The 72,089-nt window shown below is 43.5% G+C and overlaps 1 protein-coding gene across 1 annotated transcript; it reads left to right on the forward strand.

Annotated features, from left to right (window-relative positions):
* Window positions 1-31,822: 31,822 nt before the first annotated feature.
* On the forward strand, window positions 31,823-37,110 carry LOC119648473. Its single transcript, XM_038050236.1, has 2 exons — window positions 31,823-31,845; window positions 36,828-37,110. Exons 1-2 carry the CDS (start codon window positions 31,823-31,825, stop codon window positions 37,108-37,110), a joined length of 306 nt encoding a protein of 101 aa, XP_037906164.1.
* The last annotated feature ends 34,979 nt before the right edge of the window (window positions 37,111-72,089 follow it).

A 72,089-nucleotide genomic window follows, 5' to 3' on the forward strand; every position in this document is an offset into this window, starting at 1 on the left:
GCAACCTGGATGAAATGCCGTTGCATAACTAGTGTTTTTTGTGATCGACGTATCAACGAACGGCTCAAATCTAAAAGTTACCGCAATGTCGTCGGTTCTGTTGCTGAGTGTCGGGCGACCTTAAAAGACAACGAACGGCGTCTTGGGTAATGGAGACGAAGATATTGCGTTGGACGCCGGCGTGACACATTCCGATCACATCCGAAATGAGGATATGCGCGATCGACGTAGGGTTGCACCGATTGTGGGAAAACTGCGAGAGAGGCGTCTTCGATTGTATAGTTATGTAATTCACGCTAACGAGAATTCACTTGCCAAGATTGGCCTAACATTAAAGTTGATGGTAAACGACCGAAAGGTTGGCCGAAATAACGGTAGCTTGATACACTGGATGTGAATTTAAAAGCCTCGCGATTGCGAACCTATTCTCACATTAACCGAAAAATCCGAAAAATATAGATAATAACATGGAGCATCGATTTTGATCAAGATCGCACTATTACTAACCAAGTTGCAATAGCTCAAATTTGTCTTTACCGTGTAAATTTACTGCAACCCAAAGAACTAAATATCAATTTCACACTAAAGTGAGTAGTCTGACATGCTAAGCGTATACACATAACGGGCTACATACAAATGGGATAGTTCTGTATTCAAGACATCAAGGGAAGCGTGAGGAATTTAGGTACAATGCCTGTAGCTGACGATGCTATGGGGACTACAACCACCCGCTCAAAATGCCAAATTTCTTTGATTTCTCGAGCCAGTGTCTCATAGTTCAACTTCTTCTCCACGTATTTCCGTTCAACGTTGCTGTTACGAGGGATAGCAACATCAATAATATACGCACGGCGACTCGTCTTGTCAATTAACAGTATGTCAGGCTGGTTGTGCGCAATATGGCGATCATTCAGACCTTGCCGGTCCCAATACATGCTGCAAGCAGAACTAGCCAGTAATGCTTGCGGCTCATATCGGTAAACCGGACATATTCCCGTGATCGAACCACATATTTTGCACTGGTCGTTCTCCACCCGTTCTTTCATGATGAGCTTTTTATAAGCTCGGGTGGCGACCACGCCATCCTGAATGGCACACACAAACCCCTCCGTCTCAGCAAAGAGCTCCCCAGCACACAGCCATCTGTTCAACAGATGCAAATCGACAAATGGCTGCCAAAGACAATTCACGTGTTTACCGTGCATTGCCTTCGACTTCCATTCATCGATCCGCTCTTGGTCCGACTTCACCCCACTCAGAGGATTAAAAGATCGATCTTTCAAGTTAAGTGGAGTCAGCCCACAGTCTGCCTTACAGACAGCCGCATGCAAGGGACTTGCCTGCTCTTTGCTGTAAAAATAAGCGCGCAACGAGTCGACCTGACGATGATGTTGTGCCGCCACGTCAACCATGCCCCTACCTCACGAGACATGTTCATCCGCTCCACGGCAGACTTTGAATGATGTACTCGGAATTTGGACATAGTTGTCTGTATCCGCCGCTGGACGTTTTCCAGATCGGTCTTCGTCCACGGCAATACTCCCAATGCATAAGCCAGTGAAGCGATAGCGAATACATTCAACGCGCTTATTTGATTCTTCCCCGAGCGATTTCAGCACCAGCTTTTCACATCGCAGGAATTCGGACAGCAGAGCATCGCGCAGATCACCAACTCGAGCATGTGATCCTTGCAGAATTCCTGGACACTTGTAGAAGTCTGTCTCGGTCATAGCTTCGATGTGGAGGTCACCAATGCTATGGCCGGCATGCGGCTCGTGATGACCTTTACAGACGGCTTGGATTCGACACTTGTCTAATCCAAACTCCATCCGAATATCACGGCTGAACATGTCTACTATTCGCAACGGACTGCTAAGATGGTCGTCACTACCCAGCATGCAGCATACATCTAAGTACGTTAAGTGTGTCAGTGCGCACTTAGCACGTAGGCCATATTTTATTGCAAAACCATGCGCTCTAGCATCATTCAGTAGCCAGGAAATGGGGTTCAGTGCCATGCAAATCCAAAGGGACTCAAGGTATCCTCCTTGAAGATGCCCCTCCGTATACGGATGGACTCTGAGGTATTAGCACCCTCAGATGTGCGGACTGATAAGATGGTATGCCACCCTTCCATGACTGTCGCCAAAATTTTTAATATAATAATAATAATCATTGGCGCAACAATCCATATTGGATCAGGGCCTTGAAGTGTGTTAGAGCACTTCATTCAAGACCGTAACGGTACACTACAGTATATTGTAGGAGACAATGTGGTCAGCATTGCGCTCGCCCGAGATTATTACCCTGATTTGACTCCGACGTCAGATCACGATACAAATTCCACTGCCACCAGCGAGATTTGAACCGCGACCTTCCGTATGACAGCCTTGTGCTCTAACCACTATCCGGACACCTTTAATAGTTTCGGATTAACGCGATACAGATGTAGGACATCGACGTGTTGGTCTTAGGGATAAGGTGGCTAATCCCCGTAGTGGGGAAGGAAGGGAATTCCTGTCCTGATTTATGCTGTGCGCCTGGTAAATTTCTTATACCACAAAATCCGCAACATCCGCAAAATTCACGCGAAACGTTGTGGCATGGCCGGCGACTTCGGTGGGGATCCAGTCAGCATGCTCAGCAAACTAGGCGGGTAACCCCCAAAGCCCACCCCAGTATCCTTTCGCTTCCGCACCCCAAAACTGCGCTGTCCGGGCGCTCTGTTGGGATTCGTTGAGGGATCTGAAAAAGCTCCCTTGGTTCCTCGAGTATGTTACATTCTGGGCATGTCTGGAATGACTTTCGCTACACTGTCGTAACCGACTACATACGACAGAAAGTTTTTGCTCTAATGTGTCGAGAATTTCAGCTGCGGGTGTCTCATTGGGGATGGCATAGTTTTTTTAAACCCCTATTTCTCACCCGTCTGCTGGCATTGCCAGTGCTGATCTGAATCAGTCTAGCAATGTCCTGCCTTAGTGAATCCCGCCGATGTTCCAGACGAATTATCCTTGGCGGATCTCTGTGGTCACTCAAACTAATAACATGAAAGCGAATCTTCTGACCGAGCAACTACACCGCAACACACCAGTGATTGTAGCTGCAGCAGCGACATATCAGTACATAGCCGAGATGCAATCTCATCATTGATTTGAGATAGAATTTTCGGAGTTACTGGAGATGCATGGAGCCTGGGAATACCTTGTCTATGCAAAGGATCTATATCAGAGAATTCTATACACGCTCTTTGAATTCGTCCCGAACCTCAGCCGAAATCTCAGCTGGCCGGTGGAGAACAATGCTTCGGCGAGTACTGAAACTGTTCCTTGCAGTGCGGGGTGGTATTGTTGATACCGCTGCCTCTGGCCCCATCGACTCTCGGTCACCAGTTTTCTCGATGACCTCAAATCGAACACGATCCCTGATGATGGCGGCGATTGTGTTGCTGCGAGTTACAAAGCGGTACTGGTCTGCGACTCACTGCGCGAATTATAACCGGGCTTGGGACCGGCAACGGCGGAGTTTTTATTTATTTTGTTTATGATTCAGAATTTATCTTTTAGCCTGGATTTCAGCTTCATTTTTTTTAATTTGAGGGCTTAATGTTGTTCTACAAAATCGGAAAATTTTATGCGGTATGAAATCTTTAAAATGGTCTCATTTGTTAATTTGTCTTAATTGGTATTGGTTGTAGAAGAAACTAGCTTGATATGATTGCCATTTTTTCATGAATGGGGCATAACGCGTTAACTACACTTACGGACTATCGTTGATGGTTTGCTAAATTGTACTTTAACTCCTTCTAGGACTTCCCACGACACTTCCACTTTGCCTCTGCTACTCTGAATCATGTTTGCGTGGAGCGAGCTGCTCGGCCACCATTTCAAGATAGTGCATTTGACTTCATTTGATAGCCAGCATGAAATTGTCGTCCTTTTTAATAGGTAACTTATTGACTGCCACTATCGCCTTTTGGTCGATACTTCTTCTTCTTTAGCCTTTGACCCTTTCAGGAATCGAATCATATCGATTGCTGATGTCTTCATTTCGGACGTGATCAAGACGTGTTACGCCACTGGTCCAAAGCTTTTGCGTCTTTGACAGCTAGTTTGCATCCAAAATAACAGAGTCCTGTCGTTGAACGACACTGTAGTAAATGTTGATGCTTGAAGCAATTTCATAATCTAATAATAATCCATTGACTCGGCAGGTCGTTCCCATTGACAGTGATCTATCGTCAAAAATTCGGTTTTGTTCAAAATAAGCGTGAGACCGTGCCGCATAAGGCGATCATCATACTTTTCGGCAAGTTGCTTGAAATCACCTTTGTAATGAAACGCAGGAAAAACGCCATCTGCATAAAGCAGTCTGTAAAGCGGTCGACGTTGCATGTTTCATGTGATAGTGTTCATAACAAAAACAAACAGGAATGGCGGAAGAGCGATTCCTTGATGAATACCGAGAGAAACACGAACGGTTTTGATATACATTTTTGCCATATTTTGAACTTTACTCTTCGAATCATGGTAGAGCAGTCCAGTGCACGAGTTCCTCTGCATTTTCATTGGCTAAAGGGTTGGTGATGGGACCTAATCTTGCTTTATCACCTGGAATGAATTCCGTAATTTTAAGGTCCCTGTGGATGTTTTCGTTTTTCATATACGAAGGTACGCCGATGATCATCCGCATTGTTCTGGACTATGTTAGATGTGCACGCTGGGCCCCACAGCTGAATTCCGTAAGTATATACTGGCATGAGGACAGCTTTATAGAGTAGAAGCTTGTGATCGAGTCCCAGCAGATAATTTTTGTTTAGAAGCCAATACATATTATTGCTCTCAGCGCCATTTGCATTGCCTTCGTCTCAATATGTTTTCTCCACGAAAGTCATCTATCGAGGTGCAAACCGAGATGATTTACATCATTCCCTTGAGGGATGGGTACACAATTGATTGAGACCTTAGGGCAACTTTGTGGTTTTATAGTGAAAGTGACATGACAGCACTTGGTTTCGCTTACGCGAATTTTCCATTTTGGTTTATGGATGTGGATTTGTAAATTTTTTTGATGCAAACCTGAAAATTACTGTGGATACTTAAAATTGCAGTATCATCCGCAAACTTTGAAGTTATCAGATTAGGTTCAGTTAGTTAGATTCGAGGTATCGATAAGGTAGAGTGTCGACCAAAGATGCTGTCTTGAGGGACTCCAACTTGGATATTTTACTCGCGGGACCTAAAGCTTTTGTATTTCACTCTGAATTTGCGCTTCCAAAATTTCTTCAACTGTACTGGAAGCAGCTTATTTATTACAAAAATTAAGCCATCGTGGCACACTTTGTCAAAAAGACCGCTGAGCAATACTTTCTACTCTCCAGTGCACTCCTTAACTCAAAGATGATCCTATGAACTTTTTCGATTGTAAGCCAAACTGGCGCTGAGGAATTACTTTGTTTTGCACTAGATATGGTGATATTTTTTTAAGTAGTAATTTTTGGAACACCTATGAGGGAATGGATAGTAGACTTATAGACTTATATAATGGGTTTGGTTCTTCCCACATTTAGGAATCATTGCGAATTCTGAGGCTTTCCAAACGCTTGGGGAAATAGACGAGACGCAGAATTGCCTTGAATATGTGAGTCACGTAGGTGGTTCCGATACCTAGGAGCTCCTACAACATTTTCCTTCTAATTAGGTCATATTCTGAAGCTTTCTTTGCGTTCGCTTGCTCTCTAACGACTTGCACAACTTTTTTGGCTCTAAATGAGAAGTTTACCTTCGGATATTTTTTGAAGCCTTGACTCGACGAAATGAAGCAATAAGTCTTAGCGCAAAGTTTCCCAGATGAGTTCATGTGATCAACGGTCAATCGGCTTATTTAAATAAAGAAAAGCATTATAGAGAGAGTGGTGTTTTTTACAGTGTTTCCCAATAAATTATCTGCACTGGTTGTATTGCTTCAGTACTTCCTCTCTTAAAACACTCGGCCTGGCTCACGATTGTTTTAACAATGACTCAGGTACGCATTTTTATGCATTTAGAAATCTTTCTGATGTGGGACAGCAACTGGAGCAGATGGCAACTTGAATACTTTGTTGCCTTTCCTATTCAATATTATTGATCTTTTTTGCCAATCAAATGGTGTTCTATTTTAGGAGCTTGTATTTAACAACGTTCAATACACAATTTCAAAAAAGTACTCCTATTATAATTCAGGGATATTAGAAATTATACTGATTTCCGTCCGTGACTATTTTCTTTCTGCACAAAACTCGTTCTTTTCACAATGGCTGCCAACTATCTTCTTAGCTCTTTTTTCTTATTATTATTTTTTACCTGACGTTTCTCGCCACCTACTCTGTTCCTCACTCTTGTAGCGAGGTCTGAACTGAGTGGAGCGTCGGTGGCGTCATCTGTCCACTGGTATTCGCGACATTCGAAATAAATTTCAAATGCCGCGAATCCTGCCGCGCCACACTATCCCCTTCAACATCAAGGATCATGAAATTTTCCCGAAATATTTCCATCATTTATTCGTCGCGCTTAGCCGGCCGGTAAACAAGGTACGGCTTTCGTCAATGTCGCTACAGAAGTGTTCGTTATCCTGCGTTCGCTGGTATTGAGTTTTGACGAGTTGTTAGAGATCTCTCTGGCCGTCTCCAGTGTTCACTTTATTGTCTAGGTCTTTGTGACGCATCTTATGAGGTACCGCACCATCGAGCGCGTATTAGACCAGAGTACCCCAATGAGGTCTTGCAGACAAATATCATATCACACACCTACATATCTGTAGGAGTCACTTTACGTGTGCAACAAAGAAGGCAGTAATATCAATTTTGGTAGGAAAAGATGATGCATGTTTTGTGCATATCAAAGCATGACAACGAACAACTTGATCGTCGCACGGACTTGGCGCTCGTATGCGATGTGTTAGGAAGACGAAAGTGGCAGTGGATAGGTCACACATTAAGAAGGGGCGACAAATGCATGGCTGGCTATGAGATGCAGTGGAATCCACTCTCCCAAGATGACACTTGACGCAGAAGAGTAGAGGACGAATACGAGCGTGCCGGGAAGTCGTAACGCGAACTGAAGCGCATTTCTGGTAGGCGCTAGCGATGGCGCGTAGATGTGGCTGACGCGCTATGTCCCGCCAAAGGGTGAAGGGCAACCATATAAAGTATGATCACAAAAACATTAAAAAGGATATATAAAAATGTTTATCCAATCAAATTACAAAAATTTCATGCAAACATTTCTTAACCATATTTTGTACTTAAACATATGTACCTATCAGCCCAGAAAAGCGCATCATCGCGATATCTGAAAAGGAATGAAAATAGTATCTGTATTCATATTTTTGTCATAGTTTACTTTTTCTACTATCCCCAAGCACCACGACCGTTCCCAAATAAAGGGGAATTATATACATTATCTTAAGAATATTTTCCAAATTTGATAACGATCGGAGCATTACATCCGAAGTTATACCTTTTTATAACGTATTACCTCGCTGCTCCCCCTAGTGTCTAGTCTTTTGAACCTTCATTGCCATGTACTATATACTGCCTGTAGTTGCAACCGCAAGAAAAGCTATAATGGCTTGTAGCCAGCATCAAATGCATGCCTTGAAAGCTGCAGAGGGAATACTATATGGCCCTGGAATCGATAATTCGAAGTAATTAAACAAGTTAATTGAAATAATAAAAGCTTGTTGTTTCTTTTTCGTTGGTGTGGGTATTTATTCTTGCAAATACCGATATTTCGGGAACCACTTGTTCCCTTCATCAGTGCAAACAAGTTTGATATAATATCGGTATTTGCAAGAATAAATACCCACACCAACGAAAAAGAAACAACAAGTTTTTATTATTTCAATTAATTAATCGTTGGAAACACCGCACAATTTCACTCTGATAAACAAGTTAATTTCTAAAGTGAAAAACATTCACTTAATACTTTAAGCGCGATTATCTCAGAATCGTGCTTTTGTAAAAGTGCCTCAGCGACTAGATAATACGATATACTAACAAATTCTTTTTATAATTCTGATTACATTTCCAAAAAGCCACTCTTATAAAGCAGCTGTAAATAGGTCGTTTTTAAGGTTTTGTTTGCAAACCAAAACCTTGTTAAAATCGGTTCAATGTCTGTCTGTTCGTCTGTCTGTCTTTTTCAGGAGGTGGAAGTCTTCAAAAGACACTGATCTGGACACACCAGCGGGTGTAGTCAGCTCGTTCTAGCTTAGTCACCTTTCTTCTATATGTGGCACACGTGACCGCGCTTTTCTCCTTTCCCCTACCTTTTGCAGTTTATTCTGGATAGATGCGATCATGGAGTTGATCGCATCCCAATTGTCTTGATGCGCTACCATTTTCGGCACTAGATTTTTTGGTACCAGTACCTCTCCAAGAGTCTCCTCTAAATTCCTCCTTTCGTCCACAAATCTTGGACAGTGAAAGAATATATGCTCCGGGTCCTCTGGGACTCCATCGCAATTTGGACAGTCGGGTCAGGTGTACAATTTAAACCTGTGCAGGTATTGGCAATATCCTCCATCCCCTGTGAGAAACCGGCTGAGATTATAATTAATCTCACCGTGTAGTCTCTCCAACCACTCCTTGATGGCAGGAATGAGCCTGTGAGTCCACCGACTTTTCCCGAGCGTTCCCACTGCTCTTGACATCTATTTATGGATCTCTCCCTCTATACGTTCTTCGTCGGCGATAAGAGAGAGATTGGCTTCGCATGGTATATATTTGCCATCTCATCTGCCAAGATGTCAATCGGCATCATTCCAGAGATGACGAATGCTGCGTCATCTGAGACAATTCTGAAGACAGAGCATACCCTCAGAGCTGTCCTCCTGTATACTGCACACTTTGTTAGTGTTACCTGATATCTGCAATGCCTTCCACCAAACTGCGGTCGGATAGAGCTTGATTGAGGCCACCACCCTGGCTATAAGCAGCCTAGAGGTATGCCGTGGCCATCCCATGTTCGGCATCATCCTCGCCAGGGCCATACTATCAGTGGACGATCTATTGCAAACATACTGCACGTGTTGCTTATAACTGAGCTTCCTGTCTATCACCACCCCCAAGTATTTGATGGTCGGCTTGGAAGTGATGACATGATTCCCAATTCTTATAAAGGCGTAATTTCTCTTCCTACACTTAGTGATGAGGACTGCTTCTGGTTTTTCATCCGCAAGCATCAGACCAGAGCCCTCAAGTCAACTTTTAACAGCACTGATTGCCTCGCTTGAGTATAACTCAGAATCATCAAGATCCTTTGCGACAGCAACCAGCACTATGTCGTCAGCATAATCCACCGCTGTGGCTTCCCGCAGAAGAGGAAGATTAAGTACATCATCGTGGATGATGTTCCACAGTAGTGCATCCAATACGGAGCCCTGTGGTACACCGGCGGAAACAACGTATTCCTGGGTCCGTCATCGGTGTCATACCAGAGCCCCCTTTCAGTTAAGTAACTATCAACGATAGCAGCGTATAGGCGGGAATACCATCCTTCGCTAGGGATTTGCGTATTAGATTGCAATTGGCCGAATTGAATGCATTTTTCACGTCCAGGGTTACTGCCACGCAATATTTGCTGGTACTACCCTTTCCCTGGATTCCATTTTCGGCTAAGCTGTAACCAATTTGACGGCATCAATGGGTGATCTGGCTTCACGCAACCCATGCTGCCGATCGGAAAGGCTGCCTTGGCTCTCAACAACTGGGAGTAATCTATTATAGATTACCCGCTCTAACATTTTCCCCACAGTGTCCTAAACACAAATGGTTCGGTATGAGGATGGTCCACCTGGAGGTCTACCAGGTTTAGGCAGAAAAACTAAATTCGGCCGCTTCCATGCCACTGGAAATATTCCCTCGAACATGCACGCTTCGAATAATTCAGCAAACATATCCGGTCTGGATTTCACGGCAAGATTAAGGGCCTCATTCGGTACTCCGTCCAGGCCTGGCGCTTTATTGTCTCCTATTCTGCCGAAGATCTTCAGCAGCTCGTCTCTGGTGACTGACGGAATTGGTCACATTGGTCACATTCTGAGGTGGTTGGAATGTGTTGGTGCCCTCCTCTTCTTGGATGATTTTCAGCAAGAGGGTGGGACACGTGCTCTGCGGGGACGAACGGTCTCTGAATCGTCCCATCATGATTCTATAAGCACTCCCTCACGGGTTTACTTCCGCTTCTGAGCAGAGCTCCTTAAAACATTTCCTCTTGCTTCGCTGGATGGCGAACTTGAGGGTTTTGCGGGCTGCCTTATAGGCGCACTCTTTTTGCCCCTGATCGACTCTACCTACCGCCCTCTGAGCCGCTCAGTTTATCGTTTCCCCCGTAGTTTGGTCTTCTACTGGCGAATGAGCACCTCCTAGGCATGGACGTGTCACATGCTTTGGCATTGAACCAGATGGACGGCTCTTTCCGTAGAGGCGCCCGCTTTATTAGGTTGATCTAACCACACCTCTATGAAGGTCTGCTCAACCGAAGATTTTGCAGACCAGCCTGAAATCTTTTTCGGTTTCGGGCATGGCAGTTCTTTGCAGGGCTGACAAAGGCCAGGTCTACAACCGAGCTTGACCCCCTTTCAGAAAAATGTTTACAGCACCTCCGTTAGCCAAAACCATGTCCACCTGCGCAAAAGCTTCTAATAAACTGCGCCCCTTAGCATTTGATTCTCTACTACCTCACTCTTGAGCCGAAGAATTGAAATCATCAGCAATCACCTTTGGACTTCGTCCCCTTGTGTCGAGAAGAAGATTATCAAGCATTTGCTCGAATTCAGGCAGTGTCAAGGAGGCGTAGCAGCTGTATACATATACACCACTTATTTTCACCCACACAGAGCCACTGGCTACCTGACTTGCAGTACATTGTATGGCATGTCGACCACAAGCCCATATCGCCGCTCCACCAGTCGAATCTGTGACCCATATGCCACCGTGACGGTGTCTATACGGTTCACTTATGACTGCAATTTCCATCTCAGATTCGAACGTGGTCTGCTCAAATAAATCCTGAGTGACAATGCAATGATTCAGGTTTTTCAGGGTCATTTGAATAAACCTCATTTTCTCATTGCGGTCATTGCCTTCCCAAATTCCGGACATTTACCACTTCCGGCAAAATGCCGGTTATCCTGTCCATCTTTTACTTCGCACAATAGGCATTTGGGGCCCTATTGCACTCTCTGGTAATTTGGCCTTTCTCCTCTCACCTGCTATGATCAGATCGATCAATGCTGCAGGTGCATGTCTTCGCGAAGTGCCCAAACATGAGGCATTTAAAGCACCTCTTTAATGAAGTTTGTTCTCTTAAACGGCAGTCAAGCCATCCAATCCGAACTTTTCCGGCAGCTAACAACATCTACGCTAGCTCGGTAGGTACTCGTATTGTGGCCATTGGAGTACCAACATAGGCTTTTCATGAGCCCACAACAGACTCTTCAGTAAGTTCTTTCAGCTTGAATTGCTCTTTCAGAGCAGTACAAATTTCTCCTTTCGATGTCACTTTATTGAGATCCTTACATTGTATATAGATCTCATGCTTTTGTTCACGCCCTGCGGCATTGTCCCCAAGTGAATTTTTGACTTGAGTGGGAAAGTCATCAATTTTGCCTACGCTGAATCTTTTCAGTTTGAACATTCCTGGGTTCTTCGGATTCTGTTTACATTTCCCCTCAGATCTTTTAGATCGGGATCAGCTTTGACGAGTTCGTATTTCTGCTTTTCGTTTCGCTTTTTAAGATTTTGGGTAAACACAAAATCTTATTAAAATCGGTGTACAGTCTGTCTGTCTGACAGTCTGTCCGTCACACGCATTTTTCTCGGAGACGGTTATACCGATTGACACCAAATTTGGTAGAAAGGTGGGAACTGTAAACGCCTCACGCATATAGTGAGTTACATCCTTTTACGACGAATTTAAGGGGGTCCCCATACATGCAAAAGGGGGGTGTAAATTTGTTTTTCATCAAATATAGTCACGTGGGTTATCAAATTAAAGGTCTTAGCTAGTACTTTTCGAAGCCGGTCTTAATTTTGATTTTTGTTGTAAAGGTGGGGAGTGCGGGGGTTGAAAGTGGTCATTTTTTTAAAGAACCTATTCTCAGGAACTACCCAACTGAAAAATCTAAAAAAATCAGGGGACTGCCACTGTATGGTGCCTAGGCTCCGAAATACCCTACATACCGATACCTGTTCAAAGAAAGTTAATAATAGTATATTGCTATAGTTTTTAGTAATTGACAGGAAAACCCCCCTTAAGTTCACCCTAGAATCACAATGTAGGCTGCAGTATAGAGCACCATCTTGCCAAATTTGGTGAAAATCGCAGTATCTCTAACAAAGTTATACTAGGTCAAACTGTCGCTCCTCTGCAAATTCAAGACTATAAATGTGAAGTGGCTATTTCCACATAATATATGCATATTTTACGTGCTACATGCTAATGGGACAAATGTACACTCAAATCTCTTTATAAAAGAAATACACAAAACCTTTCATACCTGAAACGTCTAGCTTCCGGTTTCCCTACTTTTCGTTCGTCTTGGGTTTCACAACGCTGGTCGAGTTTTCTTCATTCACTGTACGCCTTCCTCCTTCTGAGCTGTCGGCCTTTTTAAGGTTTTGCTTGTAAAACAAAACCTTATTAAAATCGGTTCAATGTGTGTCTGTCTGTTTGTCCGTCAGTCAGTCTGTCTGTCTGTCTGTCTGTCTGTCTATCACAGGCACTTTTCTCAGAAACGGCTATACCGATTGACACGAAATTTGGTGAGAAGGTGGGATCTGTGGACCGCCAGACATGCAGTGAGTGATATCCTCCTAGGTTGAGATTTAAAACGGGGGTGTAAAAATTTTTTTCACCGAATTCCGTTATGTGGGATATCAAATAAAAGGTCTCGATTCGTGCTTTTCGAAGCCGGTCTTAGTTTTGAGATTTGTTAAGAAGGCGGGGAGTGAAAGGGGTGGAAAGTGATGATTTTTTTAATTAACGCTTTCTCAGAAACTACCCAACCGAAAAATCTGAAAAAAATCATGAAGCTGCCTCTATATGGTGCCCAGGCGTCAAAATACTCTCCATATCGATATCTATTCAAATTAAGTTAATAATAGTATATTACCATATTGTTGGGAAAATTAAGTAAAACCCCCCTTAAGTCTATCGCAGAGTTATAAAAGTTGGAAGTAGTATAAAATATAATACGAAGCATATTATCCCCAATCTTGATCAAAATCATACTATTAGTAACAAAGTTACAGTAGCTCAAAGTTGTCTTTACCGTGTAAATTTACCAATCGAAGTACTAAATCGGATATGCTAAATGCATATTCTTAACGGGCTACGTACAAATGGGATACTCACACAAGAAGCAAACAAAACCTTTCATACCTGAAGCGCTTATTTTCTCTTAGGACCCTGCTGGTTATTTAGAGGATCCCGCTCTTTTTCACGTACACGTTTGTGACACTGTTGGGACAGCGGGGTTTGGCGTATCCTTATTATTCGTTTCCTCCATCTGCGATCTATTATAGAGGACTCTAATAGCCCTCACCATATTCTTTACAGCTTGGTGCACGTTGTGCTTGTCCTTGATAGATTCCGACAGCTGAACTATTTTTGCCCCAAGCTGGGTGAAGGGTAATTCCTCTGGATCGGGACTCTGCTCCTTATAAGCCACGCAGGGTTACTCCTCTTACACGGTCCTTCACTTTTGGCGTTTATTGACCTTGCGTGTACTTTATCCTTCATCGTCTTTGGCAATGGTTGAGATCACAAAGTTGGCGAGCTTCTTTTGAATGGATCCCTTCCATGTTCCTGGACTACCTCCTGCTGTCGCGCATCTTGACCATATGCGGTGGGTGTTATCACAGCCTTTGTCGTACAACGATCTGCCTTCAGTTCATCTTTGTTTGGTCTTGTGACTGGTGTTCTCGGTAAGACCGTACTTCGCTTGAACACCTCCTTCTGCAGATCCAAATCACTTGTAACATTATATGCCAAGGTGGCCAAGTTGTCCACCACCGAAGCACTGCGGTCGAGAGATATCGACAACCGGAAGCCCGCTTGCTCACTCCCAAAAGCCACCGGTACTGGGGTTCCTAGCCCCTGCATCGCAAGTTTCTTCCTTCTCTCGTCTTCCATGGCGGCTTTATATTCTAGGTATCCTTCCCATAGCCATTTTGGTCCGCGCACCAGAGATGAGCAAACACTAGCCCATGCACAGTCAGAAAAGGAAAGTGTACGAACACATTTTTAAACATCAATAGGTATGCCCCAATCCGCCAGCTGGGGTTGCGCCTGATGGGAGATCTGGCCACTCCTCACGGGTATGTCGGTCTGTCTGTCACAAGCACTTTTTTCAGAAACTGCTAAACCCGTTTACACGAAATTGGGTGACAAGGTGGGGACCGTGAACGTCCAGACATGCAGTGAGTGATATCCCTCTGCGTTGAGATTAAGGGGGTATGAAAATTGTTTTTGCCGAATATAGTCATGTGCGATATAAAATCAAAGGTCTCAATTAGTACTTTTCGAAGCCAGCTTTAGTTCTCGGGTTTGTTAAAAAGGCGGGGAGTGGGAGGGGTGGAAAGTGATGTTTTCTTTAACGGATCCATTCTCAGAAACTACCTAACCGAAAAATCTGCAAAAATTCATTAAGCTGCCTCTATATGGTGCCCAGGCCCCAAAATACTCTCCATATCGATATCTGTTCAAATGTAGTAAATAATAGTATATTACCACATTTTGGGGGAAATTGGGTAGAACCCCCCTTAAGTTTATCCTAGATTTATTACAGTTGGTCATAGTACAAAATATAATATGAAGCACATTATCTCCATGCTTGATCAAAACCAAACTATCACTAACAAAGTTACAGTAGCTCAAAGTTGCCTTACCATGTAAATTTACAACCCGAAGTACTAAATCTGATATGCTGAATGCATATTCTTAACGGGCTACGTACTAATGGGATAGGTCTACACTCAAATATACTCACAGAAGAAGCAAACAAAACATTTCATACCTGAAGCGCCCAGCTTCCGGTTTCCCGACTTGTTAATTTTGTTTCTTAAAGAAAATTATGAAAGCACCCCACATTTTTCGTAAACAATTGCTAAATTGACGAAAAAAGATCAACTATATATAATATACTGCAAATCATAGCCAAACAAAGTGCAAAATTTTAGATCAGGCTCTGACGGAAAATGATTACCAGTGCTATACAAACGTGGGTCAAGCTGAAAAAATTATTATCCGATAAAAGCACAAATTAGCACGTACAGAATTGAGTTAAAATCTTCCACGAGCAAGAGATCTAAACTGCAATCCCTATGTATTAAATTCATATATATATACACATATATAGCTAAAAAAAACCCACTGACCCTCTTCCCGCCCAACCAGCCCGAGGGGCGACCAACCTAAGGATGGGCTGAAGGCAAGATCCAAAGACCCGCATCACAGCAATGATACGTTTCAACGCAAAGTGTGTGCGACCATGCGAAAAAGTATTCCTAAATTCCGATTGTCGCAAACACTTCAAGCAATTATGCGGTGGTTAATCTTAAATGATATTAAATGGAAGACAGTACGAATCAAGACTAAAACCCACTAGGCCAGATTGCTATCGGACAGGACTCTCCGCACTATAGCAAATGTATAGTCCAGCCCTAAGATCGAGCGTTTTCAGCGCTTCATGTAAATTCTGCGGGACTAATCCCTTCGCTGACCCGATCATCTGCCAAGACTCCGGAGTATATTTATAATAAGGATGGTAGGTTGCCACTAAGTTATACTTCAACGCAAGGTTTTGATGGAGAATCTTGCAGACGGAGTTATGACGATTGGTGTACTCGGTGCTGCTGAATATCCTGCACGCGGATGTTATGTGCTCGACGGTCTCCTCTTCACTGTTGCATAACCTACAACTGGAGTTCGTGGTTGAGGAGCCGTGAAGAATGTACCGTTTATCATTTTTGGTTGGGAGCGAAGCATCCTGAGTTGAAGTTAGGAATGCTTCGGTCTCATAGAAAAGTACATCATTTGTCAACCATTTGTTGGAGGCTTCGATGTCAATGCCTGCAACAACGAATTTTTGATATGACCTCCGTGAATGGGTTTCAACTTCCCCATGTCGACCTTCTGATGGACTGAAGTAATAGTGGACATGGGATCCCATTCCATGCTTCCCAGGTTCACAGGATATAATTTATTATCTGCCACGACGGTAACCTGATGTATTTGGCTAGAGGATTTTTTCTCGAAGAAAAAATCACGAAGAGAATATACATCATTGTGGTACAATATTTTCAGATCAAGTAGCTCCCCCCTTCCTCCCTGATGACGTGGGATGATGATCCTCAATTTCTAGGCAGCTCTATTGCCTATTGCTGTTTGCAAGATCTACCATTACCTGCCTATTGACAGATTCTAAATCAGTATTACACCACTGTGTCACACCGAAAGTATACAGAAGGGAGGGAATTACGAGGGTGTTGATTGCCATGATTTTATTTTTCCCGAACGGCTCAGTTTTAAGGACAAGATCCAGACGGCGTTCAAATTTCCCCAGCAACTTAGATTTGATTATTGCCGCAGCGGGTGTTGTTGCTTGCAATATGCCGAGGTATTTGTAGACGTCGTCCGAATCCATGCCCTCAATTTGGATGTTATTCTGGCTATATCCTTCGTTGTCGGTATGTTTTTCCCGAACAATTGTTTCTATCCGACATTTCTCCAAACCTAACTGCATGCCGATATCCCTGTTGAAATGGCTGGTGATGTCCAGTAAGGAACGAAGTTGGTTCTCGTCTTTGGCATACAACTTGATGTCGTCAGTATACATTAAATGACTTAATGTTCATTTCGACAATTTGCTATGTTTGACTTGCAACCCGTATTTGCTTTCATGCAAAAGATGGCATAGTCAATTCAAAGCCAAACAAAATCCCAGCGGGCTTAGAGATTCGCGTTGGAAAATGCCACGCCTGATTCGTATCTTTCCTGATGTTTGCGAGGATACCGATAGCTTCGTACTGCAATTCTTCATTCCTGCTCTCAGAAGAAGAACGACAGTCGGGCTGATTTTATGCAAGCGTAAAACTTGTAGTAACCACGAATGTGATATAGAGTCCAAGGATGAGTTATAATCGATGTAGGCTGTCGAGGTATTTCGTATCGATTAGAAGCTGTTCTTTGCAGCCTCGGGAACCTTTTGCGCATCCTTTTTGTTATTCAGCTGTCAATTTATGAACATCAAGGTTTTTTGAGATGTTCGCGCACAGAACAGAAGTAAACAGCTTATAGATGGTAGAAAGACAAGTAATTGGTCGACGCTTTGAAGGGCCCCCTTGGTGAACTAATTTCGGATCGACCGTCATCTGATTAAAATAATCTGCCAATACCCGTTGAATGCTCTTGAACCGCTTCAGCCAGAAGTAATGAATCTTATCTCTTAACTCCTGGCGCCTTCCAGTTACCTGCCTTGTCAAGGGCTGTTTCTACATCGATTTCAGTTACGTCAGGCATGGTCATTTCGGGATGGGACTCGCATGAACGCATAAGGTGTGGGAGCCATGCTGCTTCTAAATTGCAACGGCTGGATTCGTTCCAAACACTTCTCCAGAAGTCTTCTGCCTAATCCAGATCGAGGTTACTTTCCCTATCTGAATTGCAAAGATTTTTGAAGAATCCTCGTTCTTTCTGAAAGAACGAGGTGTTGTCTGTCTTTCGTTCAAAGCCTTTTTGATACCTATGGATGCGATTGGAACATACCGCAAGTTTCTGCTTCAGCACCTCGAGGATTTCTTCGATTAACATATCATTGGAGTGATGGTAGTTTCCAATGATGTTCGCAACGCATCTGTGCACTCTTGGTGATGGATTTCTAAGAAGTGGTTGCGTGACACGACCAATCTCCTTTCTCAACTTTTCGACTCTTTTATTGAGCCGGAAAACCCAGAACGGTAAAGTCTTCCTACGCATACCTCTGTTATTCGCTCCAAAACCGAGCTCAAGTGAAACCTCTTGGAAGATTTGTTGCCTAGTTGGTGGGTTAACTCGATTATTTGCCACTATCACCCGGTATTGATTGGCAACGTTCCGCTCCAGAACATGACTTAGTTCCAGGAAGCGGGTTATGAACGCGTCATGGAGTCGGTGTCTGTACTCTGATGGATTCCGTTCCAAATCCGTGATACGAAAACAGGCGCGGACGATAAATTCTTTGCGTTGGTTCGTCCAAACCATACGACGCCTAGGTCTCCCGTCCCTGATGGTTGACGGCATAACCGCCAAAACATCCAAGGGTGAAGAGCCGCTCTGATGTTGTTGAACGACCCTTAACCGTGTTAGGTACTGTCTTCGTGTGCCTGGGGTCCAATTAAAATAATTTAAATTGTTTTCCCCAATTTTGTTCCCACGAGTGTGGAGAGGCAGTCAACCCTGCAACAGAGCCCCAATGTTGCAATGACCCATGGTTACCTCCGAAGGTAGGGAAGGTATTTGGAGGGGAGCCGCTGAAATACAGTGTAACGTCATATATATATGGCGTACCAGGTTTATTCTTGCAAACGCAGAGCTGCATGCGCCCAGGCACGTGTCATGGGTTGCGGATAATGACATGACCCACCGGATCAGCTACGAATATCGCAAGTTAATCTTGTAAATAAGTAGTCGCGGACAAGCAGAACGTTTCCCTTTGTGTTCGTCCTGCCTTACCGATTCCTCCCGTTCAGGGGGAGTAAACCTATCGGATGAATTGAAGTGACACTGTATTTCAGCGGCTACCCTCCAAATACCTTCCCTACCTTTGGAGGTAACCATGGGACATTGCAACATTGGGGCTCTGTTGCACGGTTGGGGATTGGGGAAAACAATTTAAATTATTTTAATGGGACCCCAGGGACACGAAGGCAGTACCCAACACGGTTAAGGGTCGTTCAACAACATCAGAGCGGCTCTGCACCCTTGGATGTTTTGGCGGTTATGCCGTCAACCATCAGGGACGGGAGACCTAGGCGTCGTATGGTTTGGACGAACCAACTCAACGAATTTGTCGTCCGCGCCTATTACCGTGTCACGGATTTGGAACGGAATCCATCAGGGTATAGACATCGACTCCATGACGCGTTCATAACCCGATTTCCGGAGCTAAATCATGTTCCGGAACAGAACGTCGTCAACCAGTACCGGGTGATAGTGAATAACAACCGAGTTCCCTTACCAACTAGGCAACAAATCTTCCAAGAGGTTTCACTTGAGCTCGGGCTGGAGTCATTAAATCACCGGACTAATCAAAGGAGTAACACAAGTACTCCACCTGTAAGGCACTCCATGAATCCAGTAGTCAGGAGAAGCTTAATAACTGGGGATGTCGATCCAATTTATAATGAGGCTTTGACCGCATTTCAGGTCGCATTCACAGAGTATGCTGAGATTCTCCCACACGCTAGGCCAAAGATCCCAAAACTGAAGTCTACTGCGGCAACTACTAACATCATTGCTGTAGTTGACAGAATTTTGGCTGATCGTTTGGCTAGCGAGATTACTGCTACAGAGGTTCACAGCCTGATCTACGTTGCACCTGCCACGGTTATTCATCTCCATAATCAACATCTTAGAGCGAATAACAGAGGTATGCGCAGAAGGACTTTACCGTTCTGGGTGTTTCGACTCAACAAAAGAGTCGAAAAGTTGACAAAGGAGATTGGTCATGTCGTTGGAAATCCATCACCAAGAGTGCACAGATGCGTTGCGAACATCATTGGAAACTACCATCTGTCCAATGATATGCCAATGGAAGAAATCCTCGAGGTGCTGAAGCAGAAACTTCCGGTATGTTCCAATCGCATCCGTAGGTATCAGAAAAGCTTTCAGCGAAGGACAGACAACACCTTGTCCTTCCAGAACCAACGGGGATTCTACACAAATCTCACCAACTCAGATAGGGAAAGTAACCTCGATCTGGATCAGGCAGAAGACTTCTGGAGAAGTGTTTGGAGCGAATCCAGCCGTTGCAATTTAGAAGCAGCATCGCTCCCACACCTTATGCGTTCATGCGAGGCCCTCCCCGAAACGACAATGCCTGACGTAACTGAAGTCGACGTTGAAGCAGCCCTTGGCAAGGCAGGTAACTGGAAGGCGCCGGTAGTTGACAAGATTCACAACTTCTGGCTGAAGCGGCTCAAGAACACTCACAGGATATTGGCAAATCAATTTAATCAGATGATTGCCCATCCTGATTTAGTTCCACCATTTGTCACCAAGGGGATAACTTTCCTCATCCCCAAGGAACAGGGTACCTCTTGCCCTTCAAAATGTCGACGAATTACTTGTCTTCCTACCATCTACAAGGTCTTCACTTCAGTTCTGTGCGCGAACATCTCAAAACATCTCGATGTTCAAAAATTGATAGCTGAGGAGCAAAAAGGATACGCAAAAGGCTCCCGAGGCTGCAAAGAACAGCTTATAATCGATATGGTAGCTGTAAAGCAGGCTGTCCACCAAAAACGACATGCCTCGACAGCCTACATCGATTATAAATCAGCCTTTGACTCCATATCACATTCGTGGTTACTACAAATGTTACGCTTGTATAAAATCAACCCGAATGTCGTTCTTCTTCTGAGAACAGTAATGAAGAATTGGCGCACGAAACTATCGGTATCCTCACAAACATCAGGAGAGATACCAATCAGGCGTGGCATTTTCCAAGGCGACTCTCTAAGCCCACTGTGGTTTTGTTTGGCTTTGAATCCGCTATCCCATCTTTTGCATGAAAGCAAATATGGGTTCCAAGTCAAGCATGGCATATTGTCGAAATGTACATTAAGTCATTTGATGTGCATTGACGACATTAAATTGTATGCCAAAGACGAGAACCAACTTCGCTCCTTGCTGGACATCACCATCTAGTTCAGCAGGGATATCGGCATGCAATTAGGTTTGGAAAAATGTCGCATAAAAACAATTGTTCGGGGAAAACACACCGACAACGAAGGATACAGCCAAAATAACATCCGAATTGAGGGTATGGATTCGGACCACGTGAACAAATACCTCGGCATATTGCAAGCAACAACACCTGCTGTGGCAATTATGAAATCTAAGTTGCTGGGAGAATTTGAACGTCGTCTCGCTCTTGTCCTTAAAACTGAGCTGTACGGGAAAAATATAATCATTGCAATCAACACTTTCGCCATTCCCGTCCTTCTATACACTTTCGGTGTGATACAGTGGAGTAATACTGATTTAGAATCTGTCAATAGACGGGTAAGAGTAGTTCTTGCAAACAACAACATGCACAATAGAGCTGCCGAAAATTTGAGGATCACTATCACACGTCATCAGGGAGGAAGGGGGTACTTGATTTACAAACGTTGCACTAGAATCAAGTGCATTCTCTTCAGGAGTTTTTCTATGAGAAACAATCCTGTATCCAAATACATCAAGCTACCCTCATGGCAGATAATTCATTATCTCCTTTGAACTTGAGAAATAGAGAATGGGATCCGATGTCGAATGTTACTTCAGTCCAACAGAAGACCGACATGTGGAAAGAGAAACCCATTCACGGAGGTCATATCAAAAATTTGTTGTTGTCAGGCATTGACATCGAAGCCTCCAACAAATGGTTGACAAATGGTGTACTTTTCTATGAGATCGAAGCACTCCTAACTTCAATTCAGGATGCTTCGCTCCCAACAAAAAATTATAAACGGTACATTCTTCACGACTCCTCAATCACCAACTCCAGTTGTAGGTTATGCAACTGTGAAGAGGAGACCATCCAGCACATAACATCCGCGTGCAGGATGTTGAGCAGTACCGAGTACACCAATCGTCATAGCTGCGTCTGCAAGATTCTCCATCAAAACCTTGCGTTGGCGTAAAACTTAGTGGCAACCTACCATCCTTACTATAAGTATACTCTGCAGAGAATCTTGGAAAATGATCGGGTCAAACTACTGTGGGATCACACTATTACCACTGACCAGAGTGTTAATCATAACAGACCCGATCTAGTTCTGCTTGTGAAGGAAAAACGAGCGTGCTTTATAATCGATGTAGCCGTACCGTTGGACCGGAACACTGTTGAAAAACAACATGAAAAAATCCGGAACTACGGACTCTTGGCAGACGATATGAAGCAGACTTGGAGACTACAAAAGATCGAAGTAGTCGCAGTGGTAATTTCAGCGACGGGATTAGTCCCGCAGAACTTACATAAAGCGCTGAAAACGCTCGATCTTAGGGCTAGACTATACATGGAGATGCAAAAAGCGGTTATCCTTGCAACCTGTGCTATAGTCCGAAGAGTCCCGTCAGGTAACAATTTGACCTAATGGGTTTCAGTCGTGATCCGCACTCTCTTCGATATAAGATCCATGTCTCTGTAGTGTAGAACCTCCTCGTCATTAGCTGAAGTGTTTGCGAGAATCGGGATGTAGTAATACATTTTCGCATGGTCGCACACACTTTGTGTTAAAACGCATCATCGCTGTGATACGAGCCTTTGGATGTTGCCTTCAGCCCATCCTTAGGTTGGTCGCCCCTCGGTCCGGTTGGGCGGGAAGAGGGTCCGTGGGCGTTTTTAACTATGTATACATATAACAGTAAAAAAGTGGAGATCCTTCCTCCTCCCAATTGGAGCAAGGGGCGATTAACTTTGGGATGAACTGAAGGTATCATTCAACGGTTCGCATCATATATTACTTTTGATAAGAACTCCGTGAATTGGCTTTTCATTCCACATATCGATCTTCTCCTGGATTGCAGTTATGTTCGACATGGGATTCCATTCTCCGCTTTTCGTACTCAAAGGAAAAAATTTATTATCTGCCGTCAGGATAGCCTAATGACTGGAGTAGTGGTTCTCAGAGAAAAACTCACAAAGAAGATGCACTCGATTATAGTGCAAAGTTTTTCTAGCGATTCAATGTCTTTCTGTCTGTCTATCACACGCGTTACTCGGAAATGGCTAAACAAATTGTGAAATTCGGTAGGAAGGTGTGATCTGTGAACCTCTTTAAATATAGCAAGTGGCGCCATTTTGTATTGAGTTTGGAGGGAGCTCCTCATACATGCGAAAGGACATGTACCATTTTTTTCACAGAAACAAGTGAAGAAGAAGAAACGGATCCTGATAGTTTCCGTCTCCATCAAAATTGATTCTAAAACAGAGAAACTGGGACATGACTTGCAAGTGTTGGATAATCCCCAGTTAAAGTCAAAATGCCTTCTTCTCGGAGGCGATTTCAACTCAAGGCAGACCTCCTGAGGCGACAAGGCAGCCAATATAAATGGGGAAACCTTGCTAAAATGGATCCTTTTTCGCTCACCAATATTGAGATGGTTTTGGCAAATACACCGACAAGACCGAGTAGTCAGTCTACCCTCGACTACTTTCTGCTCTCTGACTTAACCAAAAACCGTTTTCAGGTGAAATCCGGTAAAACATCACCGCGCATGCCCAAGCACTTTGTAATTGCACTCAACTTTACTCGTCTTATCAACTGCAAAAGCGAGTCCTAACGAATATCAGATCCTTCGCTCACATAGATTGGGACAAATTCAAGTCACACTTAGCGCGTAATCTCATGCAGAAATACCAAACTAATCAAAGTCGATGAATTTGAGTAACTCATGATATCATGTTACACATGAAAGTCAGGCAAATATGGGGCAAGCAGACTTTTCACAAATATGGAAATAAAGTTAATGCTGAATACAAAGGATTGCTTTCCCGGATTAATTGTCTGAGTACTATTATTCGGCAAATAGTGGCGAATTTCCGCAATAAAGAATTAACCCGGAAAGTAGCAGACATAAAACCTTTTTGGCTACCAACATCGTAGTCACCAGTGAATTCACAACATTTTCTGAGTCTTCCACAAGAGAGTGTCCCACAAACAGCCGTGATAAATACGCAACCTGCACTGAACTACCTTCATGACACTGTTGTTTCTAGACTTAATGTCAACAAAAAACTAACCGTAGCCTGTGCACTGAATCTAGAGAAGGCCTTTGGACCCGTAAGGCTAAACGGATTCATATACAAACTAATCGAAAACAACTTTCCAATTCCGAAAAAGTGAAGCGATGGCGGCTTTACGGTTTCTTACCAGGACAGAGGCAAATCGTCAGTCGCTGCCTCACCTCTGCGCTGGGAGCAGCATGACCGTAGTGGCTCGCAGATTCATTTTTTCTTTTTTTTTAATCATTTATTTAAAAACCAGTGACTTACATTAAATACATAGCGTTTGTTTCTTATTACTAGCCTAAATGTAGCTTATGTGTCATAATTAAAAAAAAAAAAACGGGTGGCTATTACAATGTTTGGCCTGCCCGACCTTCTCTGACATTACTTTTTTCGGTGTATTTACTTTACACATAGATCTTGACAATTCATGATTAAAAAACTGGACATATATTTGAAAAAAAACTGCGCCTGCACCTAAAGCGCGAGAAGGCTTATTTACTTACTTATTCTAACTTAATCTAACCTAATAAATAATACTTAAATCTAATTCTTATAACTAATGGTTTTATAGCGCTTACAATTTCGCGCTTAACCTCTGTGCACCCCTACCAGGCAAGGAGTGTCGAAGAGAGAGACAATAGCGGGTTTTAATGCAGAGCTCACAATTTGGCAAGGCCTTAAGAATGTGGCCAATGGGGTGGAGTTACCCTCCAGATAAAGTTGCCTCATGAGTGGATTGGGGTGATTATCCGTTCTTTCGAAGAATCTTTCTAACAGGTTGAGAGCGAACTCTCGAAGAGGTTTAACTTTTGCTTGCCTGTACACTTCAGCGTTGCGGCCGCACTTCTTGGTTTTCCAATTGTACGACAAGCCGACGCAGTGTCTCAAAATTTTGCGCTCGAAGGACTCTTCATAGCTTTGGTCGAGCAAGAGATCCATGTAGGGACTCCGTAGCAAAGAATCGGTCTTATGAGGACTTTGTATAGGGTCAGTTTAGATTTAGTGCAAAGTCCTACTCTTTTACGAAGAATAAAGTAGATTTTACTTAGTGCACCGCGTGCTCTGCTGAGAGCAAGATTAACATGGGGGTCGAATCGTAGGTGTTGATGAAATAGCATTCCCAGGTATTTCATTTGTTGTGAACTGTTTACTACGGTATTCCCGATGCGTAGCTTTAAGCGTTTAGCTTTTCTGTGGATAGATTTAGATCCCAAGTATTTGGATTTTCTCCGAAGAGTAATAACCTGTGTTTTAGCCTCGATGATTTTTATCCCCCAGGTCTGGTAGTACTTGCAGAGATTTGTTAAGTATTTCTCTATAGCATTAGCTGCCTTACCGGGTCGAGGCTCGACGAGAAGATAAGCGTGTCGTCAGCGAACTGTAATAGTTCTGTGCCGCTCTCTGGGATTGGAGCGTCGGCCGTGAAAATGTTGTAGAGTGTAGGTCTTGAAATGGATCCCTGCGGTACTCCAGAAGTGACCGGTAGGAGATCGGAATAATCATTTCTCACGCTGACGTAAAAATGCCTATCTTCGAAAAAACTTATTATAAGTCTAATCACCGGGATAGGGAAATCAAGGCTGATTAATTTAAAGATAAGTCCGTTAACCCACACGGAATCAAATGCCTTTTCGAGGTCTAATGCACACACTACTGTGGGCTTGTTATTGACGTTAAGTCTGCTACTCACTGAATCGTGAAGGTAGCTTAGTGCGTGTTGGGTCCCGTGCTTTGTCCAGAACCCGAATTGATGGTTCGGAATTATGTTTTTCCGATCGCAATGTTGGACTAATCCCGCTGTCCATACTTTTTCGAAGAGCTTGCCCAAGTTGGAGAGGAGAGAGTGAAGTTTTGTGGTTCGTGGGAGCCGCCTTTTTTTTAATGGCGATTACCTTTGCTACTTTCCAAGTAGTGGGAAAGTAACCATTATTGATGCAATTGTTGAAGACTGCAAGAAGGAACTTCATTGATGCCCTAGGGAGGTTTTCGATGACAATATTAGCTATGTCATCTGGTCCAGTTGATTTTTTGCCGTTAAGGCTTTTAGTGATGGCTGCGAGCTGTGATAAGCTCAAAAAGGTTTTTGGGTCATTTGGTTTGCAGGATGGGTTAAAGGTGGAGAAGGTAGTTAGTTTGAGTGAATGCTCATGAAGAAAGTCTTTGATTGTCGTGTCTACAATCGAACTGACGGCTCGGTTGTTACTAGGTAAAGGAGAGTTTAGTTGATTTAGGAAAGACTCCGCGAGTATTTGAGCTTTCCTAGAGTCACTGCCGATGTTTTCATTGTTCTTGGTAAGAACGAAGTTTTTGGATCTGTTGCGGCCTGTCAGCCTATTTATATGTACAAACATATTAGATCCGGGTTTTACATCTGCTAGCTTGCGAGTGAGTTCCTTGCTACGGAATTGTTTCACCATTTGACGGATTAATGTACTAAGGCAGTTAATCCGCGAAATTAACACTTTATATTCCGTGTTAGTTCTGTTGCCATTTTTGTGGAAGTTTCGTTTGAGATTTCTGCGCCAGATTTTTCTGACTTTCAGGTGTTTCATTATCTCGTGCGGCAGTTTATTGAACTGAATCTCATCGATTTTGAGGAGCTTTGTGTTTCTGCGTGTAGCAGAGTTGATGGCATCAGTAGCCAAGATGATGGCCTCATCGATTTCTTTGTCCGTTAGGTTTTGCGAGACAGTAATTTTTCTCAGGTTTAGCTGTGGTGCTAATTCTGCCCTGAATTTATCCCAGTTAGTATGGGCGAATGATCTTATTGCGCTGGGTACTCGCTTTTGCAGTTGAGAGTTTAGAGAAAGTATAAGTTCAACTGCGAAGTGATCGGACATCCCTGGTAAAGTTTTGCACGTTAACACCTGCAGTGTGAGAGTGGCGTCTGCGGACATTAGAAAATAGTCAAGTATTGACCGACTTGCAGGCCTTGTGGGTGTGTCTGGCAAAATCATCTCAAGCTGGTTTAATGGACTTTGATTATGGATCCATTTTTCGAGGGCAACCCCATTTCGGTTTTTTGCCAAATCGAACCAGGAAGTGTGCCGTGAGTTAATGTCCCCACCAAAAATTAGGTATTTAGATTTAGACTGGAGATCGCTCAAGATTTGTAAGTCTTGGCCCAGTTGTTCAGAGGGAGAGTTACATTTTATGTAGACTGCAACTATTAAGATGCGTCTATTGTCGTTAGTTTTAACTAAGGCCGCTGCCGCGGAACAGATCTGCAGGTTTTTGATGGAGACTTCCTCAAATGCATAGTCTTTTCTGACTAAGAGGGCGGAACCGCTGTTGGTGTCGTCCCGGATAATGTTATATCCGGTAAAATTAACGTTGTGCCTGCTTTTTAAATGTGTCTCTGAAACACAGAAGAAGTCTGCTTTCAGGGAATCGACCAACTCTTGTGCGGTGGCACGTTGGGCGTGTGAGACCAAGGACGCGGAGTTAAATGTGACGACTTTTAACTCCATAAACTCATCAAAAGTTGGATAGCGGCTAATTGTCGCTGTTCATTTGTTTGGGCCGAAGCGAGAGTTTCGACCAAGTTTTGGAAAGCCAATTTGTTGCCTTGAGGGACTTGAGGGGCTTTAGCTCTAGGAATAGTGTTCCTAGTTGTTTGGGTAGGAGGAGTTTGGGGGGCTGCAGCTCTAGGGAGAGTATTCCTAGCTGCTTGAGCGTAAGAAACGCCCGGTTTGGCCAAGCTTTGTGACATCTGAGTCACCGCCTGTTTGGCTTTCATGGTCTCGGCATTTTTTTTCGCCCTGCCAGCTTCCCTTCTGGCAACCATGTCCTTGTATGCCGGGCATCCGCGGTAGTTGGCGGGGTGTCCGGCCTGGCCGCAATTGCAGCAAGTTGGTTTGTCTGCGGTGGGATTTGAGCATTCCCCTCGCACATGGGTTTTCGTGCACCTCACGCACCGGTGTACGATGGAGCAATTGGCGATATGCCCGAAGTTTTGGAAGTTGTAGCACTGCACTTCTTGAAACGGCTTGACTTTCTCAAGCGAAATTTTCTGGTGAAGGATATATTTCACCTTAAATGCTTCGTTTAGACCTTGTTCTGGCTCGAAAGTAGCCATGAACAGCCCCGATTGTGACTTCAATGGAAGCGCCGGGTTCAGGCTGTGGACCAGTTTGTCGGCTCGTGTGACTAGATTTGAAACACTTTTCAACTTTAGGTGCGGGTACTCTTCGTTGAGTTCGCGCATTATGTCAGCCAGCTCAGTCTCTCTATGAAGACCACGGATGACCAAGGACTGAGTCCTTAAAGCCGGAGGGGTACTGGTGGTGGCATGCAGTCCCTTTTCCTTAATAAGGTTAAAGATCGCTGCATGATCCTCAAGACTTTGAGCAAAAATGAGGGTCCTATCGGGCCTCGTATTTTTTAGGGTTGCTTTTAACCCTTTCTCTTTTAATATCCTCAAGAATTAAGGAACATTAATTTTATACCCAGTGATGGGCGGAATTTTTGCCTTTTTTGGGCGGGTAGCCTGGGGGGAGGGTGCCTGAGGGTTTGCCGGAGGGGCATTAACTCTACTTACACTCACCTTTTCTTTGTTTCTCTTTTTCCTCCGCTGGACGAAGTTGAATTCGTCGCCTTCCTCTTCTTGGATGACGACGCACATCTCTCCATCTTGATGATGTTGTTGATCCTTCTGTTGTTGCTCCTTCAGTTGTTGCTCGTCTTGTTGTTGTTCATGTTGATGTTGTTCATGTTGATGTTGTTCACGATGATGTTGTCGTTGCTGCTGCTCCGACGTTGCGGTTGGCATCCTCCCTTCGAGGGATGCCAAGCGATCCTCTAGCCGCATTTATAATTTTTAGCTGACAGTCCAGCTGTTGGACCGTCGCAGCCTTTTCTTGTTTTAGCCCCTCGATTTTTTCGAGGAGGGTCACGTTCATTGCTTGCAGCTCTGGGGAGCTGCCTTCTTCTTCCGATGACATCTCCTCGGGGTGTATCATCTTACACCTCTTGGCGGACATCCTGTCCCCAAGCCCGTATTTGCTGTTGTGCGCAGCAGCTCTGGAATGTAACAATATTTTTTTTTAATTTAATGTTCTTATAATAGTTACCCTTTTTCGGACAGTTGAATGGCACCACTGTCCAGAACGTATACTTCCTTCTGGATTCTTGTTCAGCTCTGCTCTTAATGACCGCTCGCTTCGAGAGCTCGGAGCGAACTGTGAGGCTCGCAGATGTTGAGTGCTCCTTTATATAATTCGTAGAACACGACGTGACTACGAATTATATTGAGCGCAAATCCGCCTTATTCCGATTATCAGAATCGCCATCAACTTTTTCGAAGATAGGCTGCTCTACGTCAACGTGAGAAACGAATTTCCCGATCTCTTGCCGATAAAATCAGAAGTACCGCAAGGATCCATTTCAGGGCCTACCTTATATAAAATGTTCACGGCTGACGTTTGCAATCCTGAGACCGGCCCTGCCATTATCCGATATATCGATGACACCCTTATCTTCGCATCAAACTTTCGAGAAAACGGAAGACTAGCCAAATCCATTAATTCGGTAACTCTACCAACAGAGTAGCACATCCCATTGGCCATATTTCTCAGACCCTGCCAAATTGTGAGTAAAAATCTAAAACTCTCCATCTACATCTACAAGTTACTGTGATGTGCAGTTGTGTGTAGTAGTTTTAAGTAGTTGTAACTATCCTAAGTTAGAATTAAGCATGTAAATAGTAATATTTTAAGTAAGTAAATAAAAACCTTCTGAGGCTTTTAGTGCGAGCGCATTTTTTTTAAATAAAGTTAATGTTTGATCATTAAGAAAATGTCAAGATTTATGTATGTATATGAATACACAGGAAAGTAACTTTGCGTAGAAGGTTGGGTAGGCCAAACAATTGTGATAGCCACCCATTGAAATAGAATTAGGGCAGCTAAGTTCAACTTAAGTTAGAAATAAGCTACCAATGTTGAAATGTAAGTCACTATTGGTAATAAAAACTGAAAAAAACTAAAACACTCCTTCATCACGCAAGAATACACGCATACATCTTCTGGGAAGTTTAATACATCATCACCAGACAAGTCACACATTTCACTGAAAAACAGCCACATGCGATAGCCGCCAGTGCACAAGGCTGAGTGGTATGGATGTGTCCAAGGTAAGCAAAGTAATATACTGAGGCTCTGGAAAGAATTCCTCTTCCACTTGGAGTAATATGATTTTGTACTCTGAAGAGTCAAATGGTAACAGAGGCGAATCCGGTGTCGGATTGTTCCAGACGATTTCCGTAAGGTGAGCACTCTTGACTTGGGAGCCGGTTTCCGACAGGATTCTCACTGCAAGATTTCAATCCAGGTTAAGAAATCAGATTAGCCATTTTGTGAGCAGTAGATTTAGGAGTTGCCTGCTGGATGTGTGTAATAAGACAGGCGTTGACATTGGCTTTGAAAGGGACTCCCCAGCGTTGCATTCTGTCACCGATATTATTTCTTCTTGTTATCGCTACCATCCTTCATGTTACTCCGTTTAAAGGACGTGTAGGGATTCAATGGACTATGACATGTTTCCTCAAACGCCTCGACTACGGTGATAACATCCGTTTGCTCTTTCATCGCGACATGGAACTTGGGCAAATGGCTCTGGATTTGAAAAAAAAAGCAAGTGAAATCTAGAAATCCGCGGTCAATCGGAAACTGGAATCCTTCGTGAATACTTGTCTGCGACCTACCATCGAGGTCCACTGGCCTGTTTTCTACACTTCTCATCAAAAATATTTGAATTTCAATTTATACCTAGCTCGCAATGTTTATGTATTTAGTATCTTAGACTATTCACTTTAGTGGGGTATTGCCATTCAAAGTTTTCTTTGTAGTAAATTTGCACAAAAGAGACAATTTTAATCTATCATAACTTTGTTAATGATGGTGCTATTTTCACTTGGTAGTATCATCCTCTATATTATAGACTACATTGGGTTATAGTTTGATGATTTCAGGATGTACCTAAGAAGGGTATCGAGGGTGTCTTGGCAATCTCTAAGAAATGTAGCAATGTACTATTATTAACTTTATTGAAACATATATCGTTTTAGAGTGTTTTTCATTTTTTCTTTTTTCACAGCAAATTTTGTAAATTACAAGGGCCAACACCCGACTAATAACGGAGGCCTTGAAGTAGCGAAAGAAATACAGATGCTAACACGTAAAGGACCGCTGCCGCTCGGGTTAGCAGCTCCCGGAAAAACAAACTGAGCCACGCAAAGCAACCTTTGCCTGTTGTTAGATACGAGTAAATAGAATACCCGCAGGTGTAACGCAAAGTGCATTAGCCAAAAATAATGACGATGGTAACCAAGTACTGAAAACTATTTTAAATAGGCTTAATAATTTGAATAAAAGACTAGACGAACAAAAGATAGTAAATAAAGGAAAGGAAAGGAAGGAAAGTGTAATAAAATTGTATTTTTTTAATCGTTCGACTTTCCGATCTATTAACTGGCGCCCTAGCAGGGACCGCGTTGCGACATATCCGAAATTGATAGTTGTTTAGTATAACCAGTTACTAATAGTGAAAAATCGGTACTCGTACGATAACCAAGTCGGTCCATTTTCCAATCGTTAAAAACTATCGCGATTTACCCAAATCGAGTATTCGGAGTGTATTTTAAGGGAAAAGAGGCCCCGCAGTAGCTAAGAGAGCAAACCGGAGTCAATTGGAATATTGGCAGCCACCCTTAACGCAATATCGCGGTCCAAACCAAGGAAATAAAAAGTGATAATTAATCGGTGTGAAGTGCGAATTGAGTTGATCTTGGCAGAGTAAAAAAAGAATGCAGACCATCATAATATCAATGTAAGTCGATTATTGGAATGATTCTTAGAAATTTTTTATGTAAGTCCAGGATTACTAATGTAGAGTGAATATTTGAATTTTATCAGAGGTAAAGTAAAACAAGATTGAATAATTGTAAATGATCTGTTAGAGGAAATCAAATTATAAAGTGAAACAGGTAGTTCATACTAAAAAAAGAAAATAATAAGAAATTGAAAGTTATTAACTTATATCAAAGTTTAAAGCAAGAAAGTGGAATTTATCAGATCAATTTATATCAAAGTGAAAGTTATCAGATTCCTATTTTAAAGTCGGTGTTAACTTTGTGATCGGGAATATCAGCTATTGTTTGTTTTTCCGCAAAATTTTAAACTGATCTCACTAAGAAATTTTAGAAATCGCCGAAATCGCGAAAATATGGCAAATCGAAACAATTTAATTCATCCTCCGCGGTTACAAGGGAATGAGAATGCAGAAATGGTTCCTCCTCACCCACCTAACCCAAATCCCCCCCAACCCAATGCAAATATACCCCTTGACAACTTAGCTCTCCTTGTATCTAGGCTAGTTATTGAGACATTACGAACAGAGGGAAGACATATAATAAATGAAATAATTAACCCTGTTGGGGATATAAATAATGATGTGGACATACCAGTGAACGTAAATAATGAAGGCAATTTATCCGATATGGATAAGGTCCCAGATATAGTTAAAAGCCTGAGGGATTTCTCCGGGAAACCAGGGGAATTCAGTTCCTGGAAGAAGAGCGTAGAACGCATTCTGGCAATTTATGAACATCTGAAGGGTACCCCTAAGTATTACGGGATCCTTTCGGTAATAAGGAATAAAATTGTAGGAGAGGCAGATACAGCCCTTGAATCACACAACACCCCCTCAACTGGGATAAAATTGCAAAGTGTTTGACGTTACACTATGCTGATAGACGAGACGTAGGCACGCTGGAGTACCAAATGACAACTCTTGTCCAGGGGAACAATTCTATTCACGAATTTTACCAAAATGTTTATCATCACCTATCCCTTATTTTAAATAAATTATCCTGCATGGATATGGTTCCAGAATCTTTGCAAAATATGACGCAATCTTATCACAGTAAGGCATTAGATACATTCGTAAGGATTGAATGGTGATTTACCAACACTTCTGAGTATTAGCGGACCAACCGAACTCCCATAGGCTTTGCAGCTCTGCCAGAAGTTGCAGAATGTTAACTATCGTACCCAACACGCTCATGGATCACAAAGTACCATGCGTAAAAACTTTTTCCAAACTCCACCTCTTCCTCCTAAGAGAAATAATCATTCATTATCCCAGCATCAGGTCAATAGATATCCCAAACGGGAATTCTACCCTGCCTTACTACATGACCCCCAACCCTCCCAGATACCCCAATTTACTGCACGACAGCAGCCTCAAGGTCCTCAGGTAGTAAGACCAAATGTACCACAATATCCGAACTATTGGCAACTACCACCAAAGCCACGTAGATATGAGCCTATGGACGTAGACCAGTCCATAAGAAGTCGAGCTGTAAACTATCAGAACAGACCAAACGTTGGTCGCCAATTTCCAGTTAAACGGGAATCAGGCCAGCAGCCAGATTTCAAGAACAAACAGCAAAGAAACTATCATACACATGCTTTTAATATAATGCCCGAAGTGCTCGAGGAGACCATGTACCATAATAGTGTGAGCTCAGATGAGGCGTTACGCGAATACCTCTCATTAGAAGAAACCATACCCTTCCCGCCTCCAGAAGCTTTCCAAGACACAGCACCCCTTGAAGTTCCCAATGAAGACGAGTTAGAGGAAGGAGAAATAGTACAACACCCTTTTTTAGATTAAGCAGCTCTTCGCTCCCATACATTGAACATGCGATGAAGAGCGGGGAAAAACTTAAATTTCTTGTTGATACGGGATCTAATAAGAACTACATTCACCCTCAATTTATTAGAGCTCCCATTAAAAACAAAATTGCGTTCATTGCTAACTCTGTAGGAGGAAAAGTGAGAATTACACACCATGCATTTATCGATATATTTGGTCATGACATGGAAAAGTTAAAATTCTTTATTTTACCTACACTTGAAACCTTTGCAGGAATAATAGGAAACGACTGCCTAAAATCATTAGGAGCAGTCATTCATAGGAATGAGAAGTATATGACCATAAAAAATAATGTAAAAATTCCTCTTCAACAATATGTATCCGAATCAGTGAATAATATAAGAACATCCCATCTGAATGAAAGACAGAAAACTAGACTAGAATTTATTTTAAGAAAACATCAAGGTCTCCTTTCAGGACCAGATGATAAATTGACATTCGTAACAGGTGTTAAGGGAGAAATCCGCACTACCTCAAACGACCCTGTCTACAGTAAACAATTTCCTTACCCCATGGCCCTAAAAAAGGAAGTTGAAAAAGAGATAAATAAACTTCTAGTCGATGGAATTATTAGACCATCAAAGTCGCCGTACAATTCACCAGTGTGGATTGTTCCAAAAAAAGGAGACGCATCTGGTAAAAGGAAATCTCGTATAGTAATTGATTACAAGAAATTGAACGCAATCACAATACCAGACACGTACTCCTTACCAGAAACCAATGAGGTTCTTGCAAACTTAGGTGAAAATAATTTCTTTACTGTACTTGATTAAAAGAGTGTTTTTTTTCAAATACTGTTAAGAGAACAAGACATAGAAAAAACTGCATTTTCGGTTAACAATGGGAAATATGAATTTCTCCGACTTCCTATGGGAGTAAAAAACGGTCCAGCAAACTTTCAGAGAGCCTTAGATGACATACTCAGGGAACATATCGGCGTACGTTGTCTTATTTACCTAGACGATATTATAATTTTCGGCAGAACTGAAGAGGAACATTTCAAGAATCTCCAATTGGTATTCGAGACACTTGAAAAGGCAAATGTAAAAATTCAACTTGATAAATGCGAGTTCCTTAAAACTGAAGTTGAGTTTTTAGGTTTCATAGTAAGCGCCGAGGGTATTAAAACCAATCCTAAGAAGGTTGAAGCCATTGCAAATTTCCCACCACCCAGAACTCTTAAAGACCTCCGTTCATTCCTGGGAATGTCAGGATATTATCGACGGTTTATAAGAGATTATGCGAAATTGGCGAAACCTCTAACGTCACTCTTAAGAGGGGAGGATGGACGAGTATCTAAGAATTCTTCAAGGAAAACATTAATTTCCCTTAATAGAAACGCAATGGAAGCCTTTAATAAACTTAAAAACTCTCTTATATCAGAAGATGTTATTCTCTCGCATTCGAACTTCGAAAAAGGGTTCGAACTCACAACGGATGCATCTGACTACGCGATTGGAGCTGTTCTCTCGCAAGACGGCAAACCTGTTTCATTTTTATCTAGAACTCTTAATAAGACTGAGGAAAGCTACGCTACTAATGAGAAAGAAATGCTAGCGATTATTTGGTCTCTAAAATCACTTCGTAACTTTTTATACGGTTCTCGAAAAATCAAGATCTACACGGATCATCAGCCCTTGACTTATGCGTTAAGCAACAAAAACACTAACAGCAAATTAAAACGCTGGAAATCGATATTAGAGGAATACAATTACGAATTGCAATATAAACCGGGTAAGGCTAACGTTGTCGCCGATTCCCTATCAAGACCACCTAAATTATCCGAAATTAATTCTATGACACCCACTGAGCACAGTGACGAAAGCTCTTCCCATAATTTAATCCCTTCTGTTGAGACTCCAATTAATGCATTTAGAACACAGCTTATCCTGAAAATTGGGGATGAACAGAGCTATCAAATTAATAACCCATTTGACAATTATACAAGACATACATTTATACAACGACATTACACTGAACAGAATTTGATAAATATTTTTAAAAGATATCTCAATCCAAATACCATTAACGGACTTCTCTGTGACGAACGGACTATGGGACGTATACAAGAAATATACCCGCACCATTTTAATAGCTATAAAATTAGGTACACACAAAAATTTGTTGAAGACATTCCAAATGAGGTTGAGCAAGAAGAAAAGATTATTCTCACTAATCGAAGAGCTCATCGGAACGCTGAGGAGAACCGCCTTCAAATACTAGAAAACTTTTATTTCCCTAGAATGACCGCAAAAATCAAAAGACTAGTAAATCAATGCTCGATCTGCAAGGCAAATAAATATGATCGGCATCCTAACAAACCACACATAAATGCAACTCCCATTCCGAACTATCCCGGACATACCGTCCACATAGACATTTTCTCTACCGAAAAACACTTGGTTTTAACGGCTATAGATAAATTTACAAAGTTCATTAAAACTCAAATCTTACAATCGAGATCAGCGCAGGATATCAGGCAACCTCTTCGAGACATTCTATTTTCATTTTGTATTCCTGAAAATGTTGTCATAGACAACGAAGGCGTATTGAGATCTATTTCCTTAACAACCATGATGGAAGATGAGTTACAAATAAAAGTTTATAAAACACCTCCATATGAAAGCGAAATTAATGGACAAATTGAACGTCCACATTCCACCTTAACTGAAATCATGAGATGCTTAAGAGAAGAGCAGCCTAGACTATCCTTTCAAGAACTTTTAGAAAAAGCAGTGTATGAATACAATCTGACCATACATTCCACAACGGGAAAGAAGCCCGTAGAGTTATTCCTTGGCAAAATAAATCGAGCCAATCCTGAAGATTTAGAAAAAAATCGTACCAAAAATATAGAGAAATTGAAAAATAAACAGCAAAAAGACATAGAACAACATAATAAGAAGAGGCTACCAATGAAAACTTATGAAATTGGGAAAAGTATTTATGTTAAGATGAAGAAAAGGTTAGGTTCAAAGCTAACTCCTCGATATCGACAAGAGATAGTCAAAGAAGATAGACACACAACTGTATTAACAGAATCTGGCAAGGTTGTTCACAAAAGTCATATAAAAAATTAATTCTCTTTCCAGACTGACCTTTGGCTTAGCTTTTGGCAAAGTACAAATACTAGACTATACGAACTCACAAATAATAGCAATAAAGGAAGGACTAGCAAAAATAACAACAGGAAATTTTAAAATCATTCATGACGTCGACTTGGACCAGTATGAAAAAGTGACTTCGGACATAGCAACTACTCTCAATACTGACGCATTTAAGAGCGATCCATTATATCCTTACCTTTCCCATGAACTACTACAAACTCAAGAACTTTTAAGCAATTTAAAACCGAAAATAGAAAAAAATCCTTAAATTTTATTGGTACGGCTTGGAAATGGGTAGCTGGTAACCCCGGCCACGAAGACTTCCTAACTATTCAAGATAAAATGAACAGTGTCTTAAAAAACAACAACCAGCAGGTAATCATAAATAAATCTTTAACTGATCGATTGAACAACCTTACTTTAATATCAAACAAGATAGAAAAATTTGTACAAACAAACGAAAACTTTAGAAATGAACACTTGAGTAGTTTACAATATAAATTGAAGCTAATCAAAGAAGAACTTATAAATATTAAATACGCCATTAGTTTTGCAAAAATTGGAACTATAAATACGTTAATGCTTTCGCAAAAAGAAATTAAATTAGCTACTCAAATCCTGGATAAAGAAAAACTTCCATATGCTTCACCAGAAGAAGCATTAGAATTTTCAAATGTTAAAATTATAACTAATCACTCCTCACTTTTATATATTGTTAACATTCCAATAACGACGGAACAAACATATGAAAAAATTAGAATAAAGCCTGTCAAGAATAAAAATGTAATTGTTGAGATACCGCAAGATTTTGTATTAAAGAATCAAAAACAAATTTATAGCATTTCAGAAAAATGTAAAACTTTTAATAATTTGGCAATTTGCAATCAAATATATGTAAATGACATAAGTAATTCATCTTGCATCTCTAAAATTTTGCAAAGTTTAAATTCACATTGTAACAAGATTAGTAATCAGCACATACCGACCATCGAGCAAATCGCACCAGATATGATTTTGGTAAATGATTTCAAAGGAACCTTAAATATTGATCAAACCAACCGGGAACTTAATGGGACATTTGTTATAAAATTTAGCAACGTTACTATAACAATTAATAATCGATCCTTTTCATCTCAAGAAGTAACAAGCATTGAAGCTCTCCCGGCCATCTTACAACCAACGCCATGAGAACAGCAATATCGGGAAATACTATCTCTCGAAATGATGAAGGAACTGAGTATTCAAAATACAGATGAAATAAGACTATTAGAAGCTGAAAACAAACGTGACAAATGGACTAATTACGGACTTATGGCCACAATTTTTTTTATATTTATCATAATATCTCTTAAAATCAATTCCAAAACAGTAATCAGAGATAAAGCACATCTAAAAATCGAAATTGATCCAAAGGAACAACAACCACAGATAAACTTACCATCTCCAGATATGATCAACATTTCAGTTCCAAGTATACTTCAATACCTGCAAAACCAACCTCCAATGGTCCAACATCCCTACAACAACCATTTTTAATTGACGAGGACGTCAGCATCTAAGGAGGGAGGAGTTATCGCACACGATATCATTTCATACACGAGCGATCGAAGTTATTGAACTCAGGTCAAACATCAGCCGGAATAAGCTACACGCGCAACCGCACCTGTGTCAGCAGATGTCTGGGTCATCGCCATCAACTAACATTAAAATGCACAATTGCATAGGTGAAATATTAATTGCATATTAGGCAATTTAAAACATATTTAAGCAGTTATTGTATTAGGAGTAGTTCAGTTTTGTATCAACCACCAAGGAAAGTGTAATTAAATTGTATTTTTTTAATCGTTCGACTTTCCGATCTATTAACTTACATGCATGTACGCATATTTCCGATCTACTATATTTTGTGCACAAAAGCATACATATAGTATATACTATATGTGCGTATCCAGTACGTATATTCAATGCCGCTGGGGCTAACACACAAATACATCTGTCTGAATTAGGCACTACCCGTAGACTTTATTAAGTCCAGTCATTCGGGCTTCAAACTTCCGAATTTCTTCGTTCGGTCTAAACCGATTAAAATGAAATTCGCGATGGTAGTAGTGGGTGGCATAAGAAACAAAAGTTATATAGCGTCGATATGCGCTTCCCTTTGTGTGTGTGTGTGTGTTGTTAAAATCATTCAATATCTGTCTGTCACACCTGATTTACTTAGAAACGGTTGGTTGGTTGAAGGTATGGCCTGTGAGTCCCTTTACATATATCAAGTGGTGCTATTTTCTATTGACCTTGAGAGGACGGCTCCCCATAAATGCGAAAGGATGGTGCCAAATTTTTTCTCACAGAATATGGTCATGTGGGGTGTCAAATGAAAGGGCTCTATTAGTACTTTTCGAAACTGATCTTCCTTCTGATAAAGGTGAAACAGGTTTCATTCTTAGAGTCTGTCCAACGGGAAAATCTGAAATAATTCACATGATGCATCTATACGAAATCTAGACTTCAAAATACATCTCATTCCGATATCTGCTCAAATAAAGTTAATAATAGCATATTACTATATTTTGGAAATTTACCCGAAACCCCCTTAATTTCATCCTAGAAGTAGATTTGGCAGTGGTATAAGGCATAACTATGCGTTTGAGTGAAATCTAACTACTATTAATAAAGTTATAGAAGGTCAAAATTTTATATTTTGCGTTGCTTGGAACAGACATGTGTACATACATATGTATGTGCCTAGAAGGACAGGGCACGACAGGAGATTCAACTCCCAACACATTCTTTGCAATTTTATGGAGATGGAAAAGTCTTGCACATGTTCGCCTGCGATGGGAGTTATCCGAGCAAAATTTCGCGCATAAGTGCTGGTGTTAATGCCGTGTATGTGATATAGGGCATTGGTGTGTGCCCAGATGATTGCGAGCACATGGCTGTAAAGTGCTGCGAGCATGTGGATCGGATTAACGGTGGAATGAGTGAGCGAATTATGTTTCAAAATTCCTCTATTGGAAACTTGTGTGTGTGTGTGTGTATGGGTATGGTGGGGGCTACAGCTTCTGAGCAGTCAGGCCGTGTTGGCCCATTGTACTCGCCTCTCCCGTCTAACGCAATATTCCCGATTCGTTAACGTATCGCAGGACTTCCATTAGTGGATGTGATGCTACCCGTCGCAATTGGAGAACATCGGCACCAAAGATCTGATGCTTGATGCGTCCATAGGCGGAGCATTCACATAGGAAATGCTCCGTGGATTCCGCTTCCTCATTACAGGAGGGACACGTATCATCTTCGGTAATTCCTATTCTGAACATATGCCCAGCTAGTGAATTATGGTCTCTCAGAATGCCCACAATATACCTGCAAGTCCTCCTGCTTTTCGACAGGATAAACTTTGCGGTACGTATGTTCGGTTCTGGCAGGAAAAGTTTGGTGTGTCGAGCAGCATTTAGGCTCTGCCATCTGTCATTATGGGAAACTTGTTCCCAGTTTTTGAAAACAGATTTAGCCAATGCTACTGATACCCCAATTGCTGGCTCCGGTCCCGGCATAGGGGAGATTGACCCCTCTTTCGCTAAAGCGTCCGAGATTTCGTTCCCTCTATGCCACAGTGACCAGGTACCCAGAGTAGTTCCACCGTATTGAATCTAGACATAGAGTTCAAACGGTTTCTGCATTCATGAACGATTTTCGAGGTGACCAAAGGACTGCTCAATGCCCTCAATGCAGCTTGACTGTCACTGCAGATTCCGATGCGCCTGCCCTTCAACCGCTCGTCAATCACCCAGTTTGCCACCCTTAGGATCACATAAACTTCGACTTGAAAAACCGTTGCATATTGTCCCAAAGGAAAAGCGCACTTTTCGTTTTTATTCCAGAGGTAGACTCCGGCTCCAGAACCCTCTTCTGTTTTTGAGCCATCGGTGTGGAAGACTTCCGTATATCCCGCCACGCATTCCTCTCGGTCTTCCCAGTCCTCTCTATACTTGAGGGTAACTTCATATCTTCTACTAAATAGATGTATGGGGACACGAGGATCGGAAGGCATTGTAAGAACTGGATTCAGTCCTCCCAATAACCCTTCCAATGCTCTGCGCCCCCACATCCATTGTTTTCCCATAGTCTATGAGCTGCTCTCATTGCAGTGCTTTGAATAAATATATCCAGGGGCTGCAAATTGAGTAGTGCATTCAGAGCTGCGCCGGATGTCGTGCTCATGGCACCAGTGATATCCAGACACACAGTTCTTTGCAGTGCGGCTGGTTTACGGTGAAAACCTTTTAGTCTCACCTTAACCCACCACACTACGGATGTATATACGGACATCGGCCTAATGATGGCAACGTATATCCACATTACCACATGAGGCCTGAGTCCCCATGTCCAGGCAAAGGTCCGTCTGCACAGCCCATAAGTTGTGAGAGCTCGTTTCATCTTTACCTCTACATGTTTGTTCCAGAGAAGTTTTTTATCTAGAGTGACTCCCAGATATTTCATTTCTTCGGAGAGTCGAACGGTACCCCTCATTTTAGGAAGGCGTGTTTGTGAATAAAACCATTGTGGTTTTATTTGGATTAACTGACAGACCATGTCTGAGGCACCAACTGTCTATCAAATCAACGGCACGTTGTATATTTCTACACACCGTTCCAAAGATCCCGACCAACAGCAAGTACAGCCACGTCATTGGCATAAGCTTGAGCGTGTATCGGCAAATTTTGCAGTTCGCATAGCAGTGAGTCAATCAGCATACTCCACAGAAGTGGCGAAGGCACACCTCCTTGGGGGCAGTCCTTCGTTGCTTCTGTAGTCAGGTAGCGATCGACCCCTACCTCAGTGAACAGCAATATTTGAATGAAGAGCAGACTCACAGGACTTTCCACGTTGGTAAGCATGTTGGTTTTCACTAAGTGGGTGTGACCTAAGTGTGTTTCCACGAATGTGGCGCTCCACCAGTCTCTCCAATCCTTTCAGCAAGAATGAAGTCAAGATTGGAAACTTACTAGAAGCAAACGCGCGCAACATTCTCGACAATAGATGTGTTTGGCCTCCTAGGAAGTGAGGAGGATAACATGAAGAAGCATGCACAAAAAAAAACCATCTAGGCGACATCAACATATAAACACCCCAATACCACGTACCTCCCTCGTCCCTACCCAAAAGGTGCATAATGAGACTCCTTGCCCCTTTACCGTTGGAGATGCTCCTCCTGTGTACAGTCTCCCGTGAATTACACTTTTGAAAAAGTCAATTCGATGACATCAATAGTTTACCTAGCTCTAGGGAACCCATATTATAATAATAATCTTTGGTGCAACAATGCATATTATATCAAGGTCTTCAAATGTGTAAGAGTACTTCATTGAAGACCGTAACGGCACACTACACTACACTGTAGGAAGCAAAGTGGTCAGCATTGCGCTCGCCCCACATTATTGCCCTGATTTGACTCAGGTACTGATACCAAACAGAGTCGACTGGAATCCGACGTCAAATCACGATACAAATCTGACTAGCATCTGTGAAATTAGAACCGCGACCTTCCGTACGACAACCTTGTGCTCTAACTACTCAGCTACACGGATACACCCATATTGTCTATCCGAAATGCCTGTTGCCACAACCGGTAGCAATGTATTTTATAACTGTTTCTTGCATTTTCCTCAAAGTGTTCACAAGCCATATGGGCCTGCAGGAAGATGGTTCATCTGGCGGTTTACTAGCCTTAGGCAGCAGTATTAATTGCTACCGCTTCCATGCTGCAGGAAATATCCCCTCTGGCATGCACCTTCGAACAACTCAGCGAACATGTCCGGTCTGGATTTCACGGCAAACTTAAGAGCTTTATTTAGTACTGCGTCCAGGCACGGTGCTTTTCTGTCGCCTATTCTACCGCAAATCTGCAGTAGCTCATCTCTTGTGACAGCTGGAATCACCATCACAGTCAGAGATCGCTAGAAGTGGTCGGAGCCCCTCTCTTACTGTGGGGGTAACCCTGGATGATTGTCAGCAAGAGAATATGGCACGTGATCTGCGGAGATAAACGGTCTTTGAACCGTCACCGTCATCATGATTCTGGTAGATATAGGCGCTACCCGAGAGATTTACCTTCGCCTCTGAACAGAGATCTTTAAAGCATTCACTCCTGCTGCGCTGTATCGCCAACTTGAGGGCTTTGTGGGCAGGATCAATTGCAGGTGCCTATAGAGGCCTGCAATTGATCCTTCCTACCGCCCTTGGAGCCATTCGTTTGGCTCGGTGACACGCTGATTGAAAAGCTGGCCAATTCGCCATTCCACCAGTACCAGTACCTCCTAGGCGGAATCGCGTCACTTGGCGATGCATTGTAACAGATGGAGAGCTCTCTCTGTAGTCGTGTCTGCTTTAGTAGGTTAGTCTAACCACACCTCTATGAAGGTCTGCTCATCCAAAGCTTTGGCAGAACACCCTGAAAACTTTCTCGGTTTCGGGCATGATGGTTTTCTGCCCTGTGGTTCCCTCGAACGTTCAAAAAGGATTTCCTGGTGTTCGCTACGGGTGTAATCCTCGCTGACGCACAGGACATTCCATGAACTAGTGCGGGGCTGACGAAGGTCAGGTTTACGATCCTCTTTCCGAAATATATTTACATCACCCTCGTTGACCCGGTCTATATCTAGAAAAGCCTCTAATACACTGCGAACCTTTGCATTTATTTTTTTGCTACCCCACTTTGCTACCACACTCACGTGAATTCGCCGGCAATCACCACCTACTTTCGCCCACACAAAGCCACTAATTGCGTGATTCGTAGTACATTGTATGGCCTGCCGACTCTAGGCTCATATCACCGCTCTACCAGTCAAATCCTATTAGGTTTACTTGTAATGGTAATTTCCATCTCAGATTCGTAGGTGGTCTGCTCAAGTAAATCCTGAGTGACCCCGAAATGATTGTAGTTTATTTGAACAAACCTCATTTTCCCATTGCAGTTAACACCTTCCTGAATTCCGGGCATTTACCACTTCCGGCAATATGAAGACTATCCCGCCCCTCCCTTCCTTCGTAAAATTGGCATTCTCCCCAAGTGAGTTTCCTTTAGATCCTTTGGGTCTGGATCACCTTTGACTTTTTTGAGTATCTCCGCGTAAGGCAAATTGTCCCTGAGAGAGATAACTATGGCAATTCGCACTTTTACTTTCCTTTTCGCCTTTTTCTTTCTAACTTTGATCCATTCAGTGTTTTCATCCCTCTTGAATTTCTCTACACTAGCTGACGTTCCCACTTTGGCCATAGGTTTTCCCCCTTCAGAACTGTTAGTTTCTTTTTTCGGAACTGCCTGTATTCCGTTTTAAGGTTTTTTTGCCAAATAAAACCCTACTAAAATCGGTTCATTGTCTGTCTTTCCGTTTGTCCATCTGTCTGACCGTCAGTCACACGTGGTTTACTCCGCAACGGCTATAACTAAAATTTGGTGAGAATATGTAATCTGTGAACTGCTACAAGTGCAATGAGTGGCATCAGTTTGTATTAGCTTTGAGGGAAGCCCCCCATATACGCAAAAGTGGGACGCAAAACTTTATTCACAGAAAATGGCCGTGTGGAGTATCAAATGAAGGGCTTTCGAAAATGATCTTATTGCTGACATCGGGTGAGGAGCAGCGGAGTGAGCACCCAAAACGTGTGCCCCAAAAAAGGAAACAGCATCGTTCTCAGAACTTATCCAACCGAAATGTCTAAAAAAATCGTAGTTGTGTACCTCTATAAAATCTATGCCTCAAAATACATCCCTTCCCGATATCTAGTCAAACAAATTATGTATATATATATATACCAGGTTTATCCCCATCTGAGTCGCAAACGCAGAGCTGCATGCGACCAAGCGTGTGTCATGGGTTGCGGATAATAAGATGACCCAACGGCTCAGCTACGAATATAAAGTTAATCTTGTAAATAAGTAGCCGCAGACAAGCAGAACATTTCCCTTTGTGTTCGTCCTCCCTTACCGATTCTTCCCGTTCAGGGGGAGTAAACCTCCTTAACAAATCCGTAATCCGGAGTGAAGGGATCGACGCCCATCGGATGAATTGCAGTGACGTTACATTGTATTTCAGCGGCTCCCCTCCAAATACCTTCCCTACCTTTGGAGGTAACCATGGGACATTGCAACATTGGGGCCCTCTTGCAGGGTTGACTGTCTCCCCAATGCTCGTGGGAACAAAATTGGGGATAATATTTCAAATTCTTTTGATGGGACCCCAGGGACACGAGGACAGTACCCAATACGGTTAATGGTCGATCAACAACATTACAGTGGCTCTTCACCCTCGGATGTTTTGGTGGTTATGCCGTCAATCATCAGGGACGGGAGACCTAGGCGTCGTATGGTTTGGACGAACCGTGTCACGGATTTAGAACGGAATCCATCAGGGTACAGACACCGACCCCATGGCGCGTTCATAACCCGCTCCCGGAACTAAGTCATGTTCCGGAGTAGAACGTCGTCAATCAATACCGGTTGATAGTGAAAAATAATCGAGTTGCCCAAGCAACTAGACAACAAATATTCCAAGAGATTTCACTTGAGCTCGGGCTGGAGTCACCAACAAACCGGACTGAACAAAGGCGCAACTTGTAAGGCACCCCGTGAACCCAGTAGTCAGGAGAAGCTTAGTGAGTGGGTATGTCGATCCAATTTATAATGAGGCTTTGACCGCATTCCAGGTCGCATTCACAGAGTATGCTGAGAATCTCCCAGACGATAGGCCAAAGATCCCAAAACTGAAGTATACTTCGGCAACTACCAACATCATTGCTGCCGTTGACAGAATTTTGGCTGATCGCTTGGCTAGCGAGATTACTGCTGCAGGCGTTCACAGCCTGATCTACGTTGCACCTGCCACGGTTATTCGTCTCCATAATCAGAATCTTAGAGCGAATAACGGAGGTATGCGCAGAAGGACTTTACCGTTCTGGGTGTTTCGACTCCACAAAAGAGTCGAAAAGTTGAGAAAGGAGATTGGTCGTGTGACGCAAGCACTCCTTGGAAATCCATCACCAAGAGTGCATAGATGCGTTGCGAACATCATTGGAAACTACCATCTGTCCAATGATATGCCAATCAAAGAAATCCTCGAGGTGCTGAAGCAGAAACTTGTGGTATGCGCCAATTGCATCCGTAGACATCAGAAAAGCTTTCAGCGAAGGACAGACAACACCTCGTTCTTCCGGAACCAACGGGGATTCTACAAAAATCTCACCAACTCAGATAGGGAAAGTAACCTCGATCTGGATCAGGCAGAAAACTTCTGGAGAAGTGTTTGGAGCGAATCCAGCCGTTGCAATTTAGAAGCAGCGTGGCTCCCACACCTTATGCATTCATGCCCCTCATGTCCCTCACCGAAATGACCATGCCTGACATAACTGAAGTCGATGTAGAAACAACCCTTGACAAGGCAGGTAACTGGAAGGCGCGAGGAGTTGACAAGATTCACAGCCTCTGGCTGAAGCGGTTCAAAAACACTCACAGGATGTTGTCAAATCATCCTCATCCCCACGGTGCCTCTTGCCCTTCAAAATGTCGACCAATTACTTGTCCTCCTACCATCTACAAGGTCTTCACTTCAGCTTTGTGCGCGAACATCTCAAACCATCATGATGTTCATAAGTTGATAGCTGAGGAGCAAAAAGGATGCATAAAAGGCTCCCGAGGCTGTAAAGAACAACTTATAATGGATTCGGTCGCTGTAAAGCAAGCTGTCCATCAGAAACGAAATATCTCGACAGCCTACATCGATTGTAAGTCATCCTTTGACTCCATATCACATTCGTAGTTACTACAAGTGTTACGTTTGTATAAAATAAACCCGAATGTCGTTCTTCTTCTGAGAACAGCAATGAAGAATTGGAGCACGAAGCTATCGCTATACTCACAAACATCAGGAGAGATACCAATCAGCCGTGGCATTTTCCAAGGCGACTCTCTAAGCCCACTGTGGTTTTGTTTGGTTTTGAATCCACTATCCCATTTTTTGCATGAAAACAAATACGGGTTCCAAGTCAAGCATGGCATATTGCCGAAGTGTACTTTAAGCCATTTAATGTACATTGACGAGATCAGATTGTATGCCAAAGACGAGAACCAACTTCGCTCCTTGCTGGACATCACCATCCAGTTCAGCAGCATAAAAACAGTTGTTCGGGGAAAACACACCGATAACGAAGAATACAGCTAAAACAACATCCGAATTGAGGATATGGATCGGACGACGTGTACAAACACCTCGGCATATTGCAAGGAACAATACCCGCAATCCTAATAAGATTGTCAAATACTAGAACCACTGAGAATTAGTTTGGTCGATAGTGATTGGTGGTGGGTGGATTTCGTGAGATCACAAAGGTTAAACGTTAGCCGAGCAAGATGAGAATTCCGAGGTAAGAGATGTTTCCCTGTTTTTGCTTTTTAAGGTTTTGTGTAAACACAAAACCTTATTAAAATCGGTTTACCGTCTGTCTGTCTGTCTGTCCGTCTGTCTGTCTGTCTTTTTTTTTTTGAGGAGGTGGAAATCTTCAAAAGACTCTGGCCTGGGCACGCCATAGTGTGGGATTTTTACCCGCTAAAGCCACCCCCGACTCCCCCCCTACCCCGTGGGACCACCTTTAGGTATTACATCACGGGGCGGAGTTAGCTTACTTTAGCTAGGTCTCCTTCCGTCTACCCGCGGAGTTCGTAACCGCGTCTTCCTCACTTCTTCTGTTTTTCGCAGTTTTTCCTGGATTACAGCGATCATGGAATTGATCGCTTCCCAGTCTTCCTGACAGGCTACCATTCTTCGGACAAAATTTTCCGGTGATAGCACTTCACCTAGAGTTTCCTCCAGGTTCCTCCTTTCTTCCAGGAACCTAGGACACTGGAAGAAAACGTGCGCCGGGTCTTCTGGGACCCCGCAGTTTGGACAATTAGGCGAGGTGTCCAATTTAAACCTGTACAGGTATTGACGGTATCCTCCATGGCCGGTGAGAAACTGGGTGAGATTATAATTGATCTCCCCATGCTTTCTCTCCAGCCACTCCCCGATGGAAGGGATCAACCTGTAAGTCCAACGACCCTTTTCTGACTGGTCCCATCGCTGTTGCCACCTGCTTATGGATCTCTCCCTTTCAGCTTTTTTCACCTGAGATAAGGGAGAGATGGACCTGGTGTTATAAATGTTCATCATTTCGGTTGCCAGGATGTCAATCGGCATCATTCCCGAGATGACGAACGTTGCATCGTCTGAGACAGTCCTGAAGGCAGAACACACCCTTAGGGATGTTCTTCTGTAGACCGCACTCAGTTTATGTGTATTGCCTAAAACCTGCAGTGCTTTTCCCCAAACTGGGAACTGTCTGTCTGTCTGTCTGTCTGTCCGTCACACGCATTTTTCTCGGAAACGGTTATAGCGATTGACACCAAATTTGGTGGAAAAGTGGGAACTGTGAACGCTCACGCATACAGTAAGTTACATCCTTTTACATCGAATTTAAGGGGGGGTCCCCATACATGCAAAAGGGGGGTATACATTTTTTTTTCACCAAATATACTCATGTGGGGTATCAAATTAAAGGTCTTAGTTAGTACTTTTCGAAGTCGGTCTTAGTTTTGACATTTGTTGGAAAGGTGGGGAGTGCGGGGGGTTGAAAGTGACCATTCGTTTAAGGGGGCCATTCTCAGAAACTACTCAACCGAAAAATCTGAAAAAAATCAGGAGGCTGCCACTATATGGTGCCTAGGCTCCGAAATACCTTCCATACTGATATCTGTACAAATAAAGTTAATAACAGTATATTACCATAACTTTTAGTAATTGGCAGAAAATCCCCCTTAAGTTCATGTTGGCACCATGAAATTTCGCTATAATATAGGGTATAACATTGAGCATGATTTTGGTCGGAATAGCGCTATTACTAACAAAGTTATCATACGTCAAAGTTGTCGCTTCCTTGCAAATTCAAGACTATGAATGTCAATATCATCCGAAAGTGGATATTCTCATATAATATATGCATATATTACGTGCTACGTACTAAGAAATACACAAAACCTTTCGTACCTGAAGCGTCCAGCTTCCGGTTTCCCGACTTGTTTGATGTATTGTTAAAGTTTTGTGTGAAACAAATTCAACCGCTATTAACAAAGTTATAAAGTGTAAAGGTTTTGTATTTTATATGAATTGATTGCACTCTAAGGCAGGTATGACGCAATCTTCATACACTTTTTAATTATTTGTATAGCAGCATAAATTAGGTGAGGCAGGTGTGTATATGCTAAGTTCGTGCATATATACATATATATGCATCAGAATGCATAAGTAGAATATGTTTGCTTAGGATGAGCTATATTTATGACTTTAATATGTACATATGTATATGTGTATGTTTAATATGTACATGTGGATATGTTGCCATATACCAATGGAAAAATCTGCATAGAAAATTTTGCTCATAGGATGAACACACAACCTCTACATCCGAGGCGTCGAGCTTCCCGTATTTGGACTTGTTTTCTTTTAGGGGACTGTCGATTCCTTAGAGGGTACTCTCGTGTTCTGCTATAATACGATAGCAGTGCGGTTAGGCGTCAGTTGGGTGACCTATGGCTCTGTGGGTTACCAGGTTTCGTTTTTTTTTTTTAAATTTCTTTCGTCCTTCTGCAATCTGTTATAGGACTCTGATAGCTCTTACCATATTCTTTATGATTTGGTGCACGTTATGCAGGTCCTTAAGAAATTCGTACAGCTCAACCACTTTTGTCTCGAGCTTGGTAAATGGTAATTCCTCCGGATTAGGGCTCTACCCCACCACGATTACCTCTTTTATACGTTCCTTCACCTTTGGCTTGTATAGATTTTTTTTGTGGTCTTCCTTTCACATTCTTTGGTATTGGCGGAGATCTCAGAGTTGACGAGCTCCTCCTGAATGGGCTCCTCTTGAAAAAAGGCGATGGGTGCTGTTACTGTTTTTATAGTTCAGCGACCTCTTTAACTCATCTTTGGTTGGTTTTATTACTAATGTTCTCAGCAAGATGGTACGCCGCTTGAACAGTTCTTCCTCCGAATCTAACACACTGTAGCATTAGACGACACGGTGGTCAAGTTGTCCACAACCGAGGCACTGCGTTCGAGGGATATCGACGACCAGAAGAGACGGACAGACAGACACAAAACCTTAATTAATTACAAAAATATTCCTTTTCTCACGCAAAAGAATTCAATAATATATATATATATATAATACAACTTTTTCATTATTTGAGATATATGATATTTAAAGAATATATTTTTGCTTTCAAAAGATAAAAATTATTGTTTTTGCGGAAATCACACTTTTTTCTACCAAATCGCGCACTTTAAATCCACTAAATTTTCAAAATTTATTGGGAGGATTCAAACACAATTGATTCTCAAGGGTCTCGGCTTACTTTTAATTTATATGAGGAAATTATTTTTAGGGTTTTGTATAAGATCTTATTAAAATCGATTGCACTTTTCTCCGAAATGGCTATACCGATCCGAACGAAATGTGATGGACATATGGGAACTGCGAAATCCCACGCATACAGTGAGTGACATAAATTTGCGTGCAGTTTAAAGAGGGCTCCCCATACATGTAAAGGGGGGTGTACAATTTTTTGCATCGCAATTACTTTCCGAAATTGGTATTCGTTTTTTCAAACTACCCAACCCAAAAATCCGGAAAAAAATCCGGAAGTTGCGCTTATATGAAATCTAGGCCTCAAAATATGTTCCATTCCTATATCTGCTTAAATAAACTTACTAATAGTATATTACCAACTTTTTGACTGAAAACCCGCCTTAAACTGATTGTATGAGTACTAGCCTTCACTAGCATAGAGGACGTACATACTCAGGCCAACTTTCATGGAAATACGGCAATTAGTGTCAAGTTATAGCAGTTCAAACTTATCAATACCACACAGTTTATGCATCCAATTAAGATGCTGGCGTCACAATTAGCGCGAATAATCGACTTTCGCATGAAATACTAAAGTCCAATTTATGAAAAATCTACTTTTCTGCAGCCCTTTTTAAGGTTTTGAGTCAACATTTATATGAAATGTAGGCCTCAAAATATGTCCCACCCCGATATCTGGCCAAATAAACTTACTTATAGTATATTACCAACTTTTAGAAATTGAATTAAAATCCTCCCTTGAATGTATGTTCCGTTGTTGTTTATCCTACTGACTTTCATCATACCTCATTTTTAAAGATTGCCACGAATAAGTTGCATTATTTGATATTAAAATTCTTCATTTTTTAAGCCATTAATATTAATATAAGCCATTAATTATTACAGGATTTTAATAAGGTTTCGTTTCATACTAGGCTAGGTTAACAACATCCAGAGGCAACGCATTATTTGAAGCAGAACGAGCACAAAACTTCAATTTTCGCTCCGGCGGCAAGTCTACATACTGACCAACCGACCTGAAAGAAACACCCGGAATCAGTGATTTCTTCGTAAGGGAATTACAGACGAATGCAGCCACGCCTGTTATGATGCTGATCAACGAAAAAGGAGGAGACTACCCTCCCCGAATGACTATAAACAGACAAAGTAGACAGTATTCAACAAGTAAAAACAAGAAAACGTTTGCGTCTATAGCCTAATCAATACTGCTTCTCAACTGAAAACCGATCTGCCAACAAATATAAGATGCGACTTGGAAAAAGCGACTGTCCTGCAGAGGTTAACAAATTAATTGCAGAAAAAAGGAAAGCACGCAAACTATGGCACTGTCAAACAAACTAAAATCAGAATAAAAGTTGGAAACGGTAAGTTCGGCGGTTCAGGTATAAAAGGGTTTTGCTGATTTTTTGTGTCTGAATATTTGGCTCAGTTCACAGTGTATATACGTTGAATTTATCGATATTAAATCCGGTGTAATACTGGAATTTTATCTCTCAGGGAACAGTAATTTGACACAAAATACGCAATTTTGCACTACCACAACTGTTAATATTGATAGAGTTTCCACCAAACTTTCTAGTATGGAGCTTCATGTTAAAACGTATATATAAATAATAATCGCAGGCGCGATAATCCAATTGGATTAGGACGTGTGTGTTATAGCACTTCATTCAAAACCATAACGGGACACTGCAGGACTACAGAACTTCTTAATGTAGTGAGCGTTGCGCACGCCGATAATTATTTCCTGATTTGCACTTGAAATACAAACATTTGAGCCTCTACAACTTTGTTAATAATAATCGAAATACTTTCAAACCTTTCAGAATTGTATTTCTAGGATTGACTTAAAGGGGGTTTTCCGGTAAATTTTTAAAACATGGTAATATACTAAGAAGTTAGATATTGTCTTCCATTTGAAGTCAAGCCTAAAATTGATAGACCAGTAGCTTACTCCAAACTACAATTTCTATTTTATCATCATCATCAACGGCGCAACAACCGGTATCCGGTCTAGGCCCGCCTTAATAAGGAACTCCAGACATCCCGGTTTTGCGCCGAGGTCCACCAATTCGATATCTCTAAAAGCTGTCTGGCGTCCTGGCCCACGCCATCGCTCCATCTTAGGCAGGGTCTGCCTCGTCTTCTTTTTCTACCATAGATATTGCCTTCATAGACTTTCCGGGCTAGATCATTCTCATCCATATGGATTAAGTGACCCATTGAGCTGGATTTCATCCACAACCGGACGGTCATGGTATCGCTCATAGATTTCGTCGTTATGTAGGCTATGGGATCGTCCATCTTCATGTAGGGGGCCAAAAATTCTTCGGAGGATTCTTCTCTTGAACGCGCCCAAGAGTTCGCAATTCTTCTTGCTAAGAACCCAAGTTTCCGAGGAATACATGAGGACTGGCAGCATCATTGTCATGTACAGTAAGAGCTTTGACCCTATGGTGAGACGTTTCGAGCGGAACAGTTTTTGTAAGCTGGAATAGGCTCTGGTGGCTGACAACAACCGTGCGCGGATTTCATCATCGTGGCTATTATCGGTTGTGATTTTCGACCCTAGATAGGAGAAATTATCAACGGTCTGAAAATTGTATTCTCCTATCCTTATTCTTCCTGTTTGACCAGTGTGGTTTGATGTTGTTCGCTGGTTCGTTTTCGCTGCTGACGTTGCCACCATATATTTTGTCTTGCCTTCATTGATGTGCAGCCCAAGATCTCGCGCCGCCTGCTCGATCTGGATGAAGGCAGTTTGTACGTTTGGGGTGGTTCTTCCCATGATGTCGATATCATCAGCATAGGCCAGTAGTTGGGTGAACTTAAAGAGGACCATACCTCTTGCATTTACCTCAGCATCACGGATCACTTCCTCAAGGACCAGGTTAAAGAGGACGCATGATGATTGTCGTAGAGCGTTGTTGATGTCGAATCGTCTTGAGAGTGATCCTGCTGCTTTTATCTGGCCTCGCACATTGGTCAGGGTCAGCCTAGTCAGTCTTACCAATTTCGTCAGGATACCGAATTCTCACATGGCCGTATACAGTTTTATCCTGGCTATTCTATCATAGTTTTTCCATCGCTTGCCGCAGAGAGAAAATCTGATCTGTTGCTGATTTGCCAGGAGTGAAGCCTCTTTGGTATGGGGCAATGATGTTCTGGGCGTATAGGGCTATCCGGCCTAGCAAGATAGCTTTTATAGATGGTAATCAGTAACGTGATACCTCTATAATTGCTGCACTGTGTGGTATCTCCCTTTTTATGTATGAAACAGATAATGCCTCGTTGCCAATCGTCAGGCATTGATTCGCTGTCCCATATCTTGATCACAAGTTGACACACCACTTAGTGTAACTGGTCGCCTCCATATTTAACCAATTCGGCTGTAATTTCATCGGCGCCAGGCGACTTTTAGGAGCTTCTATTCTTTTCCTTTTGACAAATTTAAGAGCTTCTATTCTTCAAAATAGGTTTCTGACATGTTTTTCGTATTTTACAAAGTTCAATACACAATTTCAAGAAAGTACTCTTATTATAACTCCGAGATATTAGAAATTAAAGTGATTTCCGTGTGTAACTATTTTCTTTCTGCACAAAACTCGTAATTTTCACAATGGCTGCCAACTGTCTTTTTTCTCATTATTATTATTTTTTATCTGACGTTTCTCGTCACCTACTCTGTTCTTCACTCTTGTAGCGAGGTGTGAATAGAGTGGAGAGCGCCGGTGACGTCATCTGTCCGCTGGTATTCGCGACATTCGAAATAAATTCCGAATGCCGCGAATCCTGCCGCACCACATCACTCCGCCCCCAGATGAAACCGAGGGGTTTCAGCGACCGAATCCGGAACTGTGTTCCCCATCAGTCCTTGAAGCGAACGCGCCGTTGTTTAGGGATGCACACGGGCTTCAGCCTGGATAGGGAGACCGCCTTTTCGCGTCCACCGATCTCGAGCTGGAAAAAATGTTCTCCCCGGTCAAGAACGCGGTACGGACCTTCATAAGGAGGCTGCAGCGGCTTCCGGACGGCATCCGTCCTAACCAGAACGTGCGTGCACGTGTCCAGTTCCTTGGGACGAGTGTTGGGTGGGAGGAGTGGCCTCGATGCGTCGGAGATTGTCTCTCAGCAGACGCACCAACCCCGATTCTGTGAGACCCGATCTCTTGTCGAAGATCGGATCACTTAGAAGTCTCGGGTTCTCCCCGTATACCAGCTCGGCGGGGCTGGCAACCAATTCCTCTCGGCGGGTTGTACGTAGGCCGAGTAGGACGAGAGGCAAGACTTGGGTCCAGGACGGATCGTCGCGTGCCATAATGGCGGCCTTCAGCGTCCGGTGCCAACGCTCTAGCATCCCCTTGGATTGCGGGTGGTATGCAGTAGTCCACTGGCGTTTAAACCCTAGGAGTTTGCCTAACTCCGAGAAAAGGGTGGACTCAAATTGCATTCCCTGGTCAGTGATAACCACTGCGGGGACGCCAAAGCGAGGTATCCACTCTCGACAGAGGGCTTCAGCATATGATTGCGTCGTAATGTCTTTCAGAGGTATTGCCTCAGGCCACCGCGTAAACCTTTCGATGATTGTGAGACAATACCTATAACCGTGCGAGTCTCGCAAAAGCCCTACTATGTCGAGGTATATTGTATGGAACCGCTTGATAGTGCGGGGGAATGAGCCCACTTCTTTCCTTACATGCCTGGAGACTTTACACTTCTGGCATGCGATGCACTCTCCGGCCCAGGAATTGACGTCCTTATTCATAGAGGGCCAGAAGTATTTCTCGGTGACTAGTCGATTTGTTGTCCTGATGCCTGGATGCGCTAAGTCGTGAACTGCGTGGAACACTTCCTTGAGAAAGGTGGCCGGAATGTATGGCCGAGGTCCCTTTTCCGAGTCTTCGCAGCAGAGAGGGAGGTCTGAGCCGAAGATCGGCAACTCCCGAAATTTGTATTTGGGGTTGGATTTGAAGCTCTGAAGTGCTGCGTCATCCTCCTGCGCCTTGGCAATAGCCGAGAAATCGAGTGAGGCGGGGATGTTAACCTCGGAGACACGAGACAAAGCATCAGCAACTATGTTGTCCTCGCCGGACACATGCTGGATGTCTGACGTAAACTGGCTTATAAATCTCAGTTGTCGAAGCTGACGAGGGGATGCTTTATTGGGCTTCTGTTTCAAAGCATACGTGAGAGGCTTATGGTCCAAACATACGTGAGAGGCTTATGGTACCAAACTTGATCCATCTTTTGGTGAAAGGCAACACCTACTGCGATGTCAGAGGCATCAACAAAAACGGCTAGGGGTGCATCTTGCAGAGGGAATGCCAAGATTGTAGCGTCGGCCAGTTGTTGACGAGATTTGTCAAACGCGCGGATAGCCTCTTCAGACCACACGATCTCTCGTGTGTCCCTAGTTTTGGGGCCAGACAAGTACGCGTTCAAAATAGACTGGTGATGGGCAGCCTTGGGCAGGAAACGACGGTGGAAGTTTAGCATGTCCAAGAACCTCCTCAACTCCTTCACTGTCTTTGGACGTGGGAAGCTTGTTATCGCTTGCACCTTGTCTGAGTCGGGCTATATTCCTTCCGGGAAAATGAAGTGGCCGCGGAATCTCACCTGTTTTGAAGAAATTTGCATTTCTCAACGTTTAGGACTAAACCGGCCTCAAGGAGACGTTGAAAAATGCACTCGAGATGGGCTAAGTGTTCAGACTCGGTGGAAGAAGCGACCAAAACATCATCCAAATATACGAAACAGAAATCGAGGTTTCGCAGGACTGAGTGAATGAACCTTTGAAAGGTTTCCCCCACATTGCACAATCCGAAAATCATTTGGGTGAACTCGAAGTGTCCAAAGGGTCTACATATTGCCGTCTTTGGAATGTCTTCAGGAGCTACTGGGATTTGGTGGTAAGCCTTGGTTAAGTCCAAGGTCGAAAAGATGCGGCAATTCGCGAGGTGATGCGCAAAGTCGTGGATGAGTGGAACTGGATATCGGTCTGGAACAGTCTGTGCATTTAGCCTTCTGTAATCCCCACATGGGCGCCATTCGCCGTTTGGCTAAGGGACCATATGCAGTGGGGAAGACCAACAGCTGCTTGAGGGCCTACAGATACCCTGTTGAACGAGTTGTTCAAACTTGTTCCGTGCAATAGCCAGTTTCTGGGATGGTAGAGGACGCACCTTCGAGAAGATCGGGGAACCAGTATTGATAATGTGATGCTGCACATTGTGCTTCACTAGTTTGGAGAGACTACACTCGGTAGTAATCTAGCTGAACTTTTGGAGAAGTGCCCGAACACAAGAGTCGGTAATGTCTTCTAAAAGAACGGAAAGATTATTGCCTGGATGAGATACCATTTGTCCCGACGAATTAATGTTGGTCGTGGGATCTATAAGAGACTTGTTTTGCAAGTCTGCCAGCCATCCATAGTGACACAGGAAGTCTGCGCCTAGTATGGGGAAGCTGACATCCGCCAGGATGAAACGCCACGAAAACGTCCTACGCAAGTCAAGACTCATGTCCACTTGCCTATACCCGTATGTGTTTATGCGGGAGGAATTTGCTGCCGCCAGTTTGAGCGGTTGTGGAAATAGTTTACGTTGCCGAGGTACGAGAAGAACTGAAACCTCCGCACCAGTATTGATGAGGGGGTCGCAAATTGTTAGGCGAAGTGGCGCTGCGTTCTGAGTGGCCGTCGCCAGGACCCCCCGCGGACCTAGTTTTTTGCGGCAGGCGTGAATTTACAAGGGATTATACACTTGGTCTGCCGAATCTGCGGTGGTACCAGCAAATCCCTCGGTTCGTGGACTGTCCTGACGACCTGCTACCTGATCGCTGAGCGTCCAGCGTCGCCCGCATCTCAGCCACACTGGCTGTTAAGGCGGCTATTTCGCGCCTTAAGTCGCCCACTTCGTCCGATGGCTGTTGAACTGCCGCTATGGTCAGGCGTACGTGCACCTCGTGCACTTTGTCGGCCGCAGTTGCCCGTGCGTCCAAGGAACTTGAGACACACGCGAGGACCGCCTGGGTGCCTTCCGGGAGCCGACGCAGCCAAAGGGACTTCATCAACTCGTCGTCGATCTTACTCCCACCCAATTGCTTCATTTCGTGCAGCAATTGGCTGGGAGTCCGATCTCCCAATGTTAGGCCTGCCAGCAAGTGATCCAGTTTTGCTGACTCACTTACTGAGAGGCGCCTGATTAATTCGGTCTTGAGCAGTGAATATGAAGCCGATTTCACTACGTCAGACACGAGCACGATGGACTCCTCGTCCAGGCCGACCACCGCGTGATAAAAACGGGTCGCGTCCGCTGTGATCCCGGACATCTGGAACTGTGCTTCCAAATGCACGAACCACAGTTCGAGGATCCGCCGCCAAAACGGAGGACGCGCACGGCGAGGGCGGTCACTTGCTTGCCCGATGGACCTGCCGCGCCTTTGCCGTCAACCGACATTTCAAAAGACTAAGTATTACGCGAACTTGTGGGAAGGTAATACCGACTTAGCCAAATCCCTACACGACACGGCAGGCCGCACCTTCAAATGACCGCACGAGCGAAAAAAGAAAGCGACACCAACGACGCACCCTAAAGTAAAAAGCTCGCTAAAAGAGCGGAGAGCAAGCGACAAGACGCCGATGCAAACGCCTCGACGCCGTCTCTTGCGGCGATTTTGTTTTTATTCTTACCACCTTTTTTTAAAACAAAAAATTTTAATGAAATTATGAATAATAATAACGCGGCGGTGTCTGTTATGTTGATGGTTGTGGCGGCGGCTAAGGCGGTGAAGCTGGTCTTGACGGCGGGGACTGCAGTGTCGGCGGCGGCTTCGAACCCTGCGGCGATGGTGGAAACGACTGCGCTGGTTGTTTCCGATAACACCACAGGTTTTGTGATTGGAACTGAATTACTTTCTAATGTAGTGACTGTACATGTTTTTTGATGTTACAACGGAAATATGGATCGTTTTCGAAAGATGCGTAGCAAATTGGATTAATTATATCCAATGACAGTGGTGGAAAGTTGGAAATGCTTCTCCTACTTCGGAGTTTCCTTCCAAGATGGAGAACGTGCACATTTAATACGTTTGCAATGATTCGATCAGCACTGTGCGCGATTTTCGGGGCCACCAATTTAGAAGCTTCTATTCTTTTCCTTTTGACAAATTTAAGAGCTTCTATTCTTTGAAATAGGTTTCTGACAAATTTAAGAGCTTCTATTCTTCGAAATAGGTTTCTGACATGTTTTTCGTATTTTACAAAGTTCAATACACAATTTCAAGAAAGTACTCTTATTATAACTCCGAGATATTAGATTAAACTGATTTCCGTGTGTAACTATTTTCTTTCTGCACAAAACTCGTAATTCTCACAATCTCAACAGATGCCGGATTTTACCTAACACTAGCACTAAGTGCCAAGCATTTAGGCTCGGAAAATCCTACCTACTTAAAAACTAAAAGAGGCACTGGTGGTGGTGGCCGGTGGTAGGTCATTGGGAGAATCCGTCGAGTACTCCCCGCAACATCGAGCACGTATGCAGAATGGTAAACTTCTGCATGGTTTGAACCAGACTGTGCGAAAGTCCCAGGACATCAAGGGAAGCCGTGAGGGATTTAGGTACAATACCTGTAGCTAACAATATTATGGGAACTACAACCACATGCTCGAGACGCCAAATTTCTTTGATTTCCCGAGCCAATGGCTCATAGTTCACCTTCTTCTCCACGTATTTCCGTTCAATATTGCTATTATGGGGGATAGCGACATCAATAATATACGCGGAGCGACCCGTCTTGTCAACTAACAGTACGTCAGGCTTATTGTGTGCGGTATGGCGATCAGTCAGAACTTGCCGGTCCCAATACATGCTGTAAGCAGAACTATCAAGTACTGCTTGCGGCTCATATCGGTAAAGCGGACATGTTCCCGTGATCAGCCCATGCTTATATGCAAGGTTTTGATACATACAGTATTACATACAGTATTATGCCTGGTGATGTATTGCACCGGTGCCATAACAGTACAGCCAGAAATGAGATGGTCCAACGTCTCTAACGCCGAACCACACATTCTGCACTGGTCATTCTCCACCCGTTCTTTCATGATGAGCTTTTTATAAGCTCGGGTGGCGACCACGCCATCCTGAATGGCACACATAAACCCCTCCGTCTCAGCAAAGAGCTCCCCAGCACACAGCCATCTGTTCGACAGATGCAAATCGACAAATGGCTGCCAAAGACAATTCACGTGTTTACCGTGCATTGCCTTCGACTTCCATTCATCGATCCGCTGTTGGTCCGACTTCACCCCACTCAGAGGATTGAAGGATCGATCCTTCAAGTTAACTGGAGTCAGTCCACAGTCTGCCTTACAGACAGCCGCATGCAAGGGACTCGCCTGCTCTTTGCTGTAAAAATAAGCGCGCAGCGAGTCGACTTGGCGATGATGTTGTGCCGCCACGTCAACCACGCCCCTACCTCCGATGTCACGAGGCAGGTTCATCCGCTCCACGGCAGACTTTGGGTGATGCATTCGGAATTTGGACATAGTTGTCAGTATCCGCCGCTGGACGTTTTCCAGATCGGTCTTCGTCCACGGCAATATTCCGAATGCATAAGCCAGTGAAGGGATGCGAATACATTCAACGCGCTTATTTTATTCTTCCCCGAGAGATACGATTTCAGCACCAGCTTTACACGTCGCAGGAATTCGGACAGCAGAGGTCACCAATGCTATGTCCGGCATGTGGCTCGTGATGACCTTTGCGGATGGCTTGCATTCGGCATTTGTCTAATCCAAACTCCATCCGAATATCACGGCTGAACATGTCTATTATTCACAACAGACTTCTAAGATGGTCGTCAGTACCAGCATACAGCTTGATGTCATCTAAGTACATCAAGTGTGTCAGTTCGCAGTTAGCACGTAGGCCATACTTTATTGCAAAACCATGCCCTCTAGCATCATTCAGTAGCCATGAAAGGGGGTTCAGTGCCATACAAAACCAAAGGGGACTCAATGAATCCCCCTGGAAGATGCCCCTCCGTATAAGGATGGGCTCTGAGGTATTAGCACCCTCAGATGTACGGACTGATAAAGTCTTATTCTTATTATTATTATTTTTTTTTTTATCTGACGTTTCTCGTCACCTACTCTATTCTTCACTCTTGTAGCGCGGTCTGAACTGAGTGGAGAGCGCCGGTGACGTCATCTGTCCGCTGGTATTCGCGGCATTCGAAATTTATTTCCTGCCGCGTTACAGACTTATGATTTTTTAGCCGATGAATTGCACGGACTGTTTCTCCTAAACTTGGTAGCATTGGCAGTATTTGTCCATCGTCTTCAGTTGGCGGGACCTCCAACTCGCCGATGTTCTGGTTGTTCAGTAACTCATCAAAGTACTCAACCCATCGCTCCAATATGCCCATTCTGTCGGAAATCAGATTTCCCTCTTTGTCTCGGCAGGATGAGCATGGAGGTGTATAAGGCTTCATCCTGCTGACTTGTGGGTAAAACTTCCGCGCCTGGGGCGGTTGCTCCGTGTACTTTTCTAGTTGACAGACTTGTTGGTTCTCCCAGGCTTCCTTTTTCCGTCTGTGAAGTCGCTTCTCCGCTCGACGGAGTTCGTGATAGGTCTCTGCGCGTGCCCGCGTTCTTTGAGAATGCACCATTACTCGGTATGCGGCATTCTTCCGTTCCGTTGCTAGCTTACATTCATCGTCAAACCAGCCGTTCCGACTCCTTTTGCGGCTGGGGCCAGGTATGTTTGTGGCCGTATCAATGATAACGTTTTTCAGGTGGTTGTGAAGATCATTGACTGCGGTTATTGCGGCATCCATTTCCCTCTTATAGGTCTCGCGGAAGGTTGTTTTATTTTATAGTGTAGATATATATTTCGGGAGCAGCTTACCCTCTCCATCATTACAAACTACTAAAAATAATTGCGATTATACGGTTTTTTGTATACTTAAACACTGATTACCTAAATTACTTTTTTTTTGAAAAAGAACATTAAATTATTAAACTAATTTTATAATTTTGAAGGGCAATTATCGGAATTTTTAATAACCGCGTCGCGTCTCTCAAAATTTCTACACTTTCCCAAGGGTCGAAGGTTGTCATTTGGTTTGTATGACGCAAGAGCTCAAGATTTTCGCGTTAAATGGTATGGGCTTCCTCGTCTATGTGCGCTGCCACTCTTGATCTTATGCACGACTTTTGTTTGGTGGGGTTGAATACGTTACTGATAACTCCATAGAAATGTTCGTAAGCAAGTGAAATATATAATGAGGTTATTGAAATACTATCTCCCAATATTCTTTATCTGCTTTGTCGACAAATTCCTTGCCCTTTGCAACCTTCAATATTTAATGCTGCTGAAATATGCTTGAATATGCAATTACATTGCGCATTTCGAATTTGTCAACAAATTTTTAACTCTCGATGTTGTACTTTTGCATTCTCGAGGGAGTTACATTAAATGGGGATATGGCTTTTGAATCATAAGTGTGTTTTGTATTCTTTATTCTCTAAAACATACCATCGAGATCGTTCATTGGATAATCATAGCGTCTATTAAATGTTAAATTTGGGATGCCTGAAGATCTTTAGAGTCTCGATCTTTAGGACTCGGTTTTATCGAGAACATCAACCATTATTTTCCGTAAGTAATTTTCTTTGTATTGAACCTCTTCTACATAATTTCTCGCACTTTGATATGTGCTTAAAAAACGGATGTGGATCTTAGTGTGATCTATATAGTTACACCAATGGTTGAAATCTTAAATTGTCTTGAGACTATCCTTTAATTGCAAGTGAAATTGCCACAGCTGGTCTGCGACGTGCTTATATGTGTTATCCTTTTTTTCTTAACACATTCAATTTATTTTGTTTGATTTTGTTACAGGTAGTTTATGACTAAAATTAATACTAGACTTATCTCTAACAGCTTAACTTTACCTAGAGACTAACATTTTGCTTAATACTAGACTTAATTTACGGTGGTATTAATTTATCCTATGGCTAATGCTATAGAGGGGAAAGTCAGGAAAAACCCCTCTTATGTTGTTGTTTGTTCGTTGGATAATTGTGTTGCATGAATGGATGGAGGAAGGATACATATAGGGGAAGGTGGTGTTATTGGGCGGTGGAGTAGACGAGGCCAAGGCGATGTCGATCGTATGGGCGGTTGAATATGATCATCTTCCCGCCGCGATAACTGCTGTTTTGGCGGAAAGGGTTAGGAGGTCTGAAGGGAGGGGATGGTGGCGGTATGTGGGGTTAGTGTTATGGCTGCGTATGTGGGAGTAAAACTGGATGAGGTTGTTTTCATGGGCTTGACATTTGATGAGGAATTTGGTTAGTGAGGTAAGGAGGATCTGGTCTATGCGGGAGCACTTTACCTCGTCGTAGACAGCTTGGTTGGATTGGATATTGGACTGGGAAAGGGAGAGGTTGAAGAACCTTCTTTCGCGTACCCGAAGGCGCTCCATTTGAGCTGAGGAGACGTCACACCATGCGACGAATCCATATGTAATTAAGGGACGGATTAGCTGCTTAAAGCAGTAGAGTTTCACTTTGGGGAGGATGGCGGAGTCTTTCTTAAGGATGGGCCATAGGGTTTTTAGTCCTGTTAGGGTCTTTGACATGATGGAATTTACCTGGGGTATGGGTGATAGGCGGGTATCTGTGTTATCCAGGTTATCGCTGCTTTTAACGTAAACTTTCTTTGGTTCTCAGCGGTACGGTGTATGTTGGCCTGGTTGTCGGATAGGCGATCGATTTCTTAATTAACGTTGTTGTTTACTCCAAAGATCTTTGTCAGAAAACTTCCTAACAATCCTCATCGTAGCCGGGTTTCAACAAATTGAATGGATTGAATTTCATGGTGTATATCCTCCGACAGCTTGACCTATATGTACTATATAGATTCCAATTCCCAGTTAGTTAGGTTACGTTGTCGACAGCGTGGTCATGCAGAGTTTCAATAGGCATCACATCAGAGCTGGCCATGAAGTAATCCCCAAATTGGTACTGATTATATGCTGTTTTCTCATGACAACTCCTCGTCCGTTACTTTCGGTGTTGATGCTCACTTATTACTTGTCACATATCTGACCGTAGTCCAGAATTCCTGGTTCAACTGGTAAGAGGCATAATTTTACAACGGGTTATTTTGTTAACTGGCCGCGTAACTGACAGTTGCTACACATACAAGTCCATCTTCTCCTAAAACGTCTATGATACGTGCTAAGGGCCATTTCGGAGATGGGGTGCTTTCATATTTTACCTGGACTAGTTGTCCGAGTTCTTCTTCGGTTTCACTCATTTAGGCCTCCCTTGTAACCCAGCGAAGTATTCCGTGTGCCATCGATGCCAAAAGTGAATTGATAGCTTCTGCATGAGCTGCCATTGCTTCAAGGTCGATAAGCTATCGGGAACTGATTCAGGAATCGCGTACTTCGAGTTACCGGTGAGAAAATGGTCTGAGTTAAATCTTTGCTATCGTTTATATTTGCTCTCAGAAGTGCCAAAGGACGGCTGTTGAGGCAAGCCTCTATTTGTACTAAGCCAGTATACATTTATTTCACGTCGAGTGAATGTTTTTGTCAAGCGTCGTTTAACCGATTTCACTCTTGCTTGTTAAACCCTATCAAAATGTAGACTGCTGGGAGGTTATAATAAACAAAGTTAGTGCCGCACTCACTGTATGCTATATTTTCCTCTTCGGGAAAAAACACTTAATAATCGCTCACTATTTCTAAATGCGACGTTCTGGTTGCCAAACAAATAAACACCGCTACATACATATGTGCCTTAGAGAGTTTTGACCTCCTACCTACTATTCCCAATTTCTTTGGCATGTGGAATGTTTTTCGATGGAAATAGTTGATTATCATTGAAACTTGCTGTGGTGACTCAATATTATTGGATTTTTACTACGGTTCCAATCCCCGCATTGCAGCCATCCATGCATTCTGAGGATACCCTTGGTGTCTAAGTTCGGATTTAGCTACACAATTCGTGATTTGGAGTCGATTGGCTTTCCCTTGATTAATTTAGTAAAATCGGCTTCGAAGATTACCCGCTGGGCATTTTTCACACATATCAAATTTTCTTCCTGTAGTTCTTGTACCGTTGAAAAATTCAAATCTGCTCCGTTTTGTTCGTTCGGAAATTAAATTTGTGGAGAATATAAGATAGTCAGTCTATCACAGATCGTAATCTTTAAGGGGATCATCCCGTGTGTCGGATCCGCGGAATCGATTTTTTTCTTTTTAGCGTCAATTGTATCTAGATATAGTGTAGAATATATGGGCAAATTATTTTTTTGATGTTCGGAGTCGGAGGAAATTATAATATTAAACACGTGATAAGTCACATGCCAGATTTATGTCGATCGTCGTAATAAAACACATATTTGCCGGTCCGAATGACGTTCATACAACTTCGCTAAAAGGAGAAGAATTGAAGCCAAGGCTGTACATGTGTTTCTTGAAGAAACGTAAGGTCTATAGACTGGGTGGTTAATGACCAGGTAAGGTTTTATGGCTAAAAATCGCATTCTACTTTTTAAATGCGTTTTTCACGAAACTGCATGTTGGAAATCGGCTGCAATCATAGCTCAAAATCTATCCAACGAAATTCTTTGAAATTTTCAAAACCTATTCAGAACATATTTCTACGGCCCGCAAACTAGGGTAATTGTGATTTATTGAGTAGTTTTTTTTATTCATTGAAAAAGCCGTGAAAAAACACTAAAATTCACAAAAAAAAGTTTAACACGGCTCCAACAATTTAGCTTTTAATATTTTTTAATAATCCTAGTTTGCCGACTGTAGTTAAGTCTGTACGTTAAAATGCTGTTTACTTCTTTCTCTAAAATGATCGCTGCGCCCTCTAACGTGGCAGCAGGAAAACACCTTTTTTTGGAGATGGGTGTATAAATTGCTCTCTATTTCAATAATGAAATAAGCAATCGGGTTGAAAAAATTACTATACACATTCAAGATATTAATAAATCTATGGTGAAAAATTCGTATTTGTATCTTTATCCAGTTCTTCACAAAATATTTCTAAAGAAGCCAAAAAAAAAACGGTTTTCACACAGGATGACCCCCTTTAGTTGATTCGACGAGGGCCCACACTGATTGAGTGTTTTTCGCTTATGCGGTTCGCGATGTATATATTTCAACGGGCGGAGTGATCACTAACCCATGAGAGAACGACATTTGAATCAGTCCAATAGTATGTTGGCATATCAGCGGTCTTTGAAAGGGGAAGCTTCGCTAACAACGAGGCCTGAATTAATTCGAGACACGGAATGGTCTGGACTGCTAGAGGTGTTACCTTGCTTTTCGACTTTAACAGTTTGATAATTGGTATATCCTGTGCACCTTTCTGAATCCTAATGTATATCACTGCTGCTAGTGCTTGTCCGGAAACGTTGCAACATCGATGGAGCTCGAATCAATCCGCAGAGGTCATACTGAACCAGCGGCGTCACCCACCTATTTCGGATAAATAAACAAGCCATTTGTTACTCAAACCACCAATTTATGTAGCCATAATTTTTCCCGGTACATTTTTGTTACATCAACTGTGACGATTACTGGGTACAACCTCCACACAAAGCAGTGTCACCAATATGTCTTCTCCCATTAGGAGTATATGGTTCAATGATTTCCCTGATGGAGTTTTAGTGGATGCGTTGAAAACGACGCGCACCTTTGTAGTAGAACTCGTTTCCTTGATACCGTCATGATGGGATAGATGGTAAGACAGATTGGTGATTTCAGGTTTCAGTACCTCTTCCATATGATTTGCATCCAAATACTACAAGATGTAGGCAGCTGGTGTATTCTTTCACCAGCTTCGGATCTGCTGGTAATCGCTTTTCCGTCACATAGTACCTTTGTATTGCGCTTTTATGTGATGCAGCTAATTGTGTACGTGGGTCTGCTTTAAACGGTAGCTCAACCAGATGCCTTCCATGTTCGAGTCGTTTAGTAAGATCACCATTGAAATGTTAAAATCCATCCCAGTTTAATTTTTGCGCAGTAGGGTACCTTCGCCGAAAACCCTTCTATATGATGAGTCGCTAAACGTCGGCTCCTAACAGTACGTCAATTTTTACACCGATGTGGTAGTTAGCGCGGGCCTGCAGTATAACTTGATATTCGTTGATGGCAAAATATTCAATGCGTTGGTACTCAAAGTTTAATTCGCAAGTTTCTCCTGTATTATCAATGAGATTTGCTCATAAGATTTCCTCGTTGATGAGCCTATGTCAGTTATGACAACATTGACGTGTTCTCGCTTTATTGCCAATCTTTTCACTGGTTCCTTAGTTGCAAAGAAATTCTGGAATCGCTGATTTATTAACTCCCCAAAGTATGTATATGAAAGATCCACTGTTACAAGGTTCGTACAGTATCATACCGTACAGCAGACACAGATTTAGCAATTAAAATGCGGCTGATTACAGCAGAAGAGAATAGCTTTGCGAAATTTTTATATTGAAAACTGATTCAGACACCTCCAAGGCGATTCAAATGCAAGCAAAACTATCGGAGCTAACAAATCCTAGCGACATTCAACGAAAATCAAGAAACGATAACACGAAGTTATTAGGTTTGATATGGTATCCTCAAGTCGATGTATTCGCTATGCGAGTAAATTTCCTGGCTGTCAGAATTCATTCATTCAGCAACTTAGATTTGATTATTGCCACAGCATGTGTTGTTGCTTCGTTGTTGTTATATATATATATATATTTTTTTGTGCTTACACGTAGGTGGAAAATCTTAGAAAGACACGTCCGCCGCATATAGTGGCCGCGTGTGGGATCAACACCCACTAAAAACCACCCCCGGTCTCTCCAGCCCCAGCCCCGCGGGACCACCATTAAGGTATTACTTCGCGGGGTAGGTTTGCTCTTAGGCGCTCATCCTTCTCCTATCTGCAGCTTTCGTCCTTCTTTGTTCCTTCAGCAACTCCTCCTGCATTTGGATGATTACGGAGCCAACCGCAAGCCACTTCTCCTTGGACTCTAGCATCTCAGTAACCAAGCTCTCCGGGGTTCCGCTCCTGCCCAGTACCTGGTTTAAGCTCCTTCTCTCCATCGCAAATCGTGGGCAGTGAAACATCACATGCTCTGGATCCTCCGTAATGCCATCGCATCTGGGACATTTCGGAGAATCATCCAACTCAAAGCGGTGCAGATATTACCTGTAGCAACCACCGTGTCCCGTGAGGAGCTGGGTAATGTGGTAGTTGGTCTCCCCATGTTTTCATTCAAGCCATACCCTAATGTTGGGAATGAGCCTGTGCGTCCACCGAGCTTTCGTAGACTCGTCCCATCTGCGTTGCCAGAGATCAAGCGACTCTGACCTTGCCGCATTCCTATGCTGTGTATGCGTTTTGTATTGTACAGAACACCCATTTCTTTGGCCAGAATGTCAACCGGGATCATGCCTGCCACCACCAATACTGTCTCATCTGATGTGGTTCTAAAAGCACTGCAAACCCTCAAAGCCATCCGCGGGTAAACCGAGTTCATCTGCTTCCGTCTCTGAGAGTTTACCAGCGCCTCTGCCCAGACAGGCGACGAGTAGACCAGGATGGAGCGCACCACTCCGGCTAGCACCAACCTCCGGCAATGTTTCGGTCCACCAATATTTGGCAACATTTTTGCAAGTGCCGTGGTGGCACTGGCTGCCTTTTGGCATGCATACTCTAGGTGCTCCCTAAAACTCAATTTGGTGTCAATTATTACCCCCAGGTATTTAATAGCCGGCTTTGATACGACCGTATGTCCACCGACCTCCACTTTCACAGTGTTATTTTTTCTGCGGTTCGTTATTAAGACCGCTTCCGTTTTCGCGTCCGCCAAGGTCAGCCCGGCCTTTCCTAACCAGGACTTTACCGCTCTCACTGTTTCCGTTGCGTAAACCTCCACATCTTCTGGGTGTTTTGCTGCAACAACCACAGCTAGGTCATCAGCAAAGCCGACAATCGTAGTCCCCTCTGGGACGGGAAGAGCAAGCACCCCATTATACATGATATTCCACAACAGGGGACTAAGTACCGATCTCTGTGGTACCCCGACTGTGACAATGTACCCTTTGGGGCCCTCATCCGTGCTGTACCAGAGAGTCCTCTCTGAGAGGTAGTTTTCCACCAAATTCGCTAAGTATCCGGGGACGCCTATGTCAGCCAACGCCCCTTTAATTCTATTCCAGGTGGCCGAGTTGAATGTGTTTTTGACATCCAACGCCACCACGACACAACAGCCGCTAGAAATCAGTGCAACTTTTGGCAGGATTACCACCATGCCAATTGCGTCCACCGTAGAGTGCGCGCGTCGGAAACCATTGCTGGCTTCGACGATGGGCAGGAGTCTTTTGTAGAGAATTCTCTCTACCATCTTCCCCATTGTATCCAACAGCCAGATAGGACGATACGACGCTGGGTTTCCAGGCGGTTTGCCAGGCTTCGGAAGCAACACCAGCTTTTGCTTTTTTCTCCGGGCAAGGAATATTCCTTCTTTTAGGCACGCCTGGAAGGTGTTGGCGAAAAGCTCGGTAGGGGATGACATCCACACCTGGGGCCTTGTTGTCACCGAACCTACCACATATTTCCCGCAGCTCCTCCACAGTTATAGGCGGTATTATGCCGTCATTTAGCTGGACAAAAATTTGCCTTCCCCTATTTTCGTGGTGAGGGAACAGAGCGGTAACAATCTGTTTCAGGAAGCGCGGACAGGTCACCTGGGGTGATTTCCGCAGCCTTTTCATCACCACTCTCTAAGCCTCGCCCCAAGGGTTTATGTCGGCATGGTCGCACAGCTGTTTGAAGCAGTTATTTTTGCTCCTCCGAATGGCTTCCTTTAGGCGGCCACGCAATTACTTGTGTGCCTCCTCTCGACCGTCGCCACCGGGTTTTCACCTGAGTCTCTGGCAAAGCCTCCTTGCCCGAAAACATGCGGCTCGCAAACTTGCGATTTCGTTGTTACACCAGTAGTTGGGTTGCCTAGTGGGGAGCAATCGCCTTCTGGGCATAGTAGCATCGCATGCTTCCGTCACCCATCGGGTGATCTGGGTGGCTTTCTCTCCAGCCATACCATTCAGGGATATGTCGGATTTGAGCACCGCGGGAAACGTGTCCCCCTCGAAAGCTTTCACTGTCCAGCCAAGCATACCACCCACCATGTCGGATTTGAGCACCACGGAAAACGTGTCCCCCTCGAAAGCTTTCACTGTCCAGCCAAGCATACCACCCGGCATTCTGCAAAAACTCTTTCTCGAGCTCGATCCGCCCTTGATCTCTATGCAGATTGCCTGGTGGTCGCTGTGAGTATAGTCCTCACTGACATGCCAAGCGATTCTACTGGCTAAAGTGGCACTCACGTATGTCAGATTCACTATAGACCCCAGGCCCCTTCCTCGGAAAGTGTACGAAGAACCAACATTCGCCAGTACCACGTCCAGCTCCGCGAATGCTTCGAAGAGAACACGTCCCCTGACATTGTTATCCGGCTGCCCCATTCAAGAGCCCACACATTGAAATCGCCTCCTATTATGATCGGCCAACGTCCTCTTGCATCCAAAACAAGAGCGGCAAGCATCCGCTCATACTCGACGGGTGTAGCGCTGGGTGGAGCATAGCAGCTGTAGATGTGGATGCCCTTCACCTTCGCTCTGATGAAGCCCTCCTCCGTTTGCTCCATTATTTCCTCGAAGGCTTGTTCTCCACAAGTCCATAGCGCTGCTTGGTCCGTTTGGTCTTTGACCCAAACGCTACGATCGTGGTTTAGGTATGGTTCACTTAGTATGGCCACATCGATGTTTTTCTCGTGGATGGTTTGCGCGAGTAGATCCTACGCCGCCTCGCAGTGGTTGAGGTTGATTTGTATCAACCTCATCTGCGATTTGTGCTCAGGGGTCTCCTGTATTCCGAGCACCTGCTGCTGCATGCAACGTGCCGATGATCCACACCCTCCTTTGCTTTGCACAGCAGACAATTTGGGTCAGCTCCGCAGTCCTTGCTGATATGGCATTCCACTCCGCATCTCTTGCATTGCTTTGACGTGTCATTTGGACTAGTGCATGCCTTCGCAATGTGACCAAAGCCAAGGCATCAAAAGCACTGTTTTAACGCCACCTGTTCCCTAAGATGACACATAGCCCATCCCATTCTCACTCTTCCTGCTGCTAACAGTTTAAGTGCGTTCTCTACTGGTAGGCTGATGATGGCGGTTTGTGCTCCACCATAGGCTTTCCTTAGCGTTTTCACACCTGACTCTTGTAGACCGGCAAGATCGAACTGCTTCTCCAACGTTTCGCGAACCTCCTCCTTCGTCGTGATGTCATCTATATCTTTGCAGATTATAGTAATCTCGGGCCTGCTAGCCCTTATGTCGGCTTAGTGCCCCAAAGTCTTCCTGATTTGGCTTAAGAATTTGTCCGCGGTTACATCTTTGGATTTCTTAAGCTCAATCATAAGATCTCCGTTCTGCGGCTGACGCTGTCTGCCAAATTGGTAAGTTCGGGGTCTGCCTTCACTTTCCTGAGAATATCGGCGTATGACCCTTCGCCTCGTTTGGAAATGATAATCACCTCAGGTCTAATCTTCCTCCGATAATTTCTTTTCCGCGGTTCTACCTTCCTCCAAGCTTCCGCATCCGCCTTTGAAAGTTCGACCCCTTTTCTCGAGGTAGCCACTGCAATATTTTCACTGGCAGCTTCAGACGTACTTTTCATGAACTCCGCCTTTTTGGGAGTTGAGTCCTTTTTCCTTTGCAAGGTTTGCTGGCCTGTTGAGTCATTCAGCTTCACGCGCAGCCTCTTCCCCGGTTTCTCTCCTTTTGTGTTTTGAACCGGCGTTACTTGAGTTGCCTGGTTAACTTTTCCAATCGGCGACTTCCCTCCTCGTTCATCCTGGGCCTTGCCGTACGCCAAACGGATGCCTCTTATCATGGCCCCTATATTTTGGTGAATGTTCCTGCGCTCCTTTATAAAGTCACACAGCTCCATGATCTTTTTACCGAGGGCAGTAAAGGTAGCTCCAGACTGATCATTGCCCAAAACATTGGTTGGGTGAATCGGCGTCAGTGATTCTTCCTCATCGAAGACCCCCGCTATACGCTTCCCACTGGGGGTAGCGATCGTGGGGGCTTGTGCCCGTGTGGGAGGGGATCTGCAAAAAAATCGAGCTCCTTCTGAACGGGTCCGTCACTGGAGCCAGTTCAAGTTCCTCCCGTACGCTTGTAACATTAGATGCCACAGTAGCCAAGGTTCCCACTACTGAGGCACTGCGGTCGTTGGATATTGACGGCCGCGAGCCCACTTGCTCACTCCCAAAAACCGCCGGTACTGGGTTTCCAAAGCGCTGCACCGTAACTTCATTCTTCTTCTCCTCCTCCATGTTTGGTTTTATTTTTGAGTATCCTTCCCATAGTCAATTTTTATCCACGGGTGAGCGTTTACTTCCCACCTACCCGGCCTACGCATAAACATGCCCATACACGCACGTCTCCGGATGCGTGCATGCGCATGGCCATGACACACACAAAGGGTCGCGCCTGATGGGAGATTTGGTAACTCCATATATATATATGTAGATATATATTGGCTGGTGGTCACTATGAGTATACTTTTCTCCGAGATGCAGTTTATATGCTTGACCAACGAATTCCTTACGAAAGTACGATCCACGATGGGTCCTAGTTTTACACGCCTGTGTTTACGCTCCCAACATTGGCCAGGATAATGATTATGCAG

The sequence above is a fragment of the Hermetia illucens genome, chromosome 2 (genome assembly GCF_905115235.1).
Source record: "Hermetia illucens chromosome 2, iHerIll2.2.curated.20191125, whole genome shotgun sequence".
Lineage (NCBI taxonomy): Eukaryota > Metazoa > Arthropoda > Insecta > Diptera > Stratiomyidae > Hermetia > Hermetia illucens.

Excerpts from the sequence above, each read along its gene's own strand:
- LOC119648473 (XM_038050236.1), top strand. The coding sequence starts at position 31,823 with ATGCAGACCATCATAATATCAAT. Across the intron at positions 31,846-36,827 it reads CAGACCATCATAATATCAAT|ACTGACCTTTGGCTTAGCTT; the intron begins GTAAGTCGATTA and ends TTCTCTTTCCAG.